At 38.5% G+C, this 62291-nt stretch overlaps 3 protein-coding genes across 6 annotated transcripts in view; 2 read left to right on the forward strand and 1 right to left on the reverse strand.

Annotated features, from left to right (window-relative positions):
- GLIPR1 (GLI pathogenesis related 1) overlaps window positions 1–12267 on the reverse strand; it is a 15099-nt gene extending 2832 nt beyond the window's left edge. The window contains exons 1-4 of the mRNA XM_039386729.1: window positions 12097–12267; window positions 8206–8643; window positions 3295–3540; window positions 1179–1282 (exon numbers count right to left, since the gene is read on the reverse strand). Coding sequence (XP_039242663.1) covers window positions 1179–1282; window positions 3295–3540; window positions 8206–8643; window positions 12097–12267 — 959 coding nt within the window. The remainder of the gene's footprint in view (window positions 1–1178; window positions 1283–3294; window positions 3541–8205; window positions 8644–12096) is intronic.
- Window positions 12268–18181: 5914 nt separating this feature from the next.
- On the forward strand, window positions 18182–27408 carry CCDC107 (coiled-coil domain containing 107). The gene is made up of 7 exons (XM_027747785.2): window positions 18182–18193; window positions 18905–19259; window positions 21276–21481; window positions 22595–22661; window positions 23663–23753; window positions 24875–24984; window positions 25583–27408. Exons 1-7 carry the CDS (start codon window positions 18182–18184, stop codon window positions 25870–25872), a joined length of 1131 nt encoding a protein of 376 aa, XP_027603586.2. The 3' UTR covers window positions 25873–27408.
- Window positions 27409–27993: 585 nt separating this feature from the next.
- CAPS2 (calcyphosine 2) lies at window positions 27994–59495 on the forward strand. Of its 4 annotated transcripts, XM_039386713.1 has the most exons (21): window positions 27994–28096; window positions 28198–28371; window positions 28930–29036; window positions 31382–31428; window positions 31920–31965; window positions 32090–32200; window positions 33022–33054; window positions 35801–35956; window positions 36230–36292; window positions 38169–38291; window positions 41877–41944; window positions 44283–44402; window positions 45487–45561; window positions 47106–47201; window positions 47309–47402; window positions 50013–50128; window positions 52925–52995; window positions 54985–55139; window positions 55696–55815; window positions 56842–56938; window positions 58219–59495. In XM_039386713.1, exons 3-21 carry the CDS (start codon window positions 28959–28961, stop codon window positions 58392–58394), a joined length of 1845 nt encoding a protein of 614 aa, XP_039242647.1. In that variant the 5' UTR covers window positions 27994–28096; window positions 28198–28371; window positions 28930–28958; the 3' UTR covers window positions 58395–59495. The 4 variants fall into 4 exon arrangements, with proteins under 4 accessions (XP_039242647.1, XP_039242648.1, XP_027603575.1 ...); XM_039386714.1 differs by lacking the exon at window positions 36230–36292 and having other exon boundaries at window positions 47291–47402; XM_027747774.2 differs by lacking the exon at window positions 36230–36292.
- The last annotated feature ends 2796 nt before the right edge of the window (window positions 59496–62291 follow it).

The following is a 62291-nucleotide window of genomic DNA, read 5'->3' on the forward strand; positions in this document are numbered from 1 at the left end:
TGCTTGGAGCATGGCCAAAACAAGATTTACAGCATGCCTCAAACTTCCCAGAAACACAGGCAGAAGAATTTTTTAAGCATGCAATCTCAGCAGTGCTAAACTTCATGGTAAGACCTCAATTACTTTCAGCAAGGTGAGGCTTTTGTTGCATTTTAGGAACTGAAATTGTTTATGCATCTTGCTTGGGCCCTTGGCAGAGTTGAAAAGAGTTCAGGATTACAGAAAGAAAGAAATGAAGCTGCTGCTTCTCAAAGGCAAGAGCTGGATGTGACATTACTCCACTTGCTAGCATATACCGGTCCGTTTGCAGTGTCCTCACTCAGCAGGGAAGGGCCCAGCTTTAAAGCCCTCTATAGAGCCCCTTGTCTTCCCAGAGAGCACCCTGCCTGCTTTGCTGGGTGCTGGTGAGGGCATCACTCTTCTTCCCCATGGGGTCCCTCTCAACACAGGGCAAACAATCCAGCCTGATTTTGGTCCTCTGCACAACACATTTGGGTGTGGGGCTTCTGGAAAAGCAGTTGCTATGTCACTTCAAGGGATCTGGTCAGCAGTATATATTCTTCCAAGGATGAAGCAAAGGCAAAAGGAATGCCAAAGTTTGAGATCAAGGGCTGGTCTGGTCTTGGCCCAACACTCTATGCATGTAAAGCTTTTAAAGCTGTATTTAGACTGTGGTGGCATTAATTAGCTGGAGAAGGGTAAAATACATCCATCCTAGCTAGATATCCTACTGACTGTGTATGAAGGACCTCTCGACCAAATTTTGAGCAGCTCAAGCCTCATGAGCAGCCCTGAGTTGCTAAGATCACAGCTGCAAGCATTGAAAACTTCAAAATTTATCAAACCATCAACCTAGAGGCTTAATTATGCAGGCATGTGTGGGAGTATCTTCAGACTTCGGGCTTGCACCTTGGCAACCATCTGTGGCTATCTTAGGACTCAGGAGAAAGGGACTGATTTTCAGATGATCACTCAGTATTTTCATGTCAGCAGCTTTTCTGGCTTCAATACATACAGCAAATAAAAAAAAGATGGTTGGACGGAGGTGTAGCTCTCTCCATTTTGGGAACCATTTCTTTCCATGAAAGACATGAATAGATAGACTAATCTAATAAGGTTGCATGTTGTGGGATGGAAGGGATAGGACCCTGTGAAATATTCATAGCGAAAAACCTTACGGCGGCCCGTAGTTGCAGATGAAGTGTGCAGCGTTGGTTATGGATGCCACCCTGGGACAGAAGTGGACGGCACAGCCAACCTTGTAGCTTGTAGCCCAAACAACCTGCAAAGATAGACAGGTACACTGGTGACAAAGGCTTTGATTCAGCGTCTGAAGCATTAGGAGAAGACCTGCCCTCCGCTTTACAACATCCAAATGGGCTGAGGAGCACTCCTTGGGCAGGCTTCATGGGGAAAAGCAGCAGTGATGGATCTCAAACCCATGGTTTGGTCTGAAAAATGACTGATTGTTTTTACACTCAATTTGCCACATATTTGTTAAAACAATGCTGAAAACAGGAATAACTGGCTGTAACAGGTTGTTTTCCTTTCTTGCAAAGAAGGTGAAGTTCACCTCACTGGCTTCAAGCTAATCCATTAGCTTTCTGCCTTTTCTGCCGAGGGAGAACAGTTCGAACCTGTGCAGAAAAGGCTGCATGATCTGCTACAGCTTCTACGAGGGCTGATTGCTGCTGTACTAAATCCTGCAAGGACATATAGGCAAATTGCCAGAAGGCACTGGTGTTACAGGAGGAGCAGGGAAAAGAATTGTGTCCAGACTGCAGTCCTGCCTTTTAGCATCACAGCCATGACTGAGATAACATAGAGACAAGGGCATTACATCATTTAGTGATCCTCTGTCTATCAGAAGCCCTTTTGTGCAATCCAGCATCCTACATCCAGCTCCAAGATTAGAGTACAGTCAAATGCTGCAGTTCTGGAAAAATAAATCCCATGACAGCAGCTGAGTGGAGACATGGGTACAGTGGTACCTGAGGGTGATACAACAGCAGCGATGACTGACGATGTCAAAGACCCTAACAGCACAGGAGATAAACACATTCGTGCCCCTGCCTCGAAGAGGAGGCATGACTCTTTCTGCTTGTGCCTCTTTGGTGGGGACAATGCTCAGGCTCTTGAGGATGTTCTCAGTGCAGTGGCAGACCAGAGGCTGCTCCTGACACCAGCCATAGACAACTGCATCCCCAAGAACTGTGAAGGACTGAATCACACAACCTTCCCCATCCCGGGCAGCCACTGGTTGAGGTATATGCTGGAGATGTAGTTGTGGTAACTGCAATAATTGCACCCAGGGGAAATTCTCTTCTCCATAGCTGGGAAGGAGGAAGAGGAATGAGGAGTTCCCTAAAAAGTAAAGATCCAAGGATACCTCCCAAAGCTGGTGGACACACACATCTTTCTAGCTACAGTCACTATCACCACTGACTTCAAGTGGGAATAATCTTATTTTTTCATTCTCCCCCATGAAACTGCCTGGACTGCTCCTCTACAAACAACACTGTGCCTTACTGCCAGATAAAGTGCATTTCACTGCAGTTTCGAGATGCTGACTCTTGCCATGTCCTTATGAGCAAGGTCAAAAAGGAATGTGCTGTCACCTCTCACAGGTTCTGCATCTAAGTATCTTCTCTGCATACAAGTACTTGCGTGTATCGTTCAGACAGCCCACCAGCTTCACTTCATCTATTCAAGTCCTAAAGGCAGATGTGTATCCTTGTAGGAAATATTAAATAGCCTCAGGTGAAAATCTAACCCTAGAGCTGCTGCTGTCCTGCTCTCACATAGCTGTGGGTAGTGATTGTGGGGTTGCATGCAGTGGTACTCCTCTCCCTCACTTTGCCTTCTTTCTTTGGTAATAGTGGTTGAGCAAAATGTGCATATGATACTTGCAGAACTGCAGACATCTCTTTTTGTGATGGTATTTCCCCAGCCCTTGGCAAGTGGAGGCTGCCTGCCAGAGCTGGGACCTCATCCCACCAAGCACTGAAGTCCATAGCCACTGCCTGTTTTTTGGCCACTGCTTGGCTAAATCTGACTGCTTGATGGCTGTATTGTTTTCTTCCTGAAAAAAACCCAACAACTTCCATATTTAAAATAATAATACAGTGACTCTTCTTCTCTCATATATGAGAACATAAGAACATCTTGTGCACACAAACATAAAGTAAGACTACAGCTTGAAGAAGTTCATTGAATCTTGAACAGAAATGCAGAGTTTCTGTGTCAAAATGGCAAAGCTGGTTCACGGTTTAGATGGAGAAATGCAATGCCTACCTGTGTATAGTGGCCGCATACTCTGCTGCACTTATTGGTGTTATAAGTGTAAAATCTGACCTCGTTGTACCATGAGGTGATGGCTCCTTTCACAGTAAAGGCAGGAAGTGAGCCAGTCCAGAGGTTTTCACCAGCACGGGGAAATCTGGGGTGAACTTTCCCTGGCTCTTTGAGGTATATATTATGTTTAAATAAGCATTTCTTTGCCCAACCTTTCGCAGTCTTTGCCAAATCTGGATCCCAACTCTGCAAAATAAAGAGATTTAAAAATCTTGGTTATATTAGCACTTTATTTGCAATGTAGTAATTCAGAGCAACTTCCAGGAAAAGCTATGTCTTAGCATACGTGCTTTTGGTTCATTTGTTCTTTGCTTCTGCTGAGACTTACAGAGCTACATGGTAAATTGGCTTTTAGGTTCATTTTGGATTTGCACTTAGTTATCATTAAACTTGAGGAAGTTTTTGGGTGGTGTGTAATCTTGGCTGACTGTTGGACACTAAGAGCTAATCTTGTTGGACACTAAGAGCTGTATGTCAGTCAAATACAGTGTTAGTGGCACAATGTGCATTTCAGGACTGTGCCAGCCATGAGAGAACATTAATGTAAATTAAAGAGTGAATTTATATGAAATCTAGAGAGTGAGGGTTATGCTTACCATACCAATCAGGCAGGAGTCTTGTGTAGCCTCAGGTATTAAGGCCACTGCTTGCAGGTCACTTCACAAGCACACTGGGATTTTGGGGACAATTTAAACTCAACCCCTTGGTTAGCATCTTTGTGTTTGGCAGCTTCAAATGTTAGTGCTGAATTCATATTTGTGGAATGACTCATTCACTTGCTATTCAATCCTACAGAAAGTGATTATTTAGGCAATTGAGTCACATAAATGTCTTTTGTTTGCACTGGAGGTGGTGTCTGCTCTTGCTGGGTTTTCTTGTGCAAACAACTTGGTTAAGTGATTACAGCATTGTACCTCCTGGAAGATACAGTACCACAAGTGGGTGCCTGTAGTTCTAGATATACTTTGTGTTTCAAAAATAAAGTTGTCCAGCACTGCTGAACTATTTTGAAGTTTTTTTTAAATAACATTCTTTTTATTTGTCCTTTTCTGAATTACTTAAAATATCTCACTTGCTTCTGCAAATGATGGAATTGTAATCATTTTGAATTGATCAGTAGCCATGACAAGGGAAAAGGTAGACTGTAAATTTGTAATTGGTAGATTTTTTTTGGTAGAAATCTAACAAAGGTAGGTTGTTAGATTTTATTGCTATGTTTTACATAACTAACTTTCTTTGTACCATAGATAAGTCTGAAACAACGTGTATTGTTTGTGCTACCAATCAGTATTTAAAAATCACAGGATCACAACAAAATGCATCTACAGAGATTTGAAAATATTCTGTAACCTATGTCCTTCCACTTCTTCCAATGGCTAACATTTGTGGGGGGGTGTATTTTCCCACTGTGTTGGGTTGACCCTGGCTGGATGTCAAGTGCCCACCAATGTCACTCTGTCAATGCCCTCCTCAGCTGGGCAGGGGAGAGAAAATACAACAAAAGGCTCATAGGTCAAAGTAAGAACAGGGAGAGATCACTCACCAGTTACCACCATGGGCAAAACAGATCCAACTTGGGGAAATGAAATGAACTTATTATAAATCAAATCAGAGTAGGGTAATGAGAAATAAAACCAAATCTTGAAACACCTTCTCCCTACCCCTCCCTTCTTCCAGGGCTTCATTTCACTTCTGATTTTCCTCTCCCTCCTCCCCCACAGCAGCACAGGGGGACAGGGAATGGGCATTGCAATCTGCTCGTTGCATGTTGTCTCTCCCACTCCTTCCTCTTCAGGGGAAGGACTCCTCACACTCTTCCCCTGCTACAGCATGGGGTCTCTCCCACAGAAAACAGCTCTCCACAAACTTCTCCATTGTGAATCCTTCCCATGGGCTGCAATTCTTCATGAACTGCCCTGGTGTGGTCCCTCCCACAGGCTGCAGTCCTTCAGAAACAGACTGCTCCAGTGTAGGTCCCCTGTGGGGTCACAAGTCCTGCCAGCAAAGCTGCTCCAGTGCGGGCTCTTGTCTCCATGGGGCCACAGGTCTTGCCAGGACCCTGTTCTAGGGTGGGCTTCCCACTGGGTCACTGGCTCCAGACATCCACCTGCTCCAGTGTGGGGTCCTCCAGGGGCTGCAGGTGGATCTCCGCTCCACTGTGGACCTCCATGGGCTGCAGGGGCACAGCTGTCTCATCATGGTCTGTACCACGGACTGCAGGGGAATCTCTGCTCTCGCACCTGGAGGATTTCCTTGCCCTCCTTCTCCACTGACCTTAGTGTCTGTAGGGTTGTTGTTCTCCTCACATATTCTCACTCCTCTCTTCTCTGGCTGCAATTGCTTGTGCACAACAGTTTTTCCCTTCTTAAATGTATTATCCCAGAGGCACAACCACAGTGGCTGATGGGCTTGGCCTTGGCCAGTGGCAGGTCATTCTTGGAGCTGGCTGGCATTGGCTCTGTTGGACAAGGGTGAAGCTTCTGGCAGCTTTTCACAGACGCCACCCTGTAGCCTCCTTGCTATCAAAACCTTGCCATGCAAACCAAATACTAACCACAAAACTAACATATAAGTAATTTGCCTAGGAAATCAGTATATCAAATATTAAAAGTAAACTTGGGGCAGGGGCTTTTATTTCAAGTGAGCAGTTGGTGTTTCCTTACATGATAACTTTCAAGATCATGATGAAAGATGTATGATAGTGTTGGATGCACCTTAGTGCTTCACGGTCGTTTTTTTTCACATTCTGTTTTTTAAGAGCCTACACATCTCTTTTCCCCTTCATCCTATAAAAAGTTTAAAGTTCCATAAAGGTATACTAAGTTAATAAGTTTAAATATACTTTCCATTTTCGTGTGAATGCTTAACTTGGCTGACAGTTGAAAAGCAGTGTACAGAAACTGATAGTTCAGAATGATCTTCAGTTTAACTGTAGTTATACTCCTTATTTGCTTATAATACTGTACTTATGCAAAAAGATTGGACTAAACAGCATGGGGAAAAACGCACAGGACAAGAATGTCTCACTGCTGTTTAAGGAAGCGGTACTTACAATTATTTTCACTCACAAACTGCTTCTCAGTTTTGGTTTTGTAATGAGCTGCTTGCTGATTTAGGGAGGAAAAATTGAATGTATAACATATGATAAGTGGTGCAAGGCAGCAGTAAGTCAAAGGAGACTGTCGTCAAGTCCTGATGAAACTGGTGAGACTCTTTGTACTAATTTTGAGGAGCCTCAGAACAGACCTAAGCTGTGCTTTGGGTACATGAGAAAGGACTCACATTTGTCAGGTAAAAAAATTTTCAGATCAACATTCTCATTTTATAATACATGTATTACAAATACTGATGGTTGGGCTTTGTTACTTGCAGTTAAAGGAATTTCTGTCTTGTATTTTCTTTTAAAAACTAGTTTTCCAAAACATGGAAATGCCCTGAATTCACAGTCTTACTTTTTACATATCTAGGTGGGCAGTTATCTACAGCAAACAGAAGTTCCCCATGACGTAAAGGAGCCATCTCCTTTTCCTCCTTTTTGAAGTGCTAAAGACCACTAAAAGTGAAGAAATACGCTGTTTTCTATTCCAATGCTTTTACTTTCATTATAGATTTTATCATGTCTCGTACTGCTTTCTTCACATTAAATTGTTCCTGGGAGAGATCATATTAAAGACTAGTGGTTTTGCCGTGTTTTAAAAGAAACTTACCATGATTTAGTTTTTGTTTTAGATGTAATTTATTTATTTGTTTCTTAAGCTGCTTTTTTTTCCCCCCAGATTTCAGTTCTTTACTTTTTCTAAAGGAGAAAGTAAGCCCAATTTAAAAAGATGAATACTGCTCTTCTAACACATCCTAGCAACAGTTTGTTGGTGTAGGGCCAGTGAAGAAATGCAGAAAATAAGAGTCCGAAGCAACATGCACTGGAAGTTCAGCATGCCCAGCTGAAGAAAGCTGAAGTAAAAGATGCATCTAGAAGAGAAACTAAATTATTTCCTGTCAGGTGTGAAATCCGAGCTTGACCGCTGCTCACTTACCTCTCCCTAGTGGACACTTGTCTTTTAGTGTTTGACAACCAGAAATGGAAAATGAACATTTTATTTTTTAATGTCAGTTGGGGTGTTGTTAATTACAGTTGTGGTTATGTCCTATTCTGGTGGTGATCATGTGAGATGGTATGGAAAAGGAGCAAAACAAAAGATCGGAATTAGGATATTGGCGATGGTCCACTTGAGAGATCTGTGGAGCTTATCCCAAGAAGAAAGACTGTCTTTCGCGCGGTAGCTGCAGATATCACTCCGTTATGTGTCCAGGGAGCAAGGAGGGGGCAGAGCAGCCTGGAACCTGATGCCCCTAGCGCTTACTCCTGTTGCTTTTGGGCTTTCCTTGCAGCCCCAGCACCAAGGAACAGCTCTGTTGGCTCAGCAGGTAAGAGCCTTGCAGAGAAAGCCTCGTTTGGCAAGACAGTCTCTGTCCTTGCCGACTGAAGCATGAAAGGGTGTGCTTAGGTCTGCACATAAATCGCACCTTGGGCTGTTGAGCAGTGTGAGGTGTCTCGGAACGAGGAGGCTTTTCACAGTACAAAACAACGTTAGGTTGAGAGCTGAAATCCTGGGTTTCGAATGACGAATTTAAGTCATGGCAAAACCATACACACACCCGATCATATAAAGCCACCTGATAATTAGAGCTTTTTTCCTCTGCTTTAAAAAGTAGTCACTCATGTCCCTAGGAGGTTGGTTTTTTTCCTTTTATTTTCTTATTTTTTGCATTTAATCAGAAAGTAATCTTTGAGAATCATAAACACCATCACAATGCTACACACTTGGACATAAGTTATGAAGATCCCCTTACCATGTAGAGCATGTTGCTGGCTGGTGGATCCACTCCAGACCGGAATCTGTTATGGGTTTGCACACATTCCTCAATAAACTTTGGATCTTCAATATCAGGCAACGTCGATGGTTCATAGGAGTCAGAGAAATGACAGAAGAGCAGTAAAGCCAGAACACAAGCAGAAAATCTGCTTGTCATTGAGAGAAAGGGAGAAGATAGATGGTGCAAGCAGTAAGTCACCGCCGTGGATCCAGCACCACCCGTCTGCCTCGGCCTTCTAAGCGCTGGCAAAACGGCGCGTCCTCTCCCTAAGTATCTTTTATCCAGTCCCTCATTAGCATGGGAGGGGAGGGGAGGCGTGGTTTCAGTGCCCCAGTAGCACGAGCTGCGAGGGTAGGGGGGGTTTGGGCAGTGCGCGCGTTCGGGTCCGAATTCGGGCGTCGTCGAGAGTCTACTCTGGGAGTCGTACGAGGCAAGTACCCCCTAAACCAAGTGTCCTGTGTGTGACCCCACTTCTTGTGCTTGTGCAGTCACTCACTTCGCCGTATAACACACCGCAATGGAACGCTGCAGTGAGGAGTATCTGTGTCGAGCCTGCCCCCGCAGGGCCAGAACTGAGACTTAGTTCCTTTTTGCGGTTTGGGCACAGGCGTCCGTGAAGTTTTCTGCAAGCTCCACCACCGAGCGCTTATTACGGCATATACTGCAAGTGTGATTAACCCTTTCCTTACAGTCATGCGTTTCAGCATCTGGTCTTCCAGCTTTGAGGCAGAGTGTTGCAGCTGTACGAGGTGGTTTTAGCTCCACCAGCAGCGTTTTGCTTTGGAGGCTTGTGGGCTGGACTTATCTCAGGCATGGTAATTGAATATGGCATTAGTCAGAGGAAACGAATCATTTCAAGAACGTTGCTATGAGAATAAGGAAATTAAGCTACAAGTTCACATCAAAGCTGTGGCAGCTGTGCCTCTGTCTTGTTTTCTTCTTTCTCTAATTGTGGCGGGCAAACTTCTCTCCTGTCCTTTGGGCTTTCTTGTTATGGTTGGCTTGGCCCCAGTCATCCCTTTCATAGCAATAACTATGGATTGCAGAAGAGTTTTGGTTAAATTTTCTGCTTTTGATGAAAATAAATGCTGTTAAGGCTGTTGCTGTTTCTTTCTTTCTTTTTCTTACATATTTTCTTGGTGATGTTTTTATACTTTTATATTGTTTTATTTCTACAGGTAACCCAAACAGCTACCTACCTCCTTTCCATTGCAACCAAATTGTTCTAAAATAAGGCTGCCACTTCTTTTTCTTTCTTTTTCTTCCTTTCCCTTCCTTCTTTCTTTCCTCCTCCCTTCCTCCCTCTTTCCTTCTTTCTTTCCTCCCTTCTTTACATCAGTCATTCAGTGTTGTTTCATTCTAATACATCCGAAGGGATATATTAACAAGAACCTCAGCTGGGGCTCATTTTTATTGTGGGATGCCGTGAGTGTTCAGAGCTGCAATGTGGCTTAGAATTTCAGTCACTGTGTTCTTAAAACATTAGGACAAAGATAAAGGAGGAGAAACAGCTTTAAATATTGATAGCACAATTATGCATTGCTAATATTGGTTAGTATCTCTAAGATTGAAAGAAAGATAGGTTTGTTTCCCTTACTAACAAATGTATATTGGAACAGTAGGGGTGGAGGGCTAAATAGCTCTTAAACTGAATCCATCAAAGGTTTGGGCTTTTAAAATGAGACTGAGATCTTCCATTTCTAAATCAGAATCTGTCCTGGACCCATTTCATCTTCTGTTTCCTGTTTTCCTCCCTGCTCCCCCCATCTTCCCCTTTGTGAAAAGTCAGGATTTTGTCACCATCTCACATCCTAAAATTAAGCTCTCCTCATTGACACCCTACCTTAATCCTTGCTCCATCAACTTCCCCTGGTATTCTTCTAGCTATGGAGAACAAAGCTTAACTCTTGAGAGGAGAAGAACAGAACAGTACAACTGACAATAGAGTAACTTTAATAGATACTGACACACGTAGGCTAAATATAGTAAAGGACAAGCTTTTCTTCTGTTCATAAAAAGTAATACATACAGTTAAATCTCTGTTATCTGGGGAAAATTGTGTCTGGGATAACTGAAGGTTAATGGAGATGAGTTATTACCTCTTTTTGGATACAGTGTGCCACTTCAGACATGTCTTTGTGATGGCCAGGTTTCCAGGAGGCTTGTTAGTACATTTAGTAATAGATAGTGTATGTGGTCCCTCTAGCAGTGAGCTAGCCTGGAGCCAGAGCTAAGAGGCTCATACAGACATGGGACCATATTGCATCTATTGCCAATAAATTAATAATATTAACTGTATGCATAGCCACTTATGTCTTGCCTTGAGTAAGGAAGCAGCCTTTCCTACGCTGGATAAACATCACAGGGATAATGGGGAGATGACGAAGTGGTTTTTTTAAATGTGTGCAATTGTCTAACAGTAATACAGCAGTAGGATCGCTATCAGTATCTTAATTGACCATTACTAATAAAAAAATGTGTGTGGAAATCACTGTCATACTAAAAGAACAGCACCAGCACTCAGTACTAGAAACAGTGGCCTTAAAATTAAAACACTAAGTATTGGTCGCAAGAGGGACATGGATGCTCAGCAGGTGGAACGTATTTTGGCACAGGAGGACTGGGGATGCAGGGCCGCTGGGGCTAGGGCTGTGTATCCCAGTCTAGATACCAGTTGGCATAATCTAAAAGTCAGTGAAGAAACAGGTGTTAAGACCCATCAAACTTAGACATACTTATAGAAAAGCAATTAAGAACAATTGTATACATACTTATCAGCTTCTCCTGGTCTGTATTTTCTGGAAAGAGATCAGAAGAGGAAAGAAATGCGAGTATCATTCAGTGGTAGTTCGTAATGTCCTATTGTATCTGATTTGTTAAAATATTTAGAGCTGGACTGCAGTCTAAAAAAATCCATTAAGAGCTTTTAGCTATCATGGAACACCTTTGATTCAAGAGGTTTCTCTATATTTGTTCTGCTGTTATTCCAGGTGTGCTGGATCTTTGGTCTAAGCAAGTAAGTTTGTTCTTGTGTGGTAGCTTTTTTAATTAAACATTGTTTTTAAAATGGCAAGACATTAAAATACTGGTACTCTGAATTTTACCCCTTTACTGTGAACTTCCATTCATAGAAATGATTCATATTGTGCATGTGGTCCTTTCCAGCTATGCAGCACTGCTGGAGGGAGTGGAGAAATGACATGAACTGACTGGGGTTACATCCCTCAGCTAGCTATACACCCTTTTACCTTATGTATTCCACTGAACAAGCTGAGACCTACCCCATAGCTTGTTCTGATATCCATTGTATTTGCAGGAAGCTCTGCTTTCCAGCCCAGATATTACTATTCCTATTCTTCAAACCCTGCTACAGCAAATGAAGATCAGGTATCTAAATGGCTGTCTTGGCAAATCCCTTTATTCAACACGTTCTAGATTGGAAGAAACAACAGGAGATGATAGATTTCCAACAAATCCTGTTCTGCAGATTGGCTGCTCTGGCACTTTTTAATACCAAACAGCTTCCCTGTATGAAACCTGACCTGACATAAAACAGATTACTATCTCTCTTACAAAGAGGTAGATAAAGCTGAACTGAACGAACACTGTTTTTTGCAATACAGCCCTTTGCTCTGGCTGAAGTTGAGAGTAGCAATCTTTTGCTAAATAAGAAATTCCCTTCACATTATTAAAACTGAACAATACTGTGAAAATGTCTTTTCTATTTCCTGCAAAGAACACATGTAGTACAGAAATCATTAACTGAAAGGAAAGAATAGCACAATGCAAACAATGAATAAGATGGGCTAAATCAGCAGCCCAGTCTGTAGTAATTTCAAGCAGATCACAAGCACCATCTCATCATGCGAAACATATGGCTGCTGGATTCACTTTAGATTGAAATGTGTTGTGAGCTCTCACACAGTCTCTAATGAACTTTGCATCCTCTGTGTCAGGAAAGGAATATTGTAGATAAGCATGAAAGCAAGTGAAGAAATCCAATAAAAACAATGCTGCAAATAAAAACGTTATTTTCATAATTCTTCAATTTTTTAATAAGTTTTTATATGGAAAATCTCTTAGGTGGAGATGATACCAGCAAGCAGTTCTTCAGAGGTTGTCCTCTGGGTGTGGAAGCACTCGAAAGTGTCAAAATAGCAGGAAGTGAATATAAATTGCTTCATCAAGTACAGCTCTATCTGACATCATAGCTGGCTGCCAAAGGGTAAAGCATGAAACAGGCATCTGCCATGCATATTAGCATGGAGCAACCCTCCAAGTATACTTCTGCCTCTTCTTTGTGTGCCCCATCCTGGTTGACTGCCAAACCATTGTGTGATTGTAGGTCTTATCTGAAGAGATGCTACAGAACAGCTTTCTTAAAACCTGCATTAACCATAAAATTGTAGCTTTGACAAAATACAAATCTGCTGTTCAGCTGATTTTCCAATAGTATTGCTTAGTCATATCAGCCTAGTTAAAATTACGTTGCAGGACATTGCTTCCATGTCAAAATTACTCAAGGAATAAGCAGAATTAGAAAATCTGTGCTCCAGCAGGAGAAAAAAGAAGGTTCCTGCTTGCTGCAGAACAGACCTTCTGACCTGGTTTGATGTGTAACAAAAGTACAATTTGGAAATCCCAAGCTTGAGTATGTGTTGATACTGTCCTTCCTCAGCTATTTGCCATTACCTGCTAGCCTGAAATCACTAGAGGAGCTTTCTGTGCTCCTGGAGAGCAGTTAGCATTTCTAGTATAACATTCCAAGACTGATGGGGGCTGTAGGATGGTATGTGTTGGAATTTGTATTGTCTCACCAACTGTTCTATGAGCTGGTTGGTTTTTTTTTATTTCAAACCTAAACCAAATTGTACAAACATGCAAGAGCATAGGTTAAGGTCTTGTAACATGGTTTTAGGTAGGTTTACAGAGAAAATTCCTTGCAAATAGATTGTAAAATGTGTTAATGGGTCTCATTCCCTGCTCAGTTTTGCAGGTCAAGCCTTATCCTGCTGAACACTTGTGGAAAGTATCATTCTGGTCTTGCCTTCCCTATTTGCGTGATGGCTTTTCCCTCTTAAATAATACCACTGATTTGCTTCAGAGAGTCTTGTCACAATCCATACACCTAATTCAGATAGGCTGAGGGAGCTGTAGTCCTCAACCACCATCACAACTATACCTATTTAGGCTATTAATAGCAGGCATATAATTAAATATTTCTCTGTGTGGATGTGTTTAGGGATGTCCATGCATTACTAACTCTCCACACTCTCCTCTTAGTCCTGTCATGATTTGTTGACCTATTTCATTACAAGAGGAGGCAAAAAACTGGGTGTGTGGGCTTCTGGTGTTTTTGGATCCTCTGGGGGAGAAATAAAAAGGTTGCCTACAATTATTCTTGCTGGACAGGCTTAACACAGCCCTTACTTATGAACAGCCCTCAGAGGCACAAGAGAGCTGGACAGAGAGGAAACTGAACATGTACTAGCATCTACTTTTCATTTACAATACTTTCCTGTGCTTTAAAATTCTTCCAATAAGATCACTGTCATTTTCTAAACTGCTTCAAAAAGAGCAAGCCAAAGTGGTCAGTGGGAGTAGACTGGCCACTCTACCTTCCTCCATGAGCACAGCAAACTGTGTGCAAGGTGCTTTGGTCCTGTCATGTCCTTGATGAAAATATGCGTGAGGCCTTAAGAAGCACCTCAAACTCATCTCCCTTGGCAATTAAAGAGAAGCAGGAGGTGAAGCACACACCCTGTCACAACCCCAGTCCAAGGTGGTCATCACACTTGCAGCGCAGAGAGCTCAAATCACTCGACCTGTTTCTCTGTACCAGAAACTGCTTGTGAGCATTTCTCCTACTGAAAATTACCTTGAAACTAGAAATTATGTTTTCTCTCCCTCCCCTTCTCCCTCCCCTCTCCCTCTCCCTCCCCTCCCCTTCCCTCCCTTCCTCTCTTCTCTCTTTTTTCTAATAATACCCATGCAGTCTGTGAGAATCTAAAGCCTTTGGTCAGCTAGACTTAATGTAAACCCATGACTATATTACAACTACATGCAATTTACACAAAAAATATCACACTAAAACTGAACCATTAATTTAACAGTTCAGTGATCTTGTAGTTACATATACATGTGGTTGAAAATTTGTGCTTGAAAAATGAACTGAGATCTTCATGCAGTAGGAAATTTTGACGTGTCCAGGGTACTCTTGGTTATAAAATGCTTTCCTGCAGCGCTGACTCTGGCTCCATCTAGTGATTCTGTCTATAATTAAAGCAGAAGTCCAGCCTGCCCTTGAGCATCTATGATGTTTTCCAAAAGAGAGTAATTATCTTTTGCCAGCATTAAGCAGTGGATATTGAAAATTAGGTTTTGGGATTTGGATATCACAATACATTTGTCTGGACAATACAAGCATCGCTTGTCCTTGCATAGATCTCAAGTGAAATTTAGCACAATTAGCTGCGTATGGATAGGAAGCTGTACGGATAGGAAGCTGTACAGCCCCATGATTTTGAAAAATGCCCCATGTTTACATCCCACTTTCTCACCTCTCACCTGCTTTCAGTTTAAAATGCCTGGAAAAATAAAATGTCAGATTCTTAATTTTTCCCTAATGTACTATTCAGACAGAGGATTAAAAGCTGGTGGATTACAGTCTATTACAGATATCCAAGATGCCTGGGAATCTATAAAATTGCACTTAATTTTGTCCTCAAATCATCAACTTCCCCACAGAGTATTGCTGGGGAGAGAATGTTTAACCTTAACTTATACTAGGTTCAGCTGAACAAATGGGATGGATCTGCTGGGTTTTTTTATTCTGTGCACAGGATTAGGCAGCTGCAAGATCACTTGGCCTTCCAGACCTGTGAATAAACTAATACTCTGACATGCATTGCTGCTTCTATTACACAATGTCACCTCAGGGCAGAAAACAGATTACGTGAAAGGATGGTGGTGGTATTGGATTTCCACAAAAATTATTTAGTAATAAACTACTTTGTAATTATTAAAAGCTAAAAAATCTTACCATTATTTTGTAATAACGAGGCTGTAAACAGCCTCACAGTTAACAGAGGAGGTATGTGACTGGACTGGAGATACTTTTACTGTAACTTTGAAGTGATCTGGCTGAGTACTCCTATAAACTCAAGTCTGAAAGCTTTGGCACTGCATGTTTTTAGACTAACAAGTGTTATCTGCCAGACTTAAAAGAAGATGGTTTATTATTACTTACAGTTTGGGCATCTGCTTTTTCTTGAGAGATTCTTCTTGTATCTTCTGCACGTGACTAACCAAACTGTACTGAATTCAGGTAAAAAGTGTTTAATTGTATACTAGAAGATCTGGATAATAATACATTCCACTTCTAGAAAACATACAGATATATTGTCTTTACTCAATATCTCAGTATCTCTCCAATACAAAGGGTACAGGCCTCAGATGCACAAACTGACTCGAACATCCCCAGAAGTTCCACTTCTTCAATTATAACTGCAAGAAGCGGTTGCGTTCTTCAAACATAACCTTTTTTTTTTGGAAAGGATCTTAATGTTTCATGTGGTGTTATCTGACTCCTGGATTAAGGACTAAGCATTTCAGGGGCCTTCACACACATTTTTGAGATTTCCACCATTTTGAGATGACAGTGTTGTGGCTCTTTTAACAGGTCTGCACTGCCTATCTGTTTGATTCACAAATGTTACCCATTTTCAATTTTGTGTCTGAGCCTTCAAGAACATAATAGCTCCTGGATCTTTATCAATTCTAATGACATGGGTACTTTTAAACTTTCATTGTTTAACTCATGTACTCTGCTTGTTTTTTCAGTGATTAATTCCTTTGTAATTTTCTCTGAAATACTGCCTGAAATGCATGAACTTTTTGATATGACTTAACTACATATAACAAGAAAGGAGCAATATTAAAAAGAGGAAAGAAACTTTAGAAGTGAACATCACTCCAAGAGAAATGTGCTAAACCCTCCAAAATTCTATATAGACAAGGTTGAATTGCAATTATTAAAATTTAAAAAATACCTTGCTAAGTAATTTTTTATAGGTTATTGTGTCACAGAAAAAAAGAGAAATACTGTCCTAAGATACTGTATAGTTCTAGTCTTCTAAAGATTAACTGCCCAATAAACAGCAAAACTTAAACCCTTCAGTATTGTTTTTGAGTTTGTTACAGGCAGAACCAGGGGCAGAGAAACACTTGCAGAGAAAAAAGTGAGAAAAGATATAAAAAGAGCTGCAAAGAAAATGCTCTGTAAATGATTCTGGTAACTTTAAGTATTTTCATTTCACAATCCAAAGTCTACTAAAAAAGAATCTCACAGCTACCATTGTGTCTGGTAACAGTTTCTCTCTAAGTACACTGTGCAGTATTTTCATCTGTCATTTACACAGAGAGCAGTCTAAGCATCTTTGGACACTGAGATAAAAAATTTAGGAGTTTCTTTTACTAGACAAGATCTACTTGACATTGAAATTATCATCTGTTTTAGATCAGTGAAATATTATATGTTTGCTCATCGATGAAACTAATTCTACTGCAAAGCTTATTTTTTGAGCACAGGAATGAATACTTAAATTTAAAATATTAAGTGTTCAAAGGAAAGCTTTAAAGTCTCAGCAGAATTAAGTGTCTCAGAATTACCACTGAAAAATCAGAAATAATAAATTTTGTTGCCGATGAACTTTTTTTTCTTTTTCTTTATTATGAGACTTGTAAAGAATACAATTTACTGGCTGGATTTTCTCTTCTGCCAACATTTCTACTGAGGAATACCCACAGACATTCTGCAATGACTCTGATTACTTTCAACAGCATCTCCAAACTTAAAGAATTCTGAACTGTGTGGCTTGGTGACTAAAGAACTGGAAAATATTATTTTATAAAGTTCATGTAGTACTGATACAATAAAATGAGGAATGAGGCTTTCATTGAGGTCAGTTATTGTGGACAAGAACAGCAGATTATTATACAAGATACTGAGGTGAACCAGTGCAGGGGTAACGCAGTACAGTAATTTTTTGAGCTTACAAAAGACAGTAAGCTGTTATTTGCTGCTGATCACATATGCAATTCTGTATTATTTACAGCTGCTGCTGATTTATCTGGCAGGCACTATACAGGGCATTTTACCAAAGGTAACTCTTACCTGAATGTAATGACCACAAACCTTAGTACAGTTCTGCACTGTGAAAATTTAGAATCTGACCACATCTACCACAGTTTAATGGCATCAGCAACATTTTATGCTTCATGACTTCTAACCCAAATATTCTCTCCAACAGGTGTGAAATTAGGGTGGCATTGATATTTCTTACTTAAGCATACGTTATGTTGAAAAATGCATTTATTTGTTTGTGCCCTTGCAGTATGTGTCAAAGCTCCATCCCAAGTCTGCAAAACATGAAAGGTGAAATAGTTGTGCAATGTTAAGTTACAGCCAGGTCTTAAACAATCAGATAAAACCAGTCAGCAGTAAAGCACATACACTGGAGTTTCATAAGGAAATGCTTTTCCTTGTTTAGGCAAGTACCTATTTTATTTTAATTGACTTTTCCTGTTGCAGCACAAAAATATGAACTAATTTTGTTGGACAAGTTTTTCCTCCTTTCACTGTTTAACTTCGTACGAGCACTTGCTAGCAACTGAAAATATGTTTGAAATGCACTTTTATCTTCAGGTAAGGAATTACTGTCACGTTAATTAAACATGAAACTTTGTTTTGTTTTTTTTTTGTTGTTGTTGAACAGGTCATTAAGGATTTCTATTTGATTAACAGAAATTAATTCAAAGTACAAATACACAGATACTATAAATTTGACTGTATAAATATTTTAAGTATTTTTTAAGTGAGCCTCTGGAAACAAATAAATATTTGGTCCTCCTACGATAAAGCTTTAAATACACATCACAACATTTTACAAAGATGCTTCATGAGGTAAACATGCCAATACTTGGGCAGTAACTCATTCTGCTGCCTTCTCCTTCTTTGCAGCTTCTGATTCTGGAATGTGAATGATTTTTGGTGTTTGTCTTCCAGTCATGACTGTTTTTCAGCAAGTTTCTTCTACCATTAAAGTACTTAATTTGATGTCTTAAAAGATGCTTTGGTTTATTGCCTATGTTTACAAGTGTTCGTGTGCTTCAGTTTGCTCTTAGTTTCTTTGTGGATCTTACAGTCCGCTGGCTGCTGATAATCTTTTCTCCCCAAGGCCTTTAGTTTTTGCTCACCATATTTCTACATGCATACTTGTAGTCATAACTTTTTTCTGGTTTTCCTATTCCTGATTATTAAAACTGGGTGTGGTGTTTTCCACGAACTTCCCCACTTCTTAAATCATACCTCCGTATCTGCCAATCCAGCTTAAACCCCACCAAAGCCATCAGTATCCGAGTACACGCATGTTCCCAAGCGTGTTCAGGGTGCTCATCCTTTGGCTGCCCATTGCTGACAACACGTTCCTCTTGTGGTGCGAAGAGGACTAAACGTCAAACATCTGCATTTTCTGCATCTTCTTCACTTCTGTTTAACCCTTTCCAGCAAAAAAATTTTCTAGTGCAATTTGTTTCAGCTACCACAAGCAAAGATTCATCCTCGCCACCAGAAATCCCCTCAGTCTCAATACTGCAGTTCATATCCTTGCGTTAGTTGGAGAGCCTGACTCTTCTGGAGCAGTCCTGCTGCTGGACGTCGGCTTGTTCCGAAGGAGGAATTCCTTGGGTGAATGTGGACACGTTCGGCTGGACCGCCTCGGGGAGCCGCCGGGGGTCGCTGTGCGCGGCTGTCCCGGGCGCCGGGAGCGGCTCGGCCGCAGAAAGGCGGCGGGACGCGGCCATGGTGCTGTCGGCCGTGCAGCAGGTGGTGGTCTCGGCCGTGCTGGTGCTCTGCGTCTTCGTCGTCATGCCCAGGATATTCGGCGGAGGAGGCGGCGGGCGGCCGGGCCGGTCTCCGCGGGGCGGCAGGGCCGCTCCGGGCCACTACGATCCCCGGCAGCACGGCAGAGGTAGGAGCCGCGGCCGTGCCCGGGGCCGCGCCGCCGTCGGGGCTCCGTGCAGGAGCCGCCCCGGTCTCGGGCGGCTGGAAGGGAACTCCGGGAACCGAGGAGGCTGTGCCCTCGTCCGGCGGGAGGCGCCGGGGGTTGTACACGGCCTGTGGAGGGGGAGGCCTGGTCAGACAGCTCCGAGCTGGCCTGTGTGCGCCTTAAACATCCCCCACCCCCTCCTGTGGTCTGCTTTTCTGGTTCATCAATGCTTGGATTTTCGTCTGTGCTGTCTTAAGAAAACTGCTTTTAAATGCAGTATGACGAGAAGCGCCCGCAGGGGCACAGTCGGACCGATGGGGAGCTGGGAGGTGTCACAGGGAAAAACTCTTTGCCCGTGTTAGAGGTGCAGTAAGGAAGCCAAGTCTTACTGTTAGTAAAATATATGCACAGTCATAAAAAAATCTGTCCGGCTATGATTGAAAACAATCCTCAAAATAAAGTAACACTTCACATGCCTGTGATTCTGCTGGTGTACTGGCCCAGCACTGAGTAAAATAAATTTGAGACAGATCTCCTATTCTCACCTGTCTGGGCTCTTCTCCTGTTTGGCTAGTAACTCACTTTGCTGTTTCTTCTGTGGAATAAACTTGGTGCAAGGCACTGGATTCCGTTAAGATTCAACATTCTTCCTCGGTGCCCACAAGGTGTTTCCCTTGCCACGTTCATTTGTATGACTTACAGAAATTTTTTTTATCTGTTATATTAGGTGTTTTAGTAATGCTTCTCCTTTACATTAAAAACAAACAGAACTTAGGGGAAAAAAAGTAGTGGAAATTTATAACTTTCCTGGCTAACTCATTTTAGGCAATTCTAAACACTGTTTGAGTTCTCTTATCACAAAGTACCAGCTTAGGTTATCAGAATTAGATTACTTTTTTTTCTCTCATAGTTGGCAGAAGCTGTAGCCAAATAGTTGTTTCACTGGTAGGTGTAACTTAATTTTTTTCTCTACCTGATTGTGGCTGTATCTTGCACACTTGAATTCTGTTACTGTGAGTTCTTCAAATGCCACCGTTACAATATTAATTGACAAGTGATTTGTACAATGGTCTTTAGTTTGGGAGTTTTTATAGAATGTGAATCTTGTTAAACCCATATTCAGTGAAATTTGAAAGTGTAAGTCTAGGCAGTCAGTTGAGACATTAGTGTAAAACTTCATAGTCTCTCAAACACCTGCTGTCTGCCTCTGCAAGCATCTGCATTCTTCAGCTGATAGTACTATTTCTTATGTGCATGTCCCATGAACCCCTGATTTAACTACCAAATAACCTAATGCCTAAGTTGAACAATGATGCTAGCTGTGCTTTCATCTGCTCCTTGTTCTGGCAGACAAATTACATGCAAAAATACTGCAGACTTCCAAGGTTGCATGTCTTTACTATTGTGTAATCTTTTCACACTAAATATTTGATTTGCAGAGGTACAGTACTTCTAAGCCTGTGGGAAAATCCATGTAACACTGAATTTACTGTCAAAATAGTGAAAGCAGCAACACACCATGTGTATTTCAACAAAACTTTTTTTTTCTGCAACCAGAAAAAAATTTACAAACAATTCAGTTTGAAAATAACTCCTTTCTTTTGTTAGAGGAAAAATATTCATTTCTAACTGTTTTCAGCATTATCAGTTGTTTCTCTGAATTTGCTTTACTTTCAAGACTAAATTGTAGATTCTTAAATCTACCTTTCTGTGGTTTGCGGAAGGTTTGCCAACGTTGCTATGAAGGAAAAAGCTTAAAACTTGTATATTACAGAAACCAAGCTTGGTTTGAGAGTCTTTGCTACCTAGATTCAACTGTGCATCCTGTTAATGTAAGAGTGATTTTTAATTTTTTTATTTGGATGCAGGGCTGCCCACACTATCTTAAAAGAGTGATGAACAAAGATGATTACACAAGAGGAAAACAATTTAATGGCATTTGTGGACTCCTAATTTCCTTTCTTACTTTGTTGTTTTTCTCTCAATTTAATTTTTAAGGTAGTCCTCAGACAGTTTATCAAGTCCATCGGAATCCAGGAAATTCTGACAGTAGTACTTACCAAAGTATTCAACAGATGAGAAATGCAATGGAAAAAGAGATAAAAAGTGAGACAACAAGGGGAAATGGTAGAGAGTTAGCATTCACCCTCATGCCGTTGTATGCTCTTGGAGTGGGAATGTTTGCAGCATACAAACTTCTTAAGGTAAGCCATAGGAAAAGCATTAAATTATTGAAATTAGAAGGAAACGTAACTGCTTGGCTTGCTTGTTTTTCCAATTCTGAGATCATGTATGTGGGTGTCAGAAAGCCATTTCTTGCTCTCTTTGACTTTGAATGTGAAGTCCAAAGTTAAAGTTTTAGTGTATCTCATTCTTACTTGTGAAGGCTTCTGACTTACCTATTTCTGACACTTGAAGAAGTGAGAATCTTACCCACCCTGCAGCCTCAAATAAGAACCTGAGAACCTTAACAGCGCTGCTATCTGAGGCTGTAACTTAAGCCTCATCAGTACTTCATTTCTTTTTCATTTTTCATAATGAGATTGAGTATGGGAAGGAAGTGGACAATTCCTGCAGAGCAGTTGTCTTTGATTAGCAGTTAGATAGAATAGCAACTAGACTGAACCTTTTATTTGGACTTCTCATTTGATCGTGCATCTGCAACCTACGTTTTATTCATGTGATGGGATGCCTTTTCTACCATTTGTAAATTAAAAAAGGAGAACACATGATGAGTTGTTTTTAAAAAAAAATCAGCCTTGATATGCTTGCCTTCAGGGGAAATAAAAATGAACAGGAATAGGACTGGAGATGGCATCTTCATTTCCGTAGTCAGTGTCTTATTTCACATATGAGAAAAATACCACAGCTTAGCAAAATGAGTGTAGAGGATGCCAGTTTAATATTTAAAAATTATGAAAATCTTATTTTGGGTGGTTACAACTCTTTACACTTGGGCTTGTTGCATTAAAACATAAATATTTTTATAATAATGTGTTTATACTGTAAGAAAGAAGTTTATCTCCTAGTTAACGGTAAGAGAACGGATGCAGTAACCTAGAAGATTTCTTCTGTTCCTTTGGGAAAACCGAAGTTGAAATAGCAACTGCTTTCTTTTAAAGCTTTTGTTAGTCATGTTGTCATTGCATAAAATCAGAAGTGTTAGTTTAAGACAGGAAGCAGGCATCACAGAAGAAAAGTTTCATTACTGTAGTACATTTTTGTGGTTGCTGTTTACTTTCAATAAATTTTTAAATGCATTTTTGTTCTTAATACACAAATAATGATGAAGTTTTTTAACACTGTATTTATTAAAGATGAAATCACATGAAGAAAGTCATTCCAAAAAGGAAAAAAGTACAGAAGACAAGGCAAAGGAAACGGGTAAGATACCCTTTCAGAATGCATATTTTCATACACTTATTGCCTGCTGGACCAAAGCTACATGTTTTTGTTGATGCAGTCCAGGTGAATAAGAACAATCTTTTAAGTTACTTAAGAGCAGTTAGCAACCTACAAAAAACCACTTTGTTATTCTATATATTTGAAACACTTGTTTGAGGTTTGTTTAAATACTGCAGATGGTAATACTCTTTAAAACAGCTATAGTAATATAGTATGATTCTCTGTCTTTTAATGTCTGATGTTTTTTTCACTTAAGATCTGTTGGGTTTTCTTCAGTTTAAATACGTTATAATTATTTGATGGCACATCAAAGTTGAGCTGTTTTCGTATGTTTGCCCCCCTTGTACAGACCCATTTTTAGTGAATTAAACAACTATCAGCCTCTTTTGGTGTCTCCATTCACCAGGTCTGTAATCAGGTTCAGAAGTGATTTGTTACACTGCCTAGTCACCATCCTTGTCTGTTGGATTCTTCTTTCTTCAGAGTTCGGTACAGCTTTAGGAAGAATCACTCTTCTTGATTCTAGTGCATTCAGCGTTAAATATATTTGTGAGGTGTGAGTGGAGAAATTCATGACTGTATATTAAGTATAAATACAGTACTTACACCTCAGGAAGTCTTGGAACTACATAGTTTTTGTGACTGGGAAGGTGAGCTTCACATTCTCATTCAGTTTCTATAAAGGTGTCCTCTGTTTGGGGACTACTGGAGAGAGGTTATTGGGTGGGAGGGATTTTGCTCACACATAGTAAGGCTTCTGTTCTTACCCCCACCACTCCCTTTTCACATTCTATAATTTTACAGATAAAAGAAACTTCCTGTTTTTGAATCTGCCCAACCAAAATGTAAATTAATATCCTTCTGGTATTGTAAAGACATTTCTAACAAAGTTCTCTCTCCTGCCCCCTCTTTCCCTTTTTTCTCCTCTCCCCACCTCCCTTCTTTTTTTAAAATTTTTTTTCCTTTTTTTTTTTTATTAGAGCATCAGCTTTTAGAACTGGAGCGGCATCTAGCACAGACAGAGAAAATGTTAAATTCTTTATTGACTCAGTTGGATCCACTTTCAAACTGGTGAGTGTTTCTGAAACTTCTCAGTGTAGTTTTCTGTAAATTGAAATTTGCCAAAATGTTAACAAAATTCTTAAAATGATCCATATATATATATGGTAAGGAACAGTTTTTAGGAACCTTCTTTAATTAATTACTGCTTTTGTAGCCTTTTGCAGGTAATACCTCTTCTGCAGTTTGCAATCTTTTCTACAGATACCTCCCATCTCTTGTTCACCAAACATTAATGCAAAAGTTCAGACTTGCGATTGTGTTACTGTGGCTTAATGAGTTAAACTTTAATATTGACCAAGGAGACTAATACTGGAAATATACTTAATCTCAGTAGCATTTGAAAGCCATTGTGAGAATTACATTTCTGGTAGCAGAAAGAGTTTCTTTTCCTTTAGATGCAAGTAGAAGAAAAAATTAGTTACCAAGGTATAGCTGCTTATTTTTGTGTTTTGAAATGAACCTGTAAAGTGTGTGTGTATTTCAGTGAAATATAATTTCTCTGTTGTAGTGTGACAAGGGAATCAGTAATATATACTCCTTGTAGTTTTAGAGAAGTTCCTTTCTTAAGAAGCTAGAGCCTTACTCATCTACTAGAAATAAAAATATCCATGCAGTCCATTTTGTGGACTGACATCCTTCATGAAACTCAGGTTAAAACATGCAGAATTTTATGATTGTTCCTTTAGTGTACTTCCGAACTTAATATGTGCTGAAACTGTTAAACAGCAAATCCACTGACCAATTTGCCTGACAAGTTCCTAGTAGTGATGGCCAGGAGAGTAAAGAAAGTCTGAATTAAATGAGAAGAGCCTCTAAACTGAAAAGTTCTGTATTAGGTATTGTTGTACTAAAAATAACTTTGGTTAATTGTTTCTTTCAGTAGTCATTACTCAGCCTTGGCCATTGGGGCTCCAATGTTAGAATTCAGTGACTAAATTATTCAGTAGGTGTACGTGATGGGCTCCCCACTTCTCAAGAGACAGTTCTTCAAGGAAAGCTTGACCTAAATGTGTCACGAAGTTAACTATGGTATTTATCCATGGAAGGAAGTATTTCAGTCTTCTGCATTTTTATCAAGCACTCACTTCCAAGATAATCTTTCAGCTGTTAACATTTGTCTTTTTTTCTAGTGTTAACGCTTTAGCTTGTGAGCAGAAAGATGAAATAATGACACAGCTCCAGTCAATTAGACGACTGATGAAAGAAAGTGGATTGGATAAATCAGAAAACAAGATGAAAGGTACTTTAATTTTCAGATGGGTAGATAACTAAGTATTTTATATTTTAAAAGAATAAATAGATCTCACTATAATAATATTCAGCTCCTGCACCTTAGGTAATTTGTGTGGAATTAGTTTTATTCTGGAGGAGTACCATTTTTCCTGTTTCAGGTATATCCAATTTCAAATTTTTGATACATTATGTTTTTTTAAGAATAGGTGCTAAAAGACATTGAACTGGGATGGACCACACAGTCGCGTTCTCCTTTGTTAAAACAGGCTTTTTGAATGTCAGTTCCTAAGCAGTCTGTTAGTATTGGACTAACTTTAGTCTGAAGATTCCCAAATGAGGACCTCTGAGGCTGTGGGTAATGCTTGCATAAAACACTAAACAGCAAATTGTAGTTTCAACTGAAGACTTCCAAGAGCTGCATAGTAGCCCAAGTAAAAAAATGTTATGAATGGTTCAATAGAAATTTGGGGAAATTTTGCATTATTTGAGTCTTAATAAAAGAGAAAAAAACAAACAGAAAAAATATTCTACTTCTAAACTGACCCTGAAATTTAGAGCCTTTCCAGTAAAGATTCATTTTGATTGTTTTTTTTGTGTATTCCAAGATCTTGGCCACATCTGTAATGAGAAACTTGAAGATCTCATTCAGTCATTTGCTGAACATTCTCAAGAGAAAGAAATGGACAACGGAGAAGATGATTGTTATGAAGATTTGCTTGAAGATTATAGTAATGATTACAAAATAGAAGAGCATGAATTACACGATGAATGTGAAATACATCAGTTGGAGCCAGATGTCCTAGAAGACCAAGAAATGATAAACAAAGATGCCACTGAATCAGAAGTGATGGGACCGAGGAGACGCAATAGATATGAATGGAATCTGCATATGTAAAACTTTAAAAGCTTTTGCATTTCTTTTATAACATTGTATGCACTTTAAACTGTTTTAAATCAACTTAACATGCACTGCTATATGCTTTAAAAAGAGCAGTGAAATACTGCCTGTGCTCATATCTACAACAATTCTGTAACTGACTTCAGTGGCAGCAGAATTTTACTCAGGATGTTTACATACTTTATTTATTTTTCCCTATCAGAATATTTCTGTAATCTGTATATAATGCACTGTAATTACATCTGATGCTTCACTGAAATATTAGAATGTCTTCTAATTGAGACTATAAAGTAGAGATGTTTCATAAATGTTTTATAACTAGTAAGCATGATGCCACTTGAACTGTGACTTTCTTGAGTTCATTAAAGAGCATGCACTGGTGAATTTAGCTCTTTGTGGAAAACATTTCTCTAGGGTGGTACGGAAAGCAGTATGGATTAAGTCTTTGAGATCAATTCATAGTTAAGTTTATTTGGAGAGAGAAATTTAGCTATGGACACTATGTAAAAATAATTATATCTGAGTTTGCAGTCTCCTAAGTAATTATGTGTAGTTTTGTATGTCAATTTAAACCCTAATGAATTATACTGGATCACTTAATTCCTTCCGTACCTGTCACTGGTTAAACTCAGCAACTGTCTAGTAACTGATTAACCCATTAGTACTACATCACCATTTCATGTTTAACACAATAGAATCTCGCCTTTTGATTCATTTAAATACAATTTTTCTTACATCAGAATTAACAGATGTATTGCTACGTATCATTGAAGAACTGTGGGTATGGGGGGTTCTTTTTTCAATACATTATGCCAGCTCGATAGTGGCCTTTTTAGGTCATTGTTAAGAAAAACATTTGTTTTCTTTTGCCAGAATAATTTTTGTCCATACCTTCATTTTTTAGTATTTTTTTGTTCACTTAACACACATGCCTGTGGTACTGCCAGCCTTTAATGACAGGCATTGCCTTAGAGGTACGTTTGACAGTACAAAGCTATTAAATTTTCTGTGTTATAATTGCGTAGCTTTTAAGTAGGCCAGTTATAATGCCTGAACTCTTTTGCCATCCTTATTCTTACAGGAAAATAGCATGTGGATTTGTTTTTCTGGAGGAAATGTACTGTACTTTAAGGGACTAAATCCATTACTGTGTCACTCACTGGAATGGAATTAATTGTTCATTCTGGTGTATAAACATGGTATGTCTTTGGTCCTAAAACTGAATCACACAGGCTTGGAAATAGCAGCAGCCAGAAATACATCCTTAGCGTCAGTGTACTAGTAGTTTTGCAGTACGTGAGATTTTGCCTAACTTTGGAAAACTATGGAGTACAAAGCCAGGGTTTCTTAAAGGGGCACAGATTTTTTCCCCAAGACAGAATGGATGAATCAGAAGTACTTGGACACAATTGAATTTTTAAAAATACCTGATGTTGGTCTGGTCGTTCAGGACAACTGGAACTGTTTGAAAAAGTCATTGTTGCATACAGGCTTTTCTCTGAGATGCTTAATAAAGTGAACTGAATGAAGTGATCAAAGCCATTGATCAAGGGGAATGAGGGAATGGGAGCCAGGCGTGCTGTGCTGCCGAAGTGTTTGCAGAATGCAGGCCAGTCCTGCTGCCTTCCAGGCGCTGTTGCTGGTGTCCTTTTCCGCAGGATTTCCCTGCCCGCGGCAGTGACTGAATCATCGCTGTGGTGGCTTTCATGTCCCCTAGTCTTCGGATGGTGCTGATACTTGGAGCCCTTATCCGAAGAGGTTTGGGCTACTTTGGGGTAATTGCTGTATTTCGGACCCAGGGCACCGTGAGCCCTTTCGCTGCAATTTTGAAGTCTCCGATGCCGGCTGCCGGGGTTTGTGAAGGACTCGACTCCGTGCGGTGTGTACGCGCCCGGCTTTCCCGGCGAGGCTGCGGGGGCCGCCGGGGCAGGGCGGGCAGGGAGAGCCGGGCACGCAGCCGCGCCCCGGGCAGGGCGTAGGAACAATCGGGAATTCCGCTTCCCCACTGCGGCGATGTGCCCCCGAAGCGTGGCTGGGATCGGCCCCCGCCCTCGGCGGCAGGTGGGGCGCGGGCACCCTGGAGACGCGCGGGGGCCGGGCCCGCTCCGCCGGCCGTGCGCGGTGGGACGGCTCCGGTGAGACACAGCCCGGCGGGAGCCGCCTGGTGCCCCGCGCCTCTCCTGAGAAAACGCATCGTTTCCTTGGAGCTGCCGAGCCCATGGTGTTTATTTCGCCTCTTACAGCGTTCTTGTTCGTGATAAAAGTTATTTCGGCGTGTGAACCTTTAAGTACAACAGTGCTTTCTCCCCTCTGTGCCTTCAGGTGGGAGGATACTCCATTTCAGGAGAGGCTGGAGGCCGTGCGAGGGCGTTCCGCATGCCCTGAGGGGGAATGGCTGGAAGTCTGTGCGGGGAGCGAGCGCTGTGCCCATCCGAGGAGGCCTCGCAGCCGTGCCGCCGCTCGGTGAAGGAGCGGGCGCTTGGGGATTGAAACACTGTATGTGGTTAGAAATGCGGTCACCTTCTGTGGGGGATGGTTTGGAAATGGAGCGTCCGATTGCTGGGAACTAAATGGTGGGCTTTAGGTTCAAAACGGGCTGAGTGGAAGGAGAAGCCAGCAGAGCAGGAGATGGCACGAAGATGAATGTCTTTCTGGAGCTGTCGGGGGCTTGCTGTGTGTCGGGAGGGCCCTTTTGTCTTCCTGAAATTACCTGTTCCCAGGGCATGGTGCGAAGGAGAGCCAGCAGTTGTAAGTGAAGAGTACAAAAGGTTTGATGTTGCGAAGGGGTAGCAAATTAGTAATGCTTATATGAGAAGCTATCAAGAAGTGTAAGGCAAAGAGGGAGTTAAGATTGAGACAAAGACGTACATTTGAACAGGAATCTGGTTAAGCATTAGTAAGGAAAGACTGAAATTAAGAAGTGGTGAAAAAGGGAAGCCAGCAACATTTCATAGCTTGCTGAAGACAATACCCAAATTCTTTCTAATGCAATAATGTGGGGTTTTTTTTCCAGAAGTACTTATATGAAAAATAATAGTCTTTCCTGTTTTTCAGTTTGTTGTGAAAGCTATCATTGAACTTGCATGGATTTGGAAGTGAAAGGAGTTGCTGCATCCCCTCGAAGGCAGGCTGAGCTGTCATTGAGGGGAAAGAAATGTCAGGTATGTTAATGGAAGGCTTGTGGTTGTTTTCCTTCCTTACTTTGACATTGTAACAAATATTTTAATCATACTTCAGATGATTCTTAGTTTGAGGTTATAATCCATTCTATAGAAAAGAAAACTTTTAAAGAAGTTTTTGTCAGAAAGGGATAGTTTAGTATGACAACTTCTCAAATGAAGGTGAGAAATTCCAATAAAAACAGTTGTCCTAAAATAGTTGATACTCTAAGTACTTAATTGGGATGTGGAGATTTTAAGAATGAACTATTACTTGCAATTAAAAGCAACAGAGGCTTGAATCCGTACTGTGTGCTGTCTCAGGCTATTGGTGAAACTGGTAACAGGTATGTCTGGTTTTGATTTGCAAGACGTCAGTAATATATAATATAAAAATATAATTTGAAAAGGCATGATTTTAGATTGATGGGTAAAATGAATGAGTGCTCTGCATTCAGAATGAAGGGGCATTTTGTTTTCCTGGTGTTCCTAATGTGCTTTGAGATAAGGCAGGTATGCAACCCCTGCAAGATCACTATATCAGAAACTTTCAGGCTAACTTTTGAAAGTCAGTACAAATAGGATCTTGGATTCTGAAGGCCATTGCTTTTCTTATAGCTGAGGTAAATATTAATATTGTTATTAACACTTGATTTTTCTCACAGATACTGTGTACTTTATGTCTGTGAACTAAAGTTAATTGCTAATCCTCTCTCAGCCCCCAAGCACCCATTTAACTTCCTTATTTGTTGCATGACCCCATCAGGAATTCTTGGAGTTTGACTGCCAAGTTGCTATTTTTTCTTTTCACTTTCATTTGGAATGAAAAAGGACCTTTTGTAAATGTTATCAATTTTATAATGTTAACTTTTAACCAGGTTTTTGAAATCTAAATGCCTGTGTACAACAAGAACATTTGAGGCATTTAGTGTAGGTTGTAAAAGAAAAGAAATGTCAATTTTTCTCTAAATCTCTCATCCCTTTCTTTCTTCTTTCTTGCGCATCTGAGTTTCCAAATTTAGACTCCCTAGTCCATGTGATTCTTGGTAGTTTGAAAAAAATAAATCTTAAATGAAAGTTAGATTGAAACCACGTGCTTCACCCCAGTCTTCAGGATGATTTTTGTTTGCTTTCTTCCTGATTTGATGACTTCTGGAAAAGGAATTACATTAAGACTGTAGCATTTAGAATGTGGTCTGTTCTTTAACTCAACACAGTTGTGATGGTACAGAAAAAATACGAACTTGAGATTTAATGCATTGTATCTAGTCGTAAGGATGAAGATTAAATTGTGTTTGACCCCTTAACGGTTTTATGTACGTGACCACACGGTGGCGGTGTCATTTCGTGCGACCGTACTGCATAGAAACTGTCTTTTAAACCTGAATATGCTGAATAATGTTTTGAAGGCACTAGAGTAGTGTTGCTGAACTTCTTTTTTGGGAGCAGGCCACAAGGGTGTATGGAAAGAATGGAGTTACAGTTTTGTGAGTTATGTGGCTGCTCTCAGATCGTGAAAGATGTTTGGGCACTGCTGGAAATAGCATGTCTGGTCAGTTCAGGCTGTGATGCTGAGATCTCTGAGCTCAAAGGTTTGAAAAGAGATTTTGGCCCTGGTTCTGAACATTCCCGACCCACATTTTTTTTCAGACTAGGAGACCAGTTTGGGGAGTTGTTACTATGTGCTTGCCACTGTCAAGCTGCCTTCCCTGGGGATTTGCTGTGAGCTGTTTTCAGAAAGTCATAGGGGGATAGGTAGATGAAGCTTTGGCTCGAGTCTTTTTTTCTTGCCGTGTTCTTGCTCAGTTGAATTTGGAGATCTATGAGGTACACAGCAAAATAAACAGTGTGAGCTGCCTAGTCATCATCATGTACTTCTACACTAAAGCTGAGATGAAACAGTTACAACAAATATCAGGGGTTCTTGGGTGTCTGAGCTAGCTCCTTGTGAACCAGCTTGTTGTTGGTATTGTGGTTTTGGTTTAAGGGTAGGTTCCTAGGCAACAAGGACAATGTGACCTAAAGCCCTGTGAGCTGTGATGGTACAAAGCCTCAGGAACATGGATTATTTTTAATGTATTATTAATAGCTGATGTGGATGCTATCTGGATTCTTAATGGCTGGGAATCTTTCTGTCATGATGATGAATACTCAGTCATTCAGTCTGATGATCTGTAAGAATCAGCTTTCAATGAGTTCTTTTCTTCCTGTTTGTAAGCAACTTCATCAAGTATGTCAGACAGATAGTTAGAACCATTGGTTTTAAATATTTAAGGGGAAATTGAAAAAGAGAACTATATATTTTAATCCTTATCCCCTAGGTATGTAATCATGTGTCATTCTTCTAGGGCTGGAGACCAGATACACGGGCTAGTCACAGTCCCCGCCCACCAGAGTAAGTCTGCTTCTGTTTCTGATCCTTTTATTTAATTGTGCATTATTAACACAATGCATTTGCATTTGTATTGATGTGCAACTCACTGTTCCATGAAATTTGTTATCATAGGTTTGTTTTCTGTGATTCGTTTTTGGAGTAGAATATTTGATGCATTCTTTACATTGGAATTAAGTTGATTTACGTTTGGTTGAGCTTAACAGTGGAGTTGGAATCACAGAATCACCAAATGGGTAAGGTTGGAAGGGACCACAGTGGATCCAACCCACTGGTCCATCTGGTCCAACCTCCCTGCTCAAGCAGGGTCATCCTGGAGCACATGGCACAGGATTATGTCCAGATGGTTCTGGAATATCTCTAGTGAGGGAGACTCCACAACCTCTCTGGACAATCTGTTCCAGTGTGTGGTCACTTGCACAGTAAAGACGTTCTTCCTCATTATTAAAAATAAGAGATCGTATTGCTATTAAAATAGTTTTAACTTCCTGCAGGGTACCATGCCTAGATCTAGGGAAGCTGGGAGATTCTGATGAAGAGGTAATTATAAGTTAATTCTGTGCTGAATAGTTTTTAGAATTCATGTGTTGCAGGAGTTGGTAAAAATACCACTCTGAATGTAAAACAATCATGATTGCTTGTTGTTTTTTTCCTGTAATTTTAGGATGGGGACTCTTACATACCGTACAGTGGAAGCTGTCCTCATACATGCCAGCTAGATTCATCTTCAGATTGGAGAATGTCATTACAAACGCCATGTGCACAGCATCAACATGTCAGTCTGTCACTACAAATATCTTTATAATATGCCCCTTTAGTAGTAATTTAGAAAAGCATACATACCTTTTTTTTTTAATACAAGTTCTCTCTGTTTTCCTTCTGGTTAAACTCATTTCTCCAGCTACTGTTGGTCAAAAATATTTTTGTCAGAGTAGTTTTTAATGAGAAGCCTCTATCAAAAACCTATTTTCTTACATACCTTAGCTGTTTCTTGTTGGTTGATACACTTATCCTTTTGTTGTAATTATTTTTAAGATATGTATTAATAGCTAGTTTTATTAACAATTTGTCAAAGGAACTGAAAAATATAATACTTTTGAGATGTTACAAGCACTGAGTATTGCTTCTATGGAAGAATTGTTACTTCTGGTGAAAAGAAAACTTTTGGAGTTACTTGCAGACATTTCATAGGATTTTTCTTAAGGCTGTTGTCTAAACCAGAACTGTGACATAAACTTTGGAATTATGTTCAGTTTGTCATAGCTCTTTTATTTGTTACAATTTCCTGATCACATGTTAGCATTTTTTCCCGTTGGATGACTAAGAAACTTAATCACCACTAATATTAGATTCTTTATAAGGAAAATCAGTAGCTCAGATACTAACATTTTGGGTTATAGTGCAGTAAAGCATTGTTCAGGATCAATCTCTACTGTAAAAATTTGAAGAATTAATCTGGTTATTCAGCTATTACAGTTCCCTGAATGAAGGAAAAATTTTCATTTAAACTCTTATATTTAAATTAAATTTGAAAAAATGAATACGACGAGTTTTTGTTTGATCATGATACATATTAATTTGTTTTCGTTTAAACAGGTGTCTAGACAATTTGGTCATAACAACATGGAGGTAAAGTAGCTGAAAAAATATAGACTGATAGAAAACATTAGCAGTTCAATACTATGGTATATGCTCTGAAAATGTAGTATGTTTTAATGTCTTTTATGTGACAGGAACTAGCTTATTGGAGAAACTTTTTAATCTGCAGTCAGTCCATCAGTATTTTGAGTGTTTCATATGTGATAATTAAAGGGAAAATGCTGAAGTACAAACATTATTCTGTTTATATATATTTTCTACTATTGTATATTCAAGAGATTTGATACATAGAACTTTAATTCAGAAAGAATGCTACCTACATGGTTATTTTTTGTTATAATATGCACCATATATAATCATGGCAAAAGTCTCACAAGTAGTAATATGTTTTTGATTCGAGTGTGTCATGGTTTAATCCCAGCCAGCAACTAAGTACCACTTGCTCACTGCCCCACCAGTGGGACTGAGGAGAGATTGGAAGAGTAAAAGTGAAAAAGCACTCCTGGGTTGAGATAAAGACAGTTGAATATGGAACGCAAAAGCACAAAACCAGAGCACAACAAGGAATTAATTCACTGCTTCCCATGGGCAGGCAGGTGTTCAGCCATCTCCAGGAGAACAGGGCCCCATCACGTGTGACAGTTACTTGGGAAGACAAACATCATCACTGCAAACATCCCCCCCTTCCTCCTTCTGCCTATTTTATATGCTGAACGTGATGTCATATAGTATGGAATATCCCTTTGGTCAGGTGGGGTCAGCTGTCCCATCTGTGTCCACTCCCAATTTCCCATGCACCCCCAGCCTCCTCACTGGTGTGGTGGTACAAGAAGCAGAAAGGGCCTTGGCTCCATGTAAGCACTGCTTAGCAATAACGAAAACATCTCTGCATTATCGTCAGTGTTCAGCATAAATCCAAAACATAGTTCCATACTAGCCACTGTGAAGACAATTAACTCTGCCTCAGCCAAAACCAGCACAGGATGCAGGAAATAACAATTTTCTCTCTTTTTGGAAGAACTAAAAAATAAACCTATTAAAAATCCATTATTTTAAAAATATTTAATGTATGTAAACCTAAGACATATTCTAATGAGTTTTTAAAAAAAAAACCCGGAAATGTAACTAGAGGGAAAAACGGTTTTGAATAAATTTGTACATAACCTGCACCCCTTCAAACAAATAATATAGTTACTTGCAGGGCAGGACTCCAAATTGGCTGGAGTTCAATGTGAATCTGCCAAGATCACAATTTTGTGTGTTTCCCTGTAAAGCCAAATAGTTTCTCAACTTGAAAAAAAAATTGGCTAAGTGTTTTTTGGTCCTTTTTAAATAAGGGACTAAAAATGTGTTACTTTCTAGAATGTGTGCCCAAATAGGTATTTTTGCATGTCTTAAGATGTAACTGTAAACATGGAACTACGTATAGATTGTTTTTGTCTGTACTGCATTGTAAATGTGAAGTGCAAACATACTTGAGTTGCTATAGCCTTTTTAGGTCTGGATACTTACAATTTCACTGCTTGCTTTACCATTGTTTTAAAAACAAAGTTCATACATACAGTTCTGTCTAGCTGCAGGAGTGCTAATGGAGGATTGGCATGGCTTTGTCTGTTTCTCGGGGTCTTTCTCCTTCTCTGCTTTCCTTTATCTCTTTTTGCTTTCTTTCTGCCTTCATTTTGTCTTAAATACCGAGCACTCAGTGTGCTGGAATGTACCTTCTGTTTGCTTACCCTTTTTTGCTCTCTGTCTCTCTTTTTTTGCCTAACTTTCTCCCCACTTCTGTTTTGTTGAGAAAATTTTCAAGCTGTTCTGGAATACTTTAATATATTCCTCTGAGCAGCCTTTATTTCTGCATTGCTTGCTTCTGGGGCCCTGACTGAGGTTTCCTTTAGCAAGATACATTCCAGCTTCTTCAATAACTGTGTAAGTAATCTTCCCAAAATAGGTCACTTTTGGAAGAATAATTTAAACATAGTCTTATCATTTAGGAATTAACCAGTTAAATGATGTGACTCCTCTCTTGAAAAGCAAAAGTTGGCCTTTCAGAAACATAACTCTTTTTGGGTTTTGAGAAATGGCTTTCTAGAGCAGGACTGTTACACCGCTGTTGCAAGATGAATTGTGTCCAGTAGAGATGCTAGATACGGTCACCTTAGTTTTGTTGGCACTGAAGGAATATAACTTAAACATTGAAAGTGTTAATTATTGAGGGAGAGAAAAAAGAATGGCGTCTTGGCCTTCTGACACTGCTGCTGTTTCTACTGATCCCAGCCTCCATTGTGTGGAGCCCTAAATGGTCGTAAATGTACTTAGCCTTTTCAGCTGCTCTTGTTCTAGGGAACAAAGTCCCAGTGCTCATACTCATCTGCCATACAAGAATATTAGAACTTCTGACTGAAAAATATCCATTTGCCCATTTTCAGCCATCCAGAAACAAATATCAGACTTTCAATTTCAGTGATCTGTAGCATCATGTTATAGGGTGGAACCACTGAATTTGGCTTCTTTCTTTAAAGAAAAAACTAAGTAAAACTACTTGACTGTGTATTTTTTATATTTAAAAATGGTAGAATTTGAAAAACTCAATGAAAATTAAGCTTGAATATGCAGTCATGCAGTCATGTTTGCATTTCTTCCTAATTTGAAGCATCATGTCAAGAAGTTTCTGAAGTTATATTGGATAGGAATTAAACTAATGCTGTTCTCATTCAATAGATCAATAAGAGACTTCTATATTGATTACTCTTTGCTTTGACGTTCTGTTTTGGAGCAGAAGACAAGACCAGAAAATCTACCATCCCCAACAGATGGATACAAACTGAAGCATTATCAGTGTGAACCAGATACGAAGGAAGAATATGAGCAATATCCTCAGAGAATTGCAGAAAAGAGGAAGGACCACCTCCAGTGTTCAGATGCTTCAGTAAAGGTAGCTGGCAAAGTAGTAATTAAATTTTTAAACAGCAAATGCACATTAGTATTTAATTACACTTTTGGAGAAGGTTGCATGTGTGTGTAATTAACTTCTTCCATGTTTTTACTGTAAAGAAATAGAAACATGTAATTTCAGTATTTAATGTTGAAGAGGAAATAAAACATAGGAAGCTTGTTTCAGTTGTTCCAGAGCAAGAAACTGAGGTGCTCTGACAATTTAAGTATGTTTGTATTCTCTGTTAAGAAAAGTAACACATTGCCTTCATAGTGCACCTCTAGCCTGAGCATGAGGATTAGCATGACTGTAAGGAAGAATTTACAGCCTAAGAAGGTGAGAGACAGTGGGAAGATCTTGGTAAAATTAATTCAAGCTTTTTTATTTTTTAAATATAGGATTATTATAATTATTATTCTATTAAATTGTGACTTGTATATAGCACTTAAAAAAGGAGAAATGAAAGATGTAATCTGTCCCTGAGGGGAACTACTAACATTGAAAATGGAAAGGAATATGGGGTTAAAATAATGAAAGATAGTTATCTATACTTTTTGCTTTGATGTTGTATAAGATGTGCTGCAGTTGGACTGCAGGCTGTATTAATTCTGCCAGGTTTGTTTTGTGTTTTTAAATTAAAACTAAGATGCAAAGAAGGGAAGATCAGTGGAGAGAAACTGGAAACCAAAGGGGTGAAAAAAAGCAACTTTCCTCTTGTTCAGGAATATATAGCAGAGAAGGGTGGTTGAACAGGGAAAGATACATCACTGCAGGTGTAAGGAAGCAGGAAACATAAATAAGCAACAGCTATGAGGACTGGCCAAATGCTAAACTCTGCTGTGAGGGTAGATGACCATTTAAGAATCTTAATGAGAAGTTAAGTATGCAGATGTTCAGGGAACATATTGTGCTCATTGCTTTTCAGAGAAAAGGTTTGTGGTGAATAACAATGAGTTTACTGATTTTATTTGCTTAACGTTCAGTGGAATGAAAAGGGAAAGATCTTACATAGGACAAAGATTATGTTTCACATATTGTTGTTATCATTTTACACATATTGTTGATAGCTTTAAAAGAGATTTGTCCTCTCAGAGTCAGGCTTCTAGTGTTCAGAAAAAATTGGAGAACCTGCAAAACCCTATAAATATTCCATGAATAAGAAGTGAATGAAAAAAGGATCTGTTATTTTGTGGTTTAGTTTTATGTTTGGTGGCAAATGAGAGCAGCCGAGTTAATCTGAAAATGAAGAAATGGATGGCAAGTGTATACTGGGAGAAAAAAAGCAGGACTGGCTTTTTCTGGTGATTTTAGGTTCCAGAAAGATTTTCGCTAAGCACTAAAAGTACGTGTGCCAGTTCTTATCACAGATTTTAATATAATGTCTATCAGAACAATTTTTTTGTGTTAGACATTATCATTACCTGGTTAGATTAATGAATCAAAACCTCTTTAGATTTCAATACACTTATTTTAATTGATTAGTGGAAGTTGTAATAATTTTTCTTTTCTGGAAAGAAGCTGCTTTTTGAGGAGCACTGCTAACAAACCTACTCTTTCGATTTCATTCCCTTGTTACCTCCTTCCTGACTTCTGTAAACAGTCTCCTTTGTCCGTTTTCTTCATATCCTTCCTGTAGGAGATATTTCTATAATACGCTGGGACTGATTTACAAGTCTCTTAGAACCATTCAGCAGCCTGCTTTGGCTTTTCCCTATGTAGACTATATTTAACTTCTTTGCTGGTCACAAAGCAGCCTCACTGCAGTGGTGAACTTTGAACTATGTGCCTAACAGCAAATCCACTGCTTTCTCTTGGCTGTTCTTGAACAGAACAGAAAAAGGATGAGCTATTGTCTTCTCAGAGGTACTACAGTCTGCTTTCTCTGACTTGTTGCTGTTTTTTCATAAAGCTTGTAGGAATACACTCCTTTTGAGCTTTTTTTAAAATTTATTTCAGTGTAAATGAAAGCTGGTAAGTATTCAAAAGAGATAAGGAAAGATTAGAGAGCAAGATTTATAAGTTCAGTTTCTGTTGAAAGCTATGCTTAAAAAATTCTTTTTTAATTATCATGAAGTAGAAGTAGTAGAGACTTTAAAGAAGAAAGAGAAGGACTTTTAAATGAATTGTTGAGGAAAAGGTGTGTGGGATTTTTGGTTGTTTTTCTTATAATTCGTTAAATTTGATTTATAAAAATATTGTATTTTTTGTGTAGAGTAAACAGCTTGAAGATGGACATAATGATGGTCTTATAGCTCTTGATGAGAAAGCTCTCCTGCAACAATGCTACACAAACAAGCCCTATAATATGCAGCACAGTATAAGGAAATTGGAAGCTGTAAGTATTTTGACTGGTATTATGCTGTTAACAATCTGGATATGGAGAATGACTTCCCAGATATTCAGCAGAAGTTATGCCTTTGGTGATTTGGTTCTAATTTCTTTCAATGGGAGCTGAACTGAGCAACCCAGTGAACATTTTTTAAATCTTATCTGCAATGCTTTTGTTTTATGCAGTAATGTATATAACTGAGAATGAAAATTATGAATAATAAATACAGATATATTCATACAACTAAGAATAACTGAGTGATTTGACTGAACCCGAACATAGTGTTACATTCAGTGCCAGGAGCTGGACTTTGATGATCCTTGTGGGTCTCTTCCAGCTCGGGATATTCTATGATTTCCTCTGATCTGTAGCTTTTAGCTGAGCCTGTGTTCCATGATCCATGGATTCCATGATTCCATCAGCTCTGCTGCTAATATTAGATTAAGTCAGCAATGACTTTGACCAAGTCTTCAAGCTCCAGGGATGGAGCTGCTACAGCATCTCTAGCCAACGTCTTCGTCTTCATGTCATACCCTGCTGTCCTTGAGAAGTTCTTCCTATTGCCTGTACCAAGCCTCCCAAGGCTCAGTGTTTAACCTTCACTTCCTGTTATACCGTTGGCTACTGTCAAAAAAAGTTTGGTTATGTCTTCTTTGTAACTTCTCTTTTGTCTCAGGATGTTTTTAGAATGCCTCATAGCTGCTGTTTTTGCGAACTAAACAAACCCAAGCTCCGTTAGACTCTCCTTTCAATTGCTTTGGCTCTGATCCTCTGTCAGATCCTTTCCAGGTTTCTCTCATCCCTGTTGATCTTGGGAAGGGGGGAGCTCTGAAAAATGGAACAAGTATGGCCTCACTAGCATGCATAGAAGGGAGTTAAAACTTTTCTTATATAGACGTACCCAATATGTTTCTTTAATTCCTTACATAGACATACATTCTACTCTTTTTAGGACTGAGCCATTAGGATTTCTTGCCCATCTAAGGTTAGCTCTTGAATTAGGATCATTTACAATGATGAAGAACCTTGATTTGATCTTGCATGATTCAGTATTTGCATATGCAAAGTGATAGCTTTCATAGCTGTTTTTTGAAAGTGTTGTTGAGCAGAGTTATACATTCTAACTTTCTCGTGGAATATTAATCCATGAGAAATTTTATGATGTTTTAAAGTAAATAATAATTTTAATTTATTTTGTTTGCTCATGACTATGCACTGAAATTCACATCATTGCAAGCCTTTATTTGATTTCTAGTCTTGTCAAAGTGAATGCAGATGTTTCACTACTGGGGTCACTATTCATTTTCATGATAAGAAAATCTTTTGAGAAAGTACTTTTATGAAGAACTTGAAGAAGCTCTTATTTTTAAAATAAGATTTGAAAATTTGAAAATATACTATAGGCTGAAGATAATGGAAAAAAGTCTTGAAGTTCACTAGAGTAACTACTTAGTATCAAATCAAATAAGATGAAAATACTGAGAAAGGGAGCAGTGCAGGACCACAAAATAGCAGGTACTCTGCAGCTGGTATGCTCTAAAAGGAAGTCAGGAGGTGTCTGAGCAAGGTGTTAATGGGACCTTCAGAAGCCCTTTTGTTATTGATTAGCACACATGGTTACATAGGTTGACTCACTTTTTCTAGCAGCATCTCTTAGGTTCTCCCAGGTTCATGCTTCTGATAGCAGTAAGAATAATGGAAAAAATCAGCAGAAGTGACTGCGTGCATATTAATTCCATTGTGTAAATGTTGCTTCAATTGCTGCCACTTGATTTTAAAGTGCTTTAAAATTTTGCTTAAGAATACACAATGTTAACATGTCCTTTTACTGTAATCATTACCAAAAAGTCAAATGTTAAAGTAGAATTTCTCCTAACTTTTCTATAGTTTGAGATGAAAGTTTATAGTATATGTGTAATTGCCAATAGATGACAATTACTTTTGAAAATAAGTAATTCAATAACCTTTGAAAAAGGACGGTTTTCTCTTAATTGTCATATTTAGGGAACAACAGTTACTACTTTCTAAACAGTGAGAGCTGCTGCAAGTTCAGTGTTTGCATTCTATGTTTTTGTAAATTCATAGTAGAGCTTTTGTCTAAGAGCTGAATGGAGGATGTTCCATGGAAAAGTACATTTATTCATAGTATTCATTGAAATTCAATGTGTAAGCTTTCTTTTTATTTTTTTTCCTTTTTTTTTAAATCACATTCTTTCCAGCATGCTAACTGGTTTGGGCCTATAAGCCAAGGTCCATGGAATATGTTCTGTTTTAACAAACAGTGCTCTTTATTATCCCTATGTCCTCCTTTACATCATGCCTTTTAATACATCTGTTGTGACAGTTAATGGGCAGAATCAATAACTCAGAATAAAGCACCCTGTAGTTCTGATAGCTACAAAAATGAAATACGAAAACAAACTAAAAAGCCCCCTATTGCCTATAATTCAGAAATCTTTTAAGGTCTAAAATCAGTTTGGGATAACCAGCAGCTGGTCTGGTGTTACATTAGTTATTTGGGTTTTTTAGATTTGGCTTTTTTTTGACTAGTGCCAAGCAGTATTTATTTTGAATGATGTGAATTTTACCCATAACATCTCTGTGGAATTGGAAATTATCTGTTATGGTTACCTGGTGTCTGGGAACCACCTTTCAGATCTTCTTCATCCGTGGAAAGACTTGATCTCTCTAGAATTTGGTTTGCACACAAAAATCGTGCAGAAAAAATTACCAATTGGAAAAACATCTTAATTCTTTAGTTTCAGAATACCTAAAAAAAATATCAGAAAGGTTGCATAAACCCCCTAAGTAACAATAATCTCTGTTTTCTTATATATAAAAATTGTCTTTTGGAAAAAAAAAGGCAAATTTAAGTTATGAAAAAGTTTAGAAATCTGGAAGATAAAACAAAGAGATGCTGAAGTCTGGTTGTTGCTGGTGACCTCTATACTGTTCTGGGGCATCCTCTTGTGCTTCGGTTTCTTTCTGTGTAAGAGGTGTTGATCAACATCTGCACACTTTACAGTGAGCAGCACAAGGTTATGATTCAGTATTACTTTAATAAAAATAATAGGTTCATGTTAAATCCCCTTCCCCCTTAGGATGATATTTCCTGAAAGGCTTTTCAGATTGGCCTGTCTCAGCAGAAAATTATTGTGGCATGCAGGAGAGAAAAATCTTGCACTGAGACTAAAAGAATTTTTTTGACTAAATATTGCTGGAGGTAAAGTTTCATTCTCAGAGTTGGAATCTGTGTCAACCATGAAACCTGGAATAGTGTGATTTTCCTCAGGCTCTATTGTACTTACATAATGTCTCAGAAACAATACAGAAATAAGGATGCTGCCTGTCAGTTGAAATAGTAGAATTCTCATATTTATTGACAACTAATATGCATAGACAAATTTAGTGTGTAGCAGAGAATATTAATGCATATTTGTTATGCTAATAGAACACCATTTAAAAAAGATGGAAAAAATATTAATTGGGACATTGGTAAGATTGTGACCTCTGATGGTTAAAGAGTAATTTATTATTTGAAGTACCTGATGTTATATATTTCATTTGCACTCAGTCAGTTTTTCATCGCAGGAGGATGTTGCTGCAGAGAGGAGAAAACAGGCTGTAGTAGAACAAGTGATGGTGGATCAGTTATGTAGGTAAGTGAATTTATGATATAAAATTGCATTTTTCCTTATACAAGAATTTAGATCTGTGTGTGGCTTTTCTTGCTTAAGAGGTGTTTTGGTCATCTTGTTCCAAGTCTTATGCAGTCATATGTAGTAGTATTGCTTGCAAAAATTCTAAATTAAAAGTCTTTTTAACATAACTTAAGAGATCTCTATAAAGTGCTATGTGTATGTTAATCTTTTTTCTGAGAATAATTTTTAATTTTATACTTGAACCTATTTTAAGGGATTTAATAGCGCTAGCTCACAGAAATAACCCTCCTGTACCGCAACAAAATACATGGATGCCTGATGTTACAAATTACACTTCTTCGGTATTTATTGTCTTTTCTTGGAATCTTAGCTTTATTAATACTCCTTTAATAATACTGACACAACATCTTTCAGGCATAAAGGAGTATTATACCAGTGTTGGGCAGCTGGGAAAAAAAGACAGAATGATAAATCAAGTTGATCAAAATTGTACAGTAAGGCTCTCCTAAATTCATTGCTGTCCCTTTAGCTACAAGAAAGCATTGCTTCTGTATGGAAGGATCCCCCTATTTTAAGCATGGTTTAATAATTCAGGGCTTTATGCAAGCTGTCTAGTTATGACAATATAGGAAGATGCAAGCTAGTTTAATATAGTTTCATTTTAGTTTATTCTTGCTAAGAATTATCTGTGGGTACGTCTACAGTATGTCGCATTCTGTGCCTATTTTACAGTCTCTGTAGTCATCTGCACTGGTATTTTAGCCCATCAGATCTTAAGACTTTGAGGTTGAAATGTTGTCGCACTCACCATTTTATTTTTTCTTTGTTTTTGTTACGATGGCTGTTAAATTACCTATATTGTTTAAAAGTCTGTTAATGCTTTTATGTTACTTAAAAGCTGAGATAAAAGGAAGGTTGCCTGAGGGAAACAAGATTGTCATGAAACATAATGATAAATTACAAGTGTCATTGTAGCAGGATTAAAATTAGGCAACTATTCAGTGTAGAAATCCCCAGTTTTTAAATAAATGCTTGGCCTGTGTCATACCTCTTTAAAGATTGTTACAGAGATGATCTTAAAAATACACTGGTTATGTTGAAGTGTTTCAGTACGACTATGTAGCATTAAATGTACAGCTTTGTGCATCTTAGGTCAAGAATGCTCATTCTATGTTTAACCTACTTCAGCTGCTTTGCTTTATTTTTCCCATGTATTCTTTCTGCTCTGAACCCTTCTACTGATAGTGTCAGACCAATATTCAGTAGTGCTACAGTTGCATCAAGATGAAGTTTTAATTTAAAAAATCTCTCTGTTTATGTTACAAGTATAACTGTGCCAGTACTGCCAAACTAATTGTTATCAGATAATTGGAGAAGAGTAGTTCAAAACTGTTGAATGAAAAAAAACCTATTAAAGGAAACACAAGGGTGTTTTGAATATATTTTTTTTTTAGTAGAGCCAATTTTGCACTTAAATCAGCGTAACTGATGTGTGCAAAGATGGATCTGTATAGATCAAGAGAGCAGGTTTAGAAAACCATAATAGCTGTGCAAAATTATTTTTTTTCCTTCTGATAACCATTTCAATAACAACAGGCATCTCATTTATTTTTAAAAGGTCTTTTGTTTACTTGCTGAACAGATAGAGAAAATATCAAAATGTTCAAAAACCAGTTAATCTATTTCTTTTCTGCTTGATGGGACTTTGAGATCCTATCAGCTCTGTAGTCAGCGCTTTGAGGAAGGAAAGGAAGTGCCAATGTTTTTGTTGGATGACGGATTGGATGGGGCTCTGAGCAGCCTTGTCTAGTGAAAGATGTCCTTGCCCACAGCAGGGGAGTTGGAACTAAATGGTCTTTAAGGTCCCTTCCAACCCAAACCATTCTATGATTCTTTGATGATGTCACTGGCCACTATTAGAAACTACTGTCACTGATCTTGGTGGGAGCCATGTATGAAGAATATCACTGGTGGAATATTTACCGAAACAGTGGAAATCATGAAAAAACCCACAAACCTTCATAATACTAAGATTTATTTTATATCAAAATATGTAAAATATACTTTAAATAATACATATATACATGTAAAGTTACTAGATAGTAAGGCACTGCCAGAATATTATTGCATATATTTGATTTTAAGTAATAAACTTAAGAATTTGTAAAAACAAACAAAAAATGAAGTCCAGAAATTTACACAAGCTTAATGGATAACTCCGAGATTTTATTGCTGTGTTATTCTTTGGTGTTTTCTTTCCTGAGTAAAAATATGTAAGACCTGAAACTGAAACATACTAATAGTCAGAGGGCTTCTCCCTGCTTTTTGTGGTCAGAGCTGTTATAAGTGACCCAGAGCAGTCTACACGTTCTGATGTTTGCAAGGAAGCTCAAGGACTTCAGGGACTTGGGACAGCACCAGTGCATTTTAGAAAAAGAATACTGCATGAAACGAAGTAAGTTTATAGAAATACATTTTCTGCTGGTTTGGGGTTTTTTTTGGCTCTGTGAAGTTTGTTTGCCTTTCCAGATGTTTTATTTCTGGCTAGGATCCACCAGCTTCATGTGAGGCCTTTTTTATAGCCTTCTTGTGCTTATTATTGCCTAGTGGGACCTTTTTATGTGGATTCTTTGTGTATAATGATTGATTCATAGAATTTATAAAACCTGGGAGAACATTTTTAAGCTTATATTGGTATTATTTATCACAAGGTTTTGCCAGCCTTTTCCAAGCAAGTTCGATGCTTGCAATCCTGTCATATCCTGAGGTGCATAAATTGCATAAATATGCATCTGTAAATGATAATGTAGATTGACACAATGTAATTTTACTTTTCTTTCATGTTTTGATTTCTGCTGCAATAATTAATCCTAATTGGCATTTAAATTACATTCCTGGACTGTGAGCATTGAAACAGTAGCTGCAAGGACTTAAGAAAAAAATGAAAAAACACTGTGATCTGTAAAATGCAATGAATCTGCAGGTCTGAGTTTTGTTCTGTTAATTTGTTTCAACATTCAGGCAAGCATCTCTGCTTTGTGCATTTTAACATCATACTCTAAAGTCTTTCTCATCAAATGCCATCTTTGTAATCTTAAACAAAGAAGGAAGACAACAAAACCAGTCTCTCAATCTCTTACACCCATCACAGGGACAAATCTTCGTTTCTGGAACTAGTAATAGGGCCAATATAAAACATTTAGGTGGGTAAAGAAGCCTCAGTCTGGATATTTTTGCAAGACAGCATTGATTCATGGAAGTATGGTGAGTGGCAGAGGTTTAATTCTTATAAAAATGTGTGTAAACAAAATATCCCATTCATATTTATGCCTTCTGTGAATATACTCTCATATTATATAATAACAGAACATATTACAACTCTGAGTTGCTTTCTAATTCAACTACAAGGGATCGTCTCCTCGACCAGTTGCCAAGGATACCGTATTTCATGTTTTTTGCTGTTTTGAAATGGTTGATTTTTATGTAACATTTATCTGTGAGCCCATAGGTATTGTTAACATGCTGCATTATTTTCACAGAATAAGGACCAAATCAGGATTAACTGAAAATATGCTCTCTAACAAGCTACGCTTTGATAGTAGGATTATATCGAGGTAATCACAAATTTTGTGAAGCTTTTCAATTCTGTGAATTTATAAATGATGATATTTACTCTCTTGAACTAATTACTTGCACTGAATGTTTCTGTTGCCTATACTGAGGAAAAAAGTATGTGCTGTGTGGTTGCAGATATATGCATACGTGTATAATACAAATTTTGACATAGCTGATGAATAATGGCTTTACAGTCCCACTGTAGTGTTGAGATCTGTAAGTCATGTTATGTTACCATCATGCCTGTAGCTCTGTTGAGGACAGTTAACACAGGGACTGTTTAAAATAGTGCTTTTAGCTATAGTATCCCAGTTGATTAAAACTTATTTTTGTAACTGTCACAACTGTAGATGTGGTTTTGCAGCTTATTTGTAGCTCCTTATGTATTAAACTTTAGGACATCTTTGAAAGTGTTCTGATTCGAGTAGCTGTGGCATAAACATATTTTTCAGCTTTGAAAGTCATGCTTATCTGAAGCTGTGAGCTGTATACTCACTAGACATAGCTGAGGATTCAGCTACAAAGCTTCATATAGCACAATGAATGCGGTAGTCCTGGTGTACATAATCCTTTAGTTAATGAGTGAAAATTATATTGTATACTAAAACATGAAGCCTTGAAAGGTGTTTCTGACATTATAGAAATGGAATATTGCATTAAAATATGTGATTGAATCCACAAGTTGAATTCCACGGTGAGTTAGAGAAAATAGTCAGATACCTCTTAAAAAAATTGTACAATACTCAACATTGGAAATAAAATGGGTATTGAGAGCAGCCTTGAGGAGAAGAACTTGGGGGTGCTGGTGGATGAGAAGCTACAGAACTCGTCAATGTGTGCTTGCAGCTCAGAAAGGCAACCATGTCCTGGGTTGCATCAAAAGCAGTGTGGCCAGCAAGTCAAGGGAGATGATTCTCCCCCTCTACTCCTCTTTCGTGAGACCCCACCTGGAGTACTGCATGCAGCTCTGGGGTCCCCACCACAGGAAGGATGTGTACCTGTTGGAGCAAGTCCAGAGGAAGGTCATGAAGATGAGCAGAGGGCTGGAGCACCTCTACTATCAGAACAGGTTGAGAGAGTTGGGATTGTTCAGTCTGGAGAAGGGAAGGCACCAGGGAGACCTTATTGCAGCCTTCCAGTGCCTAAAGGAAGGGTGCAAGAAAGCTGGAGAGGGCCTTTTTAGAAGTGCATGTATTGGTGGGACAAGGGGAAATGACTTTAAACTAAAAGAAACCAGGTTTAGATTAGATATTAGGAAGAAATTCTTTACCGTGAGAGTGATGAGGCACTGGAACAGGTTGCCCAGAGAAGTGATGAATGCCTGATCCCTGAAAGTGTCCAAGGCCAGGTTTGGATGGGGCTCTGAGCAACTGGTGTAGTGGAAGGTGTCCCTACCCAAGGCAGAAGGATTAGAACTAGATGATCTTTAAGGTCCCACCCAACCCACACCATTCTGATTCCAAAATAAGTGTTATTTATGTTTGGGGTGAATTGGATTTATATAGACAAAAAACATAAAGGTGCTTTTTAATTTCCCTTCTAGAAATGGCCGCGATGCTTGTAGAGAGTTGATTGGATTTTTTTTCGCATGTGACAGATCCCTCACTGTGTATGAATTTCGACAGTTTGGAAGAAACAGGTAGGATAAATTACTTTTTAAAAAGGTTTTAGGAAACATCTTTCACTGTATCTAAGAAACCTAAATAAATTTAATTGTTTGAATACCAGTTTTGAATTATTTCACAGAACAAACGCCTTGCCTTTCATTCAGAAGGGAGTTTATCGACATCAGCGTGGGCAAAGGAAGGGAAAAGTTTATGATCTTGGTGACCTCTATGTTGTAAGTATTCTTCTGCTGAATGTAAGGCAATTTTGTTGGTGACTTGGAAGTAATATTTAGGTATTCGAATTGAAAATCGTGATCTAGCCTTCTGGGAAGACCAAAAGTCTTCCCTTCAATAACATTTTGGAATTAAAGACTTCTAGGAGTCTGGATTATTTTGCTGTCCCGTGTTTTATTGATTCCAATTTAGGCTTCAGATTAAAGTGTAGTTTGTGATTTTCCCCCTAGAGGGCACAAGACTGCAGGGAGTGTGGACCTTTTGTGGGCAAAATTATCTGCTTGGAGAGTCCTGAAGAGAAAGTAGACCAAAGTATTTGTTAAAAATAAATAATCTTTGCAAGGTCTACTGGCATTTTTAACTCGAGGCAATGATTAATTATTTTTTATACATGAAGGAGTTGCAGGTTAATTTTTTTTAACCTACAGTTTCAAATGTACACTGCCAGCTGTTTAGAGCAAGCATTTTAAACAATGGTAAACTTCATCTGCCAGCTGATCTGATGACTGACTACAAATCATATTGCATCTTCTGTACTGCTGTACTTCTGTACTGAGTTAAATGTTCGTGGTTTATAAATACTTGAGCCAGTTTTCAAGTACAGACTGTTTTCACTGAGTTCTTCACATCCTCCTGCAAATCTGAAGCTCAGAGCAAAAACCATGTTTGTATAAAGTATTGAAAGTAAAAGAAGATGACATTAGTTTTCAGTATGCTTTGTCTCATCATATGACTTATCCTAACTGCTTGCATGTAGTGACAGTCTAAGAATTTCCAAAATGAAATAGACAAATTTGTGATATGGAGATTGAAGCTACTTGCTAGAGATTTTCTTTTTTTATTGTCATTTGTATTTTTGTAATCTGCAGATGGAAATGGGTTCTGAATAAAGATGTATCATTGGAATGATGTTATATCTGTGAATCTCCATATCTACAATCTTGCTTTTTGAGCTGATATTAAAGATATACAGACCTTTCATAAAGTCCAAATAGTTTAAACGCTTGCACAGTAACAGTGTCTCTGTCTCCTTCTGAATTCTTGAGTTCTGAAATTATTACAGTTATTACAGTTAAAACTACTGCTATTTTTTTTTATTATTCTCAGCATTCTTTGCATTTAGTTTGCTGCTTTTCTTTCTCTCCCCTCTTCTTCCAAACCAAAAAGCATCTTTAACTTTAAAGAATATGTCAGGTGTGTCCTCTGTCCCCAAATTGGAAGGAAGGGGAATTAGTAATACTCAGAGGAGACTATATAGGATAGTAGAACTCTATGCTACTAATAAGATATTTTTATTCCATATTTCTTAGAGAATTTTTAAAGCATAACTTTATTGTTAAACAATAAAACAACTGAAGAGTTTCTCCTAGTCTGAGAGAACTTTACTCTCATGGAATCAGTGTTGCACCTTCTGTGACTCTCTTCTCTGGTCCAGTGAGTTTTGGATCTTATAAGGCTGAAGGGAGAAGAAAAATTGAAAAGCAGAGCCTATCTGAGGGAACAACAATCTGTAGCCTCAAATTTTTTCAGCTGTAGGTTAGGCAACAGTATGCCCTCTTACTAGACAAACCTGCATGTAGAGGATAATGTGTCATCTTGGAACCTGAAGCTCAGCTGTTTTTATTTAGTATTAGAAGGGCTCTGTTTAGAAGGTTAACTCACCCCAGCTACACTTTGTCATCATTTCATAAATGCTTATAACAAATGCTTGAAAGTCTTGGATGATGTACTTTACGAAATTCACAGAATCACAGAATATGCTGAGTTGGAAGGGACCCACAAGGATCATCAAGTCCAAATCCTGACCCTGCGCAGGCCTTCCCCAAGTGTCACACCACGTGCCTGAGAGTATCATCCAAATGCTTCTTGCACTCTGTCAGGCTTGCTGCTGTGACCACTTCCCCAGGGAGCCTGTTCCAGCACCCAACCACCCTCTGGGTGAAGAACCTCTTTCTAATATTGAACCTAAACCTCCCTTGACACAATTTCAGGCCATTTCCACAGGTCCTGTCACTGGTCACCACAGAGAAGAGATCAGTGCCTGCCTTTCCTCTTCCCCTCATGAGGAAGTTGTAGACTGCAGTGAGGTCTCCCCTCAGTCTCCTCCAGGCTGAACAAAGTGACCTCAGTCGCTCCTCATATGGCTTCCCCTCAAGGCCCTTCACCGTCTTCATTGCCCTTCTTTGGACACTCTCTAATACCTTAATATCTTTCTTATATTGAGGTGCCCAAAACCACACACAACATTCAAGGTGAGGCTGCACCAGTGCAGAGCAGAGAGGGACAATCCCCTCACGTTCCTTTCCATGGCACTGCTTTCCAGCATCTCATTCCCCAGTCTGTACAAACATCCGAGGTTGCCTCTTCCCAGGTGCAGAATCCAGCACTTACCCTTGTTGAACTTCATACGGTCCTCTGATTTGTTGAGGTCTCTCTGCAGGGCCTACCTGCCTTCAAGGGAGTCAACAGCTCCTCCCAGTTTTGTGTTGTCTGCAAACTTACTTAGTATCCCTTCCAGTCCTGTGTCCAAGTAATTTATGAAGATGTTGAAGTGCACAGGACCTATGACCTATGACCTATTTTTAAATCACTGTATGCTTTACCAACAGGGAGCTAATCTAACTTTCCGAAGTGTTGATCATAACCTTCCAGAAAGCGTTAAGCAGAACCCTGTCTTTACCCTTCGTGTGATAAGTATTGATGAAGCAGCTATGGATTTTCTAAAGTAAGTGCTGGTAACTGTTTTTCAAATTACCTTCCATTCCTTAAGCAAAAAAGATTTTTTTTAATAAGAGCTTCTAATACCATATTACTTACACTGCTAAATACAGAATCTGTATTTAGACTGTTTAAATTAGTAATAGATGTTAGTGGACTTTGCATAGTTCAGTAACTTTCTAGAATGATAAGGATAAAAGAATTAATTAAATTTTGAATCTGTCCTATTTGCAATGTCTGAAGTTACATGTTTTTATATACTAATCATATACTGAAAATTTTCTTATGTGATGAACTAAAATACTACATTTGGGCAAAAATGCTTTTTTTATGATCAACATTATTATTGAATCTTTTGTAACATGTATGTTAAAAGTTTATATCAGTCATGATAATATAAGTGTTTGAACACACACAGGAGAAGAATTGGAGGTTTATCTCTCTGGTTTTTCATTTTCTTTTTCATTCCTCTCCTAATTCTTCCAGGCATTGTTACATGTTGAAGACTGCAAGTTTTCTGCGCTTATTCTTTCAAAATAGTTTTTACTAAATTATGTTGTCCCAGAGTCTGAAAGATGAGAATTTTTTTAGAATTTTTTCAAATGGTTAGGTAAATGGTTAAATTTGACTATGTGTCTCATACCAATACCTATACAGAAGTCATCTGTCTAGAGAATTAAGTATCTTTCTCTGCAGTTTCTGGCTTTTATTGTGAGTATACTGCTTCTTAGTACAAATAACATCTTGGTATAAAATTTATCACACTGCTGTGCCTGCCTGATCACGGAAGTTATTCAACAGTGTTGGAAATACAGTCAGGGTTTGATTACTCAGATTTTGGTGAGGAGTGTCAGCTGATAGCAGATGTTACAGGGTAGAAATTTTCATAAAATCATGGAATCATAGAAAGGGGCCTCAAGAGGGTCTCTAGTCCATCCCTACTGTTCAGAGCATGGTTTACTGCAGCAGATTGCTCAAGGCTGCATCCAGTTGGGTTTTTAAATACCTCCAAGGATGGAGACTTTGCAGCCTCTGTGGGCAACCTGTTCAGTGTTCAGTCACCCTCATGGTACAAAAGTGTTTCCAGATTGTTCAGAGGGAACCTCTTGTGTTTCAGTTTGTGCCCATTGTCTCTTGTCCTGTCATCGGGCACCACTGAGCAGAGCCTGTCTCAGTCTTCTGTACTCCCTCCTGTCAGGTGTTTATGCACACTGATAAGATCCCTCAAGCCTTCTCTTCTCCAGGCTAAACAGTTTCATCTCTCCCAGCCTCTCTTCATATATCAAACGCTTTGATCCCTGCTTGATTAGGAAGAGCAATAACAAAATCTCAATTAAATATGTTCCGTATCTAAAGACTACTTTTGTTGGCACAACTACACTATTGTGTAAGTGTTTAGACACATGAAGCTTATTCTCAGTTACGGTAATATTCATTTTAATGTCCCTTTATACTGAAAGCTTTGCAAAGGAGCCGTAGTGAGCTAACAGTGCATAGAACAGTAAATTCAAATTCAATTGGTTATAGAAATATATAGTTGTATGATGCTTAGTGCTAATTGTTCCCTCCATGAGGTAAAACACCATATAGTTTAATTTAAGATAGTTTATGTAAGAAATTTACATCTCAGAAGCCTATCATTCAGGTAAACAGCTTTTTCTTTCATTTGTTGCTAATCTTATACTTGTGAAATTTAGAGTTGATCCAGTGTTATCGCTGAAGGTTCCAGAAAGACGACCTGCTCACTGGGCTATAATTTTGGCTTTTTTTTGCTACCTGTGGTGGAATAGCTTGTTTCTTTTTTTATGCTCTCTCTGTGTTCTTTCCATTAGTGACTAAATTTCAGACAGTGAAGTCTGTCTTTTTCTTCTGTATGCGGGTGTTATTGAATGCTCTTCTATTGAGTCTGGCTGAGCTGGAGTTCATTTCCTCACAGTAGCCCTCACAGTGCTGTGCTTCGCATTGGTAGCCAGAAGGGTGTTGATAACACACCGGTGTTGTGGCTGCTGCTGAGCACAGCACCAGCACCGTAATATCCCTTCCTCAATTGAGAGCAAGATCCTGGGAGGGGACCCAAGTAGGCCTAAACTGACCAAAGGGATATGATGTCATATCAGATATGATGTCATACCAGACCATATGACATCAGCTCAGATATCAAAGCTAAGGCAAGGAGCAGGAAGGCAGGCATTCATTGTCTCCAATGGCTGCCTGCTGAGGAACCGTCACGCGTACTGAAGCCCTGCTTCTCGGGAGTGGCCGACCATCGCTGCTCATGGGAAGTGGAGAATAAACGCTGCTGTCTTTCGCTTCACTTTTGCACATACAGGCTTTTGCCTAGCTTCTGCTTTAATAAACTGCCTTATACATACCCACAAGTTGTTTTCCATCTTATTCTCTCTCCCCTCTCCGGTTGGAAAGGGAAGTGATAGAGCGGCTGGGTGGGCACTTGGTGTCCAGCCAAGGTCAACCCACCATAGCTCTATTCTCTGGTGCAAAACTCTTGAATTGAGTCCTCTAACCTTCATTACTGTACTGAAAGAGAGTCCTGCTCAGCTACAGTCCAAAAGATCTGTTGCAGGTTTCCAAGAATACCTGTGTCCTGCTATCACAAAGCATGAATCTTTTCATTTACACGTGTTTTAGAGAATACATTGTCCTCTGTAGGTGGTCGTTGACTTTCCAGTTTAGGTGATTTGAATTAAAGTTCAATATGTTTTTTTGGTTTTTTCAATACAGCTGTTTTGAATATTGTAATATTATGTGTAATTTCACCAATCAACATTAATTTTGATTTCTTTAGAGCTTCTTCTGTGGAATTCAAGCAACAATGTTCCAAGCAAGCAGACAGCAAAGTTTTCAAGAAGATTCAAGGTTTGTGTTTACCAGAACCCATTTTATTTTAATTTCTGTATCTCTGTGTCTTTACAGCTCAGGGCAATGAACAATAGTGATGTTATAAAGATTTTATTTGTATAAATGAAATTAAACAAAAGTTAAATATTTATCAGAATATTACTGGAATCTGATACTAGCACAAATTAGTCATAAGAATGTTTTTTGCTGTCTCTTTGAATAAACAGTCTGGGTAAAGATTGTGGAGAAGGTAGAGAATAATTGTGAATGTTTGCTGTCATTTGCTAAACCTGTTTTATGTAGGCACTCTTTGGTCACTAGAACGTGCTTGGACATTTACTTTCACAAAAAATGTTTGGAATAAAAATTAGGGTTATTTTTTAATCTTCTAGTTATTCCATTTTTTCTCCTTGCATAATAGACACAAATTGATTTCTCAATTATCTGACTACCTCAAAGGTTTCCTAGTGTGGCCTGGAAGAAGGTTACATGTGTATACTTTAAGGCACCTTTTAACATCCATCTGAGCATCATCTTCACTGGAAAAAACTTCTTTCTTTCACCTTATGTCACAGGTGGGAGTGGGAGCTTCAGACAAAGTTTGTTAGAGAAGCCCTCCCGTTAAGTCAGGAGGTGCAGAAAGGAACCCCTTGCTTTCTAAACTGCTTCTCAGAGAGGAGCCTGGGTGTGGCTGGATCCAATCTCAGCCCCAGACTTTGTCAATGGTTCTAAGTCTAAGGAATTACAAAGGTGTGACTGAACCTTTGTACAATTTTGTCCTGCAGGATTAAAGACGGCAAACTGAGTATATAAAATGAATTATTTATTATGAGAAATTATTAGACAAAAGATCTTAATCAGAATTATTTGCTACACAGTGTAGAAACTAAAACTACTAGGGATAGGATAGTGCACTATATCAAAGTGATTATATTAAAGCTAGCAAAATAGAAAGAAACTATTATTGAGATTGATGTAACTCACCCATACAAATGACCATGGGCAGATCTCTTTCACTCAACCTTGAGGGTAACCTTGAGGGGTGTCCCCATCCAAGGGAGGAATCTCCACACACACTCCAAGAAGGGTCATGTTAGAAGAACCTACTGTATGCAAATGGACTGGCCTTTTATAGTATAAAGTGATTGACTGCCAGTCATGTGTCTCCAGGTCAGTTTAGCAGTTTATCTGCCAAATCTTTGCCTTATTATCAGGACGTTAGTTTGGGGTTGATGTGTCAGACTGGTTTTAACATAATTCAACACCAAAAGATGCAAGACATATCCTCTCTCAGTCCACCACTGATAGCTTTGCAAATAGGGAATTGTTCAGGTTGCTTGTCCACATTCCAGAGCAGAGCATCCTGATACACCATGCCCCTATTTTGCTTTATAATTGTAGATACAAGTAATTTGAAGGTAATAGCAGGTGACTTCTGTTAACAGAATAAGCTGAGAAACTTGGGCATCCCTAAAGTAAACCTCCTACCTGAAGATTTTGATAAGGCAGTTGTTTTTACCCTAGAAATAGTTCTCTGCATATAATTCTGGAATGATTTTGCATAATTACTCATATTTGTCCTTGTTTCCACATGTTTTTAACATGTTTGCACAATAAAGAAGCAACTCTGTTTCATAATGGAGTGTTTGTATTGTTCCAGAGTTGCTTTGTATGTTGAATCATGGTATGTAATCTGTTCTAGCAGAAGTAAACAGCTTTATAATCTGAGCATATAGAGGGCAATAGCCATTATTTCTTTCCTTCTGTGGTCTCTTTAAAAGTTCGTGCTGCTGCTTTATATGGTTTCCACTCAAATGTTAAGTAACTGATAGTTTCATTTTGGACTGGTATTCTTTCATCAAAGATCAGGGAGCCTGGATGCATAGATATGTCATTTTAACCAGCACTATCCTAAGTAGATGTGATGTTCTTTACTTCTATATTACCTCCATAGCAAGGGGCCAACTTCGGGTAAACATTGTGTCCCTTATTTCTCTAAATCCTCAGGTATATTCAGAGGGACACTAAGTAAAAGAGGAGTTCGGCTTATAACGGGCTTAGGAAAGTATTTCCGACAAGTAGACAAGAGCAGAAATGGTTTTCTCTCTCAGGCAGCCTTTAAAGAAGCTCTAAGAGTATTCCATTTGGAAATGCCTGAAGGGGTAAGTCTAGCTGAAACGGTAATCATGGGTATTATCTTTCTTAATTTATGGAATTGCTTTCTTTTCTTTGCTTAAATCTGTAGTTTAATAGCTGATTTTTGCACATTTTCTTTTGGTGGTGTTTTTGATTTGGCTTTTTTTTTCCCCCTTGTGGTATATTGGCATTTGTGCATTCAGTTTTGTGTGAAATTCTTAAAAATAAAAAAATAATATATTTAAAAGCATGCAATCTTCTTACATCATGACATGAAGAAGCAAGTGTGATTGCAATCCATTTTTTCTCCTTTGGCTTTAAAAAATAGTTTATGCTATTTTCTTATGTTTTTCCTTTGTTTTATATGTTAGGTTTTGCAAATAGCCCACAACTATCAGAACTGCAAATAATGTGAATTATGGTCCTCAGTGACTGATATGCATTATTTTTACAAATCTTTAAATGAGTTTGGATTTAGATGTTTGGGGGTTTTGTGGTGACAATATTGTAATTTTCCATTATAGCGAATGTTTTATTTTAGGACATACTGAAGAACTTTGGCAAAATATTTTTAAATTGCAGGACTTCGAATCTTTATGGCTTATTCTTGATGATAGCAAGAGTGATAAGGTCGACTATGGAGAATTTACTTGTGCCATATTTGGAGAAATGAATGAATATAGGAAAGCCTTTGTAAGAAAAGTAAGTTTTATTGCAGATATTCTAAATGCAAAGATTTTGCAGTCTAACTTTGGAGTTAGTTACTTATCATGTCCTGGTTGTTGAGTTCTGTTGTTTTTCTGAGTTGTGTTTTTGGAAATTGACTTTTTAAAGTTTCAGATGAGTTTGTCAAAATAAAAGTAAATTAGAGGACTGCATACTGTTCCATTGTTGAATTAGTTAATTTTAAACTCTAGAATTAATTTCTTTATTATTTTGATTTTATGTATATGTGTGCTTTTCTTATAGTTCAGTCCACTGTATAAAGCGTCTGACACCCTAAAACGATCTCTTCCAGAAGTCTGTTTCCTTATTTTGGCAGATGACTATATCAGTGTAGACTTTTTTCCCACATTGCCTGAAATAGGAGGCAATAATACTTGTCTCCTTTGAGACCTACAATTAGAGTAATTTGTGAGACTTGTTGTATTTGAAGTACCACTTCTTATGTGTCTATAATGCAATGTGGAGCTGTTTGCAGTATCAAACACTGATTACAAACCAGCCAAGTAGTAGTGACTGGATATCAAGATCAAGAAAAATGACATATACTTTCATACTTTCAATCATGGAGAGATCCGACTCTTCTAGCCTTTTATATTGAGCATGTGTATTTGAGTAAACTGAAATGAAAATGAAGCTGCTGTTAGCAGTGCTGAAGAGGCTCTGTCAGAATGATGCAGGAATCTTAGTAATTGGAGGAGGCAGAAGGGAAGCAGCTTAACTTCTGATTCTAAGGATGAGCTAAAAATTATGGAAAGAAAAACTTTTTGACTTGATGAGGGGACTACATTTGATGCGAAAACTGTTGAGATAAAATAATCATGAAACTGCATAATCTAGAATAATTTTTTGGTATCTGTTGCCTTATATAAAATAGATAAATTGACATAATCTACTGCACAAGATCTGTTAGTGTAAACCAAGTAGTTAAGTGTATTTGATCTTTTCATCTTTCCACTTTTTTTTTCCTTATATGCTCATGCTTAACTCTTTTTTTCCCTATAGGCTTATATGAAACTAGATTTCAACAAAACTGGGAGTGTGCCTATGGTGGATGTCAGGAAATGTTACTGTGCAAAGAAACATCCTCTAGTATTGGCAGGTAATTCACATGAACAAACAAAAAAAATCTGTAACTACTGAAGTCGTTAGCAGAAGTACCAGATGCAGAAACTGGTTGGAAATACAGACTGTTTTCATATTGGCTTAGACTTGAACTGTTAAGGAGAACTTTTTTTGTCTGATGACTTACAATGTATCCAGAACATGACTATAAATAGTAATGGAGTTTATATATACAATTTTAATACTGCTCTTTATCAAGCTGCACACACTGCATATATGCGGAGTAATTGTTTTCCATGTCGGTGTAGGACTACATGTAAGCAGTTATTTCTCAGCTTTCATCTGTAAGTTATCAGTGAAAAATATGATATAAATAATTTTCACTTAGGAGGATACTCTTATTTTCACATGACTGTTTTCCATCAAAATACACAAGGATTCCAACTGACACAGAGTGTACTCTACACTTGAATAATTTATTCAGAAGGCACTTCATTTATTTCTGGGACAGGTTTGTCATCCTTTACAGAGGAAGTGCTGGTTTCTTCATTATTCATTCATTATTCATTATTTTTTCAGGATTCTCAAAAATGTTTAAAATCTACCATTGAAAAAATAGGAATTTAAGTATTTGTATGGCAGTTTCTAAAATAATATGTACCAAACTAGTCACTATGAAAGTCTACATAGTGTCGTGACCCTTTTGGTTTTACCTGTAGAAAAGAGGATGTTTTTTTATATTGCCAGTGATTTTAATGGTAACATATGAAGACACATGCTGGTATAGGGATACAACGTGAATTTTTCCAATGCTATAGTGGCATATTTTTTGCATTTTTTTTCTCAATGACACAAAATCATTTTGAGTATTATCTTTATAAAGTCACTAGGACACATATAAATTGCAGAGCACTTTTCAAATGCTAATTTGCATCCTAAAGTTTTCCTAGAACTTTGAACTTGTGTTACATGTTCTTACAAGATAACTTCTGAAATACCAAAATTTTAGTTTACAAATGCATTATTCAACTTTTGCATTCCCTTGAAGAAAAAAATTTTCCTGATGTCATTAATTCATTGCAATTGACTGACCATGTTTCTGTTGATATTTAATGCTATCATGCTGTCAAAGTAAGGTGATTTCTACAGCTTATATTAAGTGAGCCAATAACTTAACTCTGAAATCAGAATCTTGACTTTGCTCATGAAAAAAATATTTGAAAGCTAAAATTTGAAAGTTTCTTGCCTGAAGTATATTAAATGCTACATATTAACTGTTCTTTAAAATGTATTTAATGGAAAAATATGCTTTCATAGGCAAAGCTGCAGAAGAAGAAATTAAATCATCGTTTCTAGAAACATTAGGAGAGACCTGCAGCAACCCCATTGAAGTGTCCTATTCTGAGTTTGAAGATTACTATGAAGGATTAAGTTTTGGAATCGTGTGTGATGATGATTTTGTTAATATCTTAAGGAACTCTTGGGGTGTTTAGAGTGGAAGATGACAAAAATGAAGAAGAAACATTTTCTAAACAAGGAGTAACTAAATAAGGGAGGATTTAATCTTGATGTGCATTGCTTTATAATTAGTGTGTTAAACTGATGTCAGGAACTGAAAACTTTAGATACTTTAAGAATAATATATGGCAAATTTCTTGGAGTGTCTGTTCAGCTATGCTAGCCACTCTGCTAATACAAATACTGTTCGTTTCATTTCATTGGAAATAATAAAGGCTGTTTCTTATACCAAAAGCCACCTTTTTGATATTAGAATAAAGTGGCATATTTTAAAATAACTGGGAATTAGAATACTAAAATGCATGAAAGTGTATATGCAAGAGAAGATTTTGTTTTATGATGCATTGTGAAAAGTTTTAGGTTCGACTGTATATCAATGGTAACTTTTCTTCAGAAAGTTTCTTATAACATTCTTTGTCTTGTTTCTTGTTTCTTATGGTAGCACTTAGCTTGAAAGAGAGCAGGTCATACTTTTCCAGTTTTGAGGGTGTTTGCAGTACTGAAAGTACAGAGACGTTCACAGCAACTAGCCCCTTGGCCTATGGACCATCTTGACTGATCTTACTTTGTCATTTTGGTCAAGAATCCAAAGCTGAGCATTGAATCCCAAAGGTTTTATAAAGCACACATGAATTTTATAATGCATATCTTCCTTTCCTATATTTTGCTAAGTGGTTTTCTAAACAAATAAGTTTTCTTTATATCCCTAGGATTTTTTTTAACTAATACTTAGCAATTACATATTTTGTCAAATGGACATATAGCATTTCATATCTACTCTGAAAGTATAAAACAGAAAAGTATTTAAAAAAACCCCAAAACAACCACCTGTGTCACCACAAAAATTAAATCATAAAATATTCCTTGCTACTTCAAATATTCAGACAGATGCTTTTTTCAATGTAATACATCTTGTTAATTCTGTAAAATTATTAGTGTTAAGAAATAAAAAAGTATTGTTAATTACACAGTGAGAGAGAGATAGCCTTTGGTTTCAATAGACCTGTCACTAAAATTAACTGTATGTTGAACTGCATTTCTTAAGCCTATACGATTAAAATATATTAGTTTCCTTAGAGCTTGTCTGCCTGGTTTTGAATTTATAGTCTATGGTTAACACAACCTTCCTCTGAGACAGAATTTGTATTTCATAGGAATTAAGGGGCAGTGCTGGAATGGATGCCGAAATGAGGGACTTTGGTCCCTCTGTCGATGATGGGTATATTCTAGATATAGTAAGTACTTCCTTGGTCTAATAGCTTGTGCGTTTTTTTTTTTTTTGTTATTTGTACCCTCAGTTGTAACAAGAATTTCAGTTTCTGCTCTGAATTTTCAAGTGAGAGATTTTGGAGGATTCTTTTGGGGCTGCAAAAGTCTGTGTGTATTGGTTTACAGGGAAAGGCAGATTTTATCAATGGTTATTCTAAGCAGGAATTCTGATGTGGCTCATTACAATTTTCTTGTTCACAATTCCTGCCAGACTTTCTCTTGATGGAAAGATTTTTTTAATTAGTGTTTCTGGAACTGGTGATTCTGAGAAGGGCAGCTTCATCTGGTTGTACAGGGATCTACTTGTTAATGTGTCAGTTCAAATAACTGAAAAATACCAAGTGATTTTTATTAATTGTTTTAAGAATCACTTGCTCTATTTAGACTTGCTCACTTAGAAGAATTGTACCAACAAATAAAACTGTAGCTCAATTTAATGAATGAAAGTGATGGTGAAGTGAGGTATTTTCTTTTTGCAGTGCTTAATTTTATTGTGAAGCTTTTAGGAAGATTATTCCACATTTTCCTATGGAATGGAAAAATTCATGAGAAGTGGACATATCCTAAGTGGGCCTGCTTATCAGCCAAAGCTGTGTAGGTCACATCTGCTGCGAATTACTTGCTCTTTATTTTGTTCTTATCACAGAAATGAGGTGCTGTTATAACAATATTGTTGATGTAGCTTTGGTAGTCATGCATCATTTTTTTTAATCTGAAGACAGATCCCTAACAGGGTAATCTAAGATAAATTCTAAAGGTCGAAAATTGCCTGGAAATACAAGCAGGTACTCTGTCATTATGTGAAACTTGCTAAGTATATAATTTCTTTTAACTACAGGGTCAGTTATGCGGGTCCTGCTTGACCAACCTGATTTCCTTTTATGACCAGGAACCTGCCTGGTTTATGCAGTAAAGGCTGTAGATGCTGTCTACCTGGACTTCAGTAAAGCTTTCAATACTGCCTCCCACAGCATGCTCATGGGGAAGCTGGCAACCTATGGCTTGGATGGGTGCCCTCTTTGCTGGGTTAAAAACCATCTGGATTGCTGGGCCCAGAGAGTGGTGGTGAATGGAGTTACATCCAGCTGCTGGCCAGTCATGAGTGGTGTTCCCCTGGGCTTGGTATTGGGGCCTGTCCTGTTTAATATCTTTTGATTATCAATGATCTGAATGAAGGAGTTGAATGCCCCCTAAGTAAGGTTGCAAACTGTGCAGGAGTGTTGATCTGCTGGAGGGTAGGAAGGCTCTGGAGAGGGATCTGGACAGGCTGGATCCATGGGGCAAGGCCAATGGTATGAGGTTCAGTAAGGCCAAGTGCTGGGTCCTGCACCTGGGTCACAACAACCCCATGCAGAGCTGCAGGCTAGGGGTAGACTGGCTGGAAAGGACCTGGAGGTGCTGCTCAACACCTAGCTGAACATGATCCAGCAGTGTGCCCAGGTGACCAAGAAGGCCAAAGGCATCCTGGCCTGTATCAGAAATAGTGTGGCCACCAGGACTAGGGAAATGATTGTCCCTCTGTACTCAGCACTGGTGAGGCCACGTCTCAAATCCTATGTTCAGTTTTGGGCCCCTCACTTCAAGAAAGATGTTGAGGTATTGGAGCATGTCTAGAGAGCAGTGAAGCTCGTGAAGGGTCTTTTGAGTAAGTCATATGATTAGCAGCTCAGGGAATGGGGGTCGTTTAGCCTGGAGAAAGGGAGGCTCAGAGGAGACCTTATCCCTCTCTACAACTACCTGAAAGGAGATTGTAGCAAGGTGGGAGTTGGTCTGTTCTCCCAGGCAATCAGCAACAAGACAAGTGGAAACAGCTTCAGGCTGTGCCACGGGAGGTTAAGGTTGGACATCAGGAAAAAAATATTCACTGAAAGGGTGATTAAGCATTGGAATGGGCTGCCCAGGGAGATGGTGGAGTCACCATCCCTGGAAGTGTTTGAGAAATGACTGGACATGGCATTTAATGCTATGGTTTAGTTGGCATGGTGATGCTTGGTCAAAGGCTGGACTCAATGATCTTGAAGGTATTTTCCAGCCTTAATAATTCTATGATCAGCTGCCTCAAAACATCAGATATGGTGACTATGGTGAATTTTTAACAGCTTTCACAAAAGTCACTTTTATCCGCCCACTGCTTTTCATTGTCTAAATTTCAGATGGCAGCAAACAATTCAAACCAGCTTTTACCTAAGGCTTGCCCACCATGCTTACAGTCAGTAAAATAATGCATGAAGTGTATTCAGACAAGGGTCTGTGATGTCTGTCTTGTCAGTAAAAGTGATCTCAATGCCCTGATTATTTGCATTCTGACTTGCTCTTATTTACTTTTGAATATTTTATGAACCTGAATTCTGTTCTGTCATCAATACTTTGTAGCTTTAAAACTTTCTGGAGATGTCTGCTGGAGTTTACTGCCTTTGTGTTTCAAACAAAACTTTTTCTACATTTGCTACCTTTCTCAGAATTGCCCACATTTTCCAAATTAGAATGTGCTCTTAGTTAAAGTGGGGTTCTCAAAGAAGCTGGCTGGCTTCTTCCCTGAAACTCACTGCTTAATAGAACTAATAGTCTTCATGCCACCATGATTTACACTTCTGCTAAAAAGT

The sequence above is a fragment of the Pipra filicauda genome, unplaced genomic scaffold (genome assembly GCF_003945595.2).
Source record: "Pipra filicauda isolate LSUMZ 115617 unplaced genomic scaffold, ASM394559v2 scaffold4_size7858003_pilon, whole genome shotgun sequence".
Classification (NCBI taxonomy): domain Eukaryota; kingdom Metazoa; phylum Chordata; class Aves; order Passeriformes; family Pipridae; genus Pipra; species Pipra filicauda.

Excerpts from the sequence above, each read along its gene's own strand:
- CCDC107 (XM_027747785.2), top strand. Across the intron at positions 21,482-22,594 it reads CAGCATACAAACTTCTTAAG|ATGAAATCACATGAAGAAAG; the intron begins GTAAGCCATAGG and ends TATTTATTAAAG. Across the intron at positions 23,754-24,874 it reads TTGGATCCACTTTCAAACTG|TGTTAACGCTTTAGCTTGTG; the intron begins GTGAGTGTTTCT and ends CTTTTTTTCTAG.
- CAPS2 (XM_039386713.1), top strand. The coding sequence starts at position 28,959 with ATGGATTTGGAAGTGAAAGGAGTTGCTGCATCCCCTCGAAGGCAGGCT. Across the intron at positions 29,037-31,381 it reads TGAGGGGAAAGAAATGTCAG|GGCTGGAGACCAGATACACG; the intron begins GTATGTTAATGG and ends TCATTCTTCTAG. Across the intron at positions 33,055-35,800 it reads TTGGTCATAACAACATGGAG|AAGACAAGACCAGAAAATCT; the intron begins GTAAAGTAGCTG and ends GTTTTGGAGCAG.